The sequence below is a fragment of the Daphnia pulex genome, chromosome 3, assembly GCF_021134715.1.
Source record: "Daphnia pulex isolate KAP4 chromosome 3, ASM2113471v1".
In the NCBI taxonomy this organism is placed as follows: domain Eukaryota; kingdom Metazoa; phylum Arthropoda; class Branchiopoda; order Diplostraca; family Daphniidae; genus Daphnia; species Daphnia pulex.
Window position 1 is genome coordinate 2,663,195 of NC_060019.1, and position 70,748 is coordinate 2,733,942.

The 70,748-nt window shown below is 39.0% G+C and overlaps 6 protein-coding genes and 2 long non-coding RNA genes across 13 annotated transcripts; 5 read left to right on the forward strand and 3 right to left on the reverse strand.

Moving 5' to 3' along the window:
• Window positions 1–21,536: 21,536 nt before the first annotated feature.
• LOC124189793 lies at window positions 21,537–26,800 on the reverse strand. 3 transcript variants are annotated; one of them, XR_006872664.1, is made up of 6 exons: window positions 26,656–26,800; window positions 26,223–26,500; window positions 25,476–26,079; window positions 25,334–25,417; window positions 24,903–25,271; window positions 21,537–24,845 (listed from the first exon to the last, which is right to left on the reverse strand). It is a non-coding gene; the product is annotated as an uncharacterized LOC124189793 (long non-coding RNA). The 3 variants fall into 3 exon arrangements; XR_006872665.1 differs by having other exon boundaries at window positions 25,476–26,094; window positions 26,656–26,799; XR_006872666.1 differs by having other exon boundaries at window positions 26,223–26,515; window positions 26,656–26,798.
• A 420-nt stretch (window positions 26,801–27,220) lies between these two features.
• On the forward strand, window positions 27,221–28,666 carry LOC124189792 (thymidylate kinase-like). 2 transcript variants are annotated; one of them, XM_046582264.1, is made up of 8 exons: window positions 27,221–27,354; window positions 27,497–27,593; window positions 27,666–27,720; window positions 27,792–27,809; window positions 27,879–27,969; window positions 28,038–28,128; window positions 28,200–28,388; window positions 28,442–28,666. In XM_046582264.1, the coding sequence occupies exons 2-8, from the start codon at window positions 27,522–27,524 to the stop codon at window positions 28,553–28,555; spliced, it is 630 nt and encodes a 209-aa protein (XP_046438220.1). In that variant the 5' UTR covers window positions 27,221–27,354; window positions 27,497–27,521; the 3' UTR covers window positions 28,556–28,666. The 2 variants fall into 2 exon arrangements, with proteins under 2 accessions (XP_046438220.1, XP_046438219.1); XM_046582263.1 differs by lacking the exon at window positions 27,221–27,354 and having other exon boundaries at window positions 27,361–27,593.
• A 1,120-nt stretch (window positions 28,667–29,786) lies between these two features.
• Window positions 29,787–34,863, reverse strand: LOC124189791. Of its 2 annotated transcripts, XM_046582261.1 has the most exons (5): window positions 34,764–34,863; window positions 33,855–34,026; window positions 33,190–33,362; window positions 30,018–30,678; window positions 29,787–29,937 (listed from the first exon to the last, which is right to left on the reverse strand). In XM_046582261.1, the coding sequence occupies exons 3-5, from the start codon at window positions 33,339–33,341 to the stop codon at window positions 29,908–29,910; spliced, it is 843 nt and encodes a 280-aa protein (XP_046438217.1). In that variant the 5' UTR covers window positions 33,342–33,362; window positions 33,855–34,026; window positions 34,764–34,863; the 3' UTR covers window positions 29,787–29,907. The 2 variants fall into 2 exon arrangements, with proteins under 2 accessions (XP_046438217.1, XP_046438216.1); XM_046582260.1 differs by lacking the exons at window positions 33,855–34,026; window positions 34,764–34,863 and having other exon boundaries at window positions 33,190–33,847.
• LOC124189790 (putative ankyrin repeat protein RF_0381) lies at window positions 31,372–33,144 on the forward strand. The gene has a single exon (XM_046582259.1). The coding sequence runs from the start codon at window positions 31,549–31,551 to the stop codon at window positions 32,944–32,946; it is 1,398 nt and encodes a 465-aa protein (XP_046438215.1). The 5' UTR covers window positions 31,372–31,548; the 3' UTR covers window positions 32,947–33,144.
• A 1,016-nt stretch (window positions 34,864–35,879) lies between the features above and the next one.
• Window positions 35,880–37,361, forward strand: LOC124189920 (putative ankyrin repeat protein RF_0381). Its single transcript, XM_046582435.1, has one exon. The coding sequence runs from the start codon at window positions 35,880–35,882 to the stop codon at window positions 37,359–37,361; it is 1,482 nt and encodes a 493-aa protein (XP_046438391.1).
• A 3,308-nt stretch (window positions 37,362–40,669) lies between these two features.
• On the forward strand, window positions 40,670–42,627 carry LOC124190017 (putative ankyrin repeat protein RF_0381). Of its 2 annotated transcripts, none has more exons than XM_046582532.1 (2): window positions 40,670–40,756; window positions 41,008–42,626. In XM_046582532.1, the coding sequence occupies exon 2, from the start codon at window positions 41,026–41,028 to the stop codon at window positions 42,220–42,222; it is 1,197 nt and encodes a 398-aa protein (XP_046438488.1). In that variant the 5' UTR covers window positions 40,670–40,756; window positions 41,008–41,025; the 3' UTR covers window positions 42,223–42,626. The 2 variants fall into 2 exon arrangements, with proteins under 2 accessions (XP_046438488.1, XP_046438487.1); XM_046582531.1 differs by having other exon boundaries at window positions 40,689–40,756; window positions 40,813–42,627.
• A 2,391-nt stretch (window positions 42,628–45,018) lies between these two features.
• LOC124190016 (UDP-glycosyltransferase UGT5-like) lies at window positions 45,019–46,989 on the reverse strand. Its single transcript, XM_046582530.1, has 3 exons — window positions 45,997–46,989; window positions 45,447–45,907; window positions 45,019–45,363 (listed from the first exon to the last, which is right to left on the reverse strand). Exons 1-3 carry the CDS (start codon window positions 46,873–46,875, stop codon window positions 45,072–45,074), a joined length of 1,632 nt encoding a protein of 543 aa, XP_046438486.1. The 5' UTR covers window positions 46,876–46,989; the 3' UTR covers window positions 45,019–45,071.
• Window positions 46,990–63,114: 16,125 nt separating this feature from the next.
• LOC124190183 lies at window positions 63,115–64,049 on the forward strand. Its single transcript, XR_006872878.1, has 3 exons — window positions 63,115–63,226; window positions 63,335–63,433; window positions 63,505–64,049. It is a non-coding gene; the product is annotated as an uncharacterized LOC124190183 (long non-coding RNA).
• Window positions 64,050–70,748: the final 6,699 nt, after the last annotated feature.

Below are 70,748 nucleotides of genomic sequence, written 5' to 3' on the forward strand. Positions count from 1 at the left end.
AAAAAGCCTAGAGCACCTCACTATAAAACTAGCCATCCCAACCAAGAATTGGTAAAATGTAAAAGCAATCCAAAAGACAAATTTAAACGAACGACGTGATGATCACGACAATTAGTATCCAAACTTCTTACTAAAAACACCTGTCATGGGGATTCTTGCGTAACGCCCTACTTAAAAAACAACCATGGTTCCATTTTTCTTCACAATTGTTGTTTTCGGGCTTCGTCTTTCCGTAGAAAGCGAGTGATGAAAGCTGCTCAACGCCCTTTTGTCCTAGCTTTTTTGCGTCTTTATACCCTACGTCAATGGACGCTGCCCTCATCCTCGCAAAATTGCTTCCCTTACACCTCAAAGTTGAGGAAATCGTTGAAAATAAATCCTTTTCTGTCCATGCTTCTCTGCTGCCGCACTCCTCTTTTCTAGTTGCTGTCGATGTTCTTGCCATGATTTCGCCCTCATATATTCACCTTCCAATTTATCACTTCGGTATCACCGTGAGAAACTGCTGCACTTGGAATTGTTTGATCTCTGGAATTATGCTCGGTCCATCACCAACAGGAAATAATCGGCACCAAGGCCGTCGAAAAAACTTTCAAAATATACAGTTGAACATTTGAACGAAAAACAGAATTCGTGATCAGCAAAATGAAAGAAGCATTCAGAGTTTGCGACATGGTAAATTGCAATTGAAAGTAAGAAGAATTTTTAAACAGATGAATTGGCATGAAAGCGATAGACTGGATACTGCGGCTACGAAAAGTGCCATAATTGCAGCAAAAAACATTTGAAAGTTTCACTGAAAATGGCTCACGAGCTTAGTTGCAAGAACGTTGCTGAGTTTATTTCTGTTTTGGTGGGAATACGTTGTTCGTCGTCTGGACTGTCTCAGTGAATCCAAATTAAAATTTAACCGTGGAGTAAAGCCGAAAAACCATTGTTTCGATATTAAAGCTGAAGAATTTCTAAAAAATCCGCAAGTAATTGTTGATGATTTCAAAGAACTACGAGAGAAATGTGATGCAGCCAATACAGGATACCAAAGGTTTGGAAATTCCATCACTTCAGTTAATCATTATCAAAAGCATTTAAATTTCCCCAAAAATGATCAAAAAGTAGAAGTTTCGCAAACCACCTCTTTTAAAATGGCTATCGAAATTTACCAAGGTCCAATGGACGATCCGCAATCGACTCAAGACAGAAAGTCTTTAATGATATTTTATAAAAGAAAAATGACAGAAGCATTTGGAGTTTGCGACATGGTCAAATTGCAATTGAAAGGAAGAAGAATTTTTAAACAGATTAATTGGCATGAAATCAATAGACTGGATACTGTTTTCTACGAAAAGTGCCATAATTACAGCAAAAAACATTTGAAAGTTTCACTGAAGATGGCTCACGAGCTTAGTTGCAAGAACGTTGCTAAGTTTATTTATGTTTTGATGGGAATACGTTGTTCGTCGTCTGGACCGTCTCAGTGAATCCAAATTACAACTTAACCGTGGAGTAAAGCCGAAAAACCATTGTTTCGATATTAAAGCTGAAGAATTTCTAAAAAATCCGCAAGTAATTGTTGATGATTTCAAAAAAACTACGAGAGAAATGTGATGCAGCCAATACAGGATACCAAAGGTTTGGAAATTCCATCACTGCAGTAAATCATTATCAAAAGCATTTAAATTTCATCAAAAATGATCAAAAAAAGCAAACCACCTCTTTTAAAATGGCTATCGAAATTTGCTAAGGTAATGGACGATCCGCAATGGACTCAAGACAGAAAGTCTTTAATGATATCATATAAAAGAAATAATATGAATCGGCTACGCGTTGCCATTTCTTAAATCTCATTTGTGTCCAAAGCGTAAAGCGCGTAAAGCTCTTTAAAAACGCTGTACGGTAATTTGCCATTTGGGAAACAAATGAAATTCCAAGAAGTGGCAACGCAGGATGTCCAACAACTCTATTGTTTCACGAAAAACATCAATGTGGCCTCTCCGCCTACCCCTTCTACACATTTCTTGACCCCACCACAAAGTGAAATTGTCTGCTCAGACTTGATGAGCCTCGATGGTTTGCGTCGTTTGCTAAAATAGTATGAATCAATTGGAAATATTAAAAATCGAATCTTTACAAATAATGTTAATTTTATAAAAAATGCAACTCACATTTAAAAAATGCAAAAGAAAAAATTGACATATTCTGCTATTTTTTAATTTTAAATTTTCTTGATTTACTTTTGTCATGGGTATTAAGAAGAGATTCTCTCAATAAACTAGGCTAACTTCCGAAGTTGCTAGTTTTATTAAAGCGAAAAATTTTTTTGACACGAATTTGTAATTACTCTTGCATAGCGGCTTATATGGAGTTTCGCCATTGTCATTACTAGTTAAGAATTTTTCCCATTTAAGTCATCTCTATTTCCCGTTCATAATTGAATGCCTTCATTATCAGGTGAGATTTTCGTGTTTGTTTCCCCTCGATATTCATTGTAGTTTATTTATTGTTAATTTTTAAGAAAAAGGCAATTTGTTTACAAAAACCACATCCTGCCCCGAGGATATAGAGAACCCCGCGCACCCCGTCTCATCTTAGTTTCTTCTTCGTCTCTTCTTTCCATTCTCCCTTGGGGCAAGAAATTACACCTATCCCTCGGCAACTCCGCCAACCCACGGCATCCACCTGTCCCATTTGGCGCCATCTGCCGTGGCCTCTTCATGGCCCAACATACTGAAGAGCGTCGGTCACGATCTTTCAGATCTTCAGGACGCCGACGTTCCGGAAGAGAGCGTCGATGATACCGACAGTAAGAGAAGAGTGCCTCCGGCAGCCAGTAAGTTGATCCGACATTTATTTCAGACTAGACTAGACGACGTTAGAAAATGAAAAAGAGAGAAAGAGGATCTTTGAGGGGTACTAGACGATCCTATAACTAGAATTATTTTAATTGTGTTTCCTTATTTCTTTTGATACTTAACTTAAATCTCATCCGTTTTTCCATCCAGATTGGGTGAGAGCACAGGGACCTAAAGAGCCGTTGCTCCATGCCAAGCCATTTAAGTTGGCGCTCAAGAAATCCGGTGCTTTCGGATTGGCCAATAACTTACCGTCAACTCATCCCACGCCAACGGTCAATACTCCGACCCAGGACTCGTCTCCGAACACAATCATGCACCGCCTCCTCCGCCACCGGCCTGGTAAAAGCTTAGACAAATAAGTAATCAAAAAAAGCAGAAATCAATCATTCAATTAACTTAATTCTAAAATCAGACAGCATCAAACTCTGATCTTACGTCTGATTTTGAATTCTGACACCTATCTTGATTTCGCTGCTCATCAAGCTAAACCTAAAGTGGCAACATTGAATGTTTTATTTTCAACAATAAAATGGCCTCATTCCAGCAACTCGGATATCGTTCGGTTCGAGTGACAGCACAGTAGCCCTAACATTTCTGTTGCCTCAGAGTTTTACCGATGGTATCGGACTTCAATCGGGACAGGATGGCAAGGAATACAGATTTGTAGCCGAGTTACAACATCAATTGGTCACAGTTTAATAAACTGATGTCAAGTAGGTCCTTTCATTTCAATCATTTGTTTGTGTTTAAAGATATTTCTAAGTTATTTCGAGGGAATTCGAAAAAGCAAAAGTAAAAAACAGTGTTGATTCTGCTCAAGTTAACTCGGGAAAAAGTGGCCGCCTAAATCACCCTTAATCTTTATGAATCCATTGTCACTTCAAACAGATAGATTCAGACAGATACATATAATAGTTTCCATGTGGTGCAAATAACTATTTAACTGTTTGTTCTCTTTTTATTGCTTGTTGAGTATTCTGGTTGTGCTGAAATTTTACTAAGAAAAATGCACTCAAGTGTTCTTTTAAACTGATCCATGCAAAAAGAGGGAAAATCAGACAAAGTAACAAGAATGTTCCACCACAGTAAATATATCTTAAACAATATGTCAAACTGAATCCGATAAATTTTAATTTTTGATTTCATCAAGTACTTATGAAACCAAACTCTGATTCCAATACACAAATTCCAATCACACCACTTTGTTGACAGTTTTTCGCAACGAGTAGCTCGGTTGCTTTATAGAACTTCTTTCTGTTTCGCCGTAATTTTCTTGGCTTTCTTTGCGGGAGCAGGCGTGACAACTAACGTTTCTTCTACTTCCCATAGCCCAGCACTTGAAGAAGGCATCGATTTAGTATCAACTTCAGCCACCTTCCATGTTTAATCCTCTTTATTCAGGTTTAAATACTTACGGATCAACCATTCTTGTAAGATTTAAAAAGTTAATTGGTTGGGGATGAAATAAAACTTCCGTCATGCAACTCATAATTCCAGCCATATAGGAGCACAGCATTTTCTTCAGTTCATTCTCTTTCCTTCGTATGACTCGCTTCCCTCTAAAGTGTAGATTGAAGGATTATTATTTTGAAATTTTTCTCGGATATATTTCTAATCGATGTCGCCGACGTTTTGGTTTCTACATTTTTTTATCAGACCGAGTATTAAATGTTTATCCTCATCAGACCACCCAAGTTTTCAAATTTCAGGGTTCAGTTTTGTTTGTAGTTACGGAAGCAGTCAAAGGCCCTTATTATCCCTGTCCGACTTCAAATTAATCCCCTTTGTTCCCGTATTTACTTAGGAATTCCTGAAAGAAAAAAATTTTTTTTTTGTTGTAAACAAAAATCAAATTTAGATGACTACTATACTAAACATTTGCCTTAAATTCTTGATTTGAGAAAGGAGATTTCGGGGGGGGGGTCTTCACCTTAATTTTACCGTATTCCATTCCAGCTAAATGTAAGAGCCGCAGCAAAACATTGGCGACCAGGAAGTGTCAAAAATGTTCAACGGAAGTGTGGTAGAGGAGGTGAAATCAGGGCCATGTCAGCGCATTCATTCTCTTTTCGAAGGGCGATGTTTCCTGGAGAGCCATCTTTATTCTTAAAGGATAGCTTCCTAGTACAGTCCCCTCCATAAGTATGGGATCACCCCACGCCGTTCAATAAGGTGACGTGTATTTTTCAAGTTGGTTTTTTGGGTGGCAAAAAATGAAAAGATGTCATAATTTCACCAAACTTGAAATTTATGTTATTTTACGTTCTTTGTTTTGTCTGGATTTTTTTCAGATTTTTTCGTCTATTTTTTACACCTATAAAAGTTGCGCAGAAAATATCGGATCACTCCGACGCCAAAAGTGTTGTCTTATGGGTCAAACTTTTAAGAAGGAATTTTTTTCAAACCATATTTACATTTCCCTTACACACATTAACTGTAAGTTTTTCATGATGATCTGAACCATTTTTAAATTTTCCCAGATTTACTTATTTCCCGAGTTTCTAAATCAGAGACTACAGAAGAGTTCATATACGGTTTACAACTTCTCTCAGCTGGCGTAGGCCAAAAAAAAATTTTCAGTACACCTTTGGGAGTCACAATCTCCATTACAGCCACATTTTATTATTTGCAACAAATCTGTTGGTGCTGCTTCTATGTATGTTAGTCTTGGCAACAGCATTTCGTTCTTCATCACCCATCCCTAATCACAAGAATTCAGTGAATAACCCATCCATGATTGAACCTATTATTTAAAATTTGCATGTTATTAATGATTTCATATTGTTACGTAGCTGAATATGTTTTTATACCTGAAAATATACTCGCTGACTGTGGAACTGAAGCGCAGCTGAAGTTGGGGGAATTTCTTGTTGATTCACAAATGTAGTAGCAATAGATGTTTTGCGCTGAAATTATTTGTATCTCAGTTTGTCCATTCCTTCATGCGTAAGTCCACCATAGATTATGATCATTGCAACTTCCCCAGCTTTCTTAAATACACCCATCGTAGATTCTTTTTAATAGAATTAAGCTGCCATATTTTGGAAAGTATGGCTTCATCTGAAACATTCTCTTTGAAGACATTTTCTGATACATTTATCAGAAGACAATGAACGGTAGGAAATTATCTCAGCCAGCCATCCCTCACGCTCCTGCGATAGGCTTTGGAGATGGCATGTAGAAAAGAAAGCTGCATAGCAAAAAAAGGCACCGGAAGCAGGCAGGGGGTGGCTTGGAAATATCTTAGTCCTTGGTCTTGCATGTAGAGATAGAATAGCAGTTATATTAGCTGTAAATTATTGTAGCAGCGACAAATCACGCTGGGTGAAGGACGCAGAGTACAGCAAGCTACATCCATCATGCAGACCATTGACTGTGAAGAAGAAGTCTCTTTCCCAACTGACATATCATCAGAATCGTATTTTAGAGGGCATAGGAAGAAGGCAGGAAAAACCAGTTGTAGCTGAGAAGAGCCCATTTTATTCAGTGCAGTAGCAAAGTCCGGTGACCTCACCTACCCGCAGCTCCAAGGAGAAGATATTCGAGAGGATAAACAACCTACAGTGGAGATAGTTTTAAAAGCATTGATTATAGAGGAAGGGCCATAAAACATGTTTCTCTGTTGATTCAAATTTTCTGTAGTCCCAAAGATTTTGTTGCAATTTTCTCTCATCACCGGTTTTCCTAATAATGAAATGAATCCTAATCCTAATGAAATATTTATAGTCTGAATTTTTAAGAAAATATGTAATCATAATCTTCATATTCAATCACTAGCAAAACAATCCAAAAAAGACGAAGACGATTTCACTTTGACTTGCAACGCAGATTTTTACTGCGACCTCGACGAGCTTTTAGCCCTAGACAGAGGCTCAGTTTTAGCCAAATTCAAAATCCATTTTTTTTAACGCGAAAGAACAAGCTGTGGTGGCTTACAATGATTACCACCGCCTAACAGACGAACTCACTGCGATCCGTGCCAAACTCAACGCGGTCAAATTTGCTTTGGCCGATAAGAACGTCCAATTGTTCAAAACGTCACGCTCGAACCAATTGGTTATAGTATAAAAAACAGTCAAGGCACACGCTTTTATACCCAACACCACTCCGGCACAGACAGGCGGGCTCGCCGATCCACCCTATTCTAGCCCACCTAAGTAAGCAGCTATCCCAAGGGCCGAACCCGCAGAAACAGTTTACACCAAGTCAACGGCTGTCGATACTAAGCCAACGTTAATCAAGTGGCTAAATAAAGTCTCATTGGATAAGATTGACTCTTTCATGAACCTTGATCCCGATGGCCTGACAGTTAAAAATTCAAAAAAGATGAAGGTAGAGTCACTCTTACGTTCAAGGACGTAGCCGACACGGACAAAGAGAGAACCTGAATCAACCAGAATAGTCAGCAAATCCTTTTCAAATCGGTCTCCATCCTAAAAAAACTTATCCAGCTGTCGCACGCCTGAACGGTCTAGTGATCAAGGCAATAAATGGTGCAGGCAGCAAAATCGAAAAGCGTCTGCGGAGCGCCACGATTATAGAATCGTTAGACAAAGAAAATCCATCCCTTTTAGGCCATTTAGTGTACGCAGAATTTATCAAACCAGCCCGATAACCGATACCTTTCAAATGTGAAAGGATAAAAAAAGAATAAAAAGACAGCGATGCGTAAATTTTCCCTGGATGATCAGTCTCTCTAGTGGTAAGCATAGCAACTACTTGTTCAGAGAGGATAAATTTATGCGTCGCTGTTTTTTTAATGCCCTTTCACATTTAAAAAATAAATTTTTTTTTGCAATACCCCCCCATTCTAGGGAAAAAGGAAATGTAACCAAAGGGGTCGTGTATTTTTTTTCATGTTCCCAGTTTTTAACCTCCCCTCCAAAAATCTTTCCCCCCTTTTCCACCCTTTTTCTTGCTGCCTATACCCCCTCTTTTGCCCTTAGGGCCTAAAGGCGAAAGACGAAAAGGGTGAAAAGGGGGAAAAAGAGCAACTTTCTTCAAATTTCAAGGACCGCCCACCAAAAATGGCGTGGGGTCCGTTATAAAGTGGGGGGAGCTAATCTCAACTTTGAAGTGAGATTACGGGAGAGGGGAACAATTATTTAAAAAATAAAAAAAAAATACCATGAGAATCAGCGTGAGAAACTGATTCTAATGGTACTTATTTAAAAGGAATCCCTTATTCATGCAAGGACCCTATTCTGTCGCAACGCACTTCAAAGAACAGCTAAAGCTGGGTTGGAACAACGAGTGGAGAACGTCAACGTCAATTGCCCCGCTAACCAAACGTTTGGTAAAAAATGCGATGCAATTAATTACGCCAAATTAAGCGCATCGCGCGCAAGTTAATCTCATATACATCACTAGCGACATGCGCGTTTAGACAGCACTATATCTAGCGAAAAACATTTTATTTAATTATTTTTTGCGCAATGAGCCACCCAAAACAAGGAATTTGCGACCTTAGCGCTTAAATAGCGACGGGCCCACGCTAAGCAATAAAATACGGACGGGCGTGCGCTACTCATAAAAAAGATCGCTACAATCATTCCTTGTCGCAGTGATACGACCTGGCCACGCATATGACGTTTTGCCAGGCGAGTTCTGTCTTTAAACAGGCGCGGTATTTGCCGTTGTATTCCGACCCTACATTCTAATCCGTCTTTGCAATTGTTATCGTGAACCCAAGCCCAAGTGCGGTGGATGCAGTGCAAGGGCCGTTGCCACTTTCATCCTTCTCCCTTTCTTAATGTGTCGACGATAAGGGCCACTGATCAGCCGGGACAGATCAACTTTCGACTATATTCTGGGTGTCGAATTAAGGGGATATCCGGACAGCCCAGAATTAAACGGCGAAATAAAATAGCGCAATGTATTCCAGCCGATGCGAGGATTGCGTCCTTTTAATTAACTTTAGTGCTTGTGCACGTTTCGTAAATATTGCAACGAAATGAATGGTGCTAAATTTAGCGCATTGCGCGCAATCTAATAGCAAAAAAACATCGCTAGCGTCATACGTGCTTAGATGGCACTAGATCTAGCGCAAAACATTTCAATTCATTATTTTTCACGTAATGAGCCGCCGAAAAAAGCGAACGGGCGACAACGCTGAAATAGTGGACGAACCAGCGATAACCGCTTAAATAACGGACGGGCTCGCGTTACTCGTCCGACCAGTCACCGCAATTGTTTTTACTTGTCCTTTAAATTGAATTTAGAGTGGTGCGCATTAAGTAGGGTTATTTAAGCGGTTGCACGTTTTTCAATTAATGATTTTTAAAAATGCTTGATGATGGATGATACAAATTAAACGCGTCGCGCGCAAAAATCCACTTTGTAGTTCTGGATTCAAACTGGCTATAAATAAAGTGGAGATGTGGCATGAAGTTATTATTTTGACCCATAGGTGTCTGCCGTTTTTAACAACTTCCCAACTTTCTATTGAATTTTTTGTGGTTTTTTTATTAAACTGTTTTCGGTTTTCATATGAACTTTTTGCTTTTATATAAAATTTTTTGTGGTTTTTATAGTTCTATTAGTTTTATATTCTTTTCTGACCATAGTTTTGGGCTCCCATAACAGACTGCCAGAGTTACATACATGTAATTTTCGGGAGGTTGAATTTGGTAAAAACAAATAAATTTGAACACTAAAATTTTTATGTATAGTTGTAATTTTGACCGCTAGATAGCGGTGGCGCCTTTTTTAAATTTTCTTTTTTGCCGTGACGCTTATGATGACCCGCCTTACATACGGCATTTTGCAGAACGATCACTTTCGCCATTTTGTTTCTTTGTAAAAAAAAGCACCATACGCCATCTAGTGTCATAATCGCAAACAAGATTCCTTCGGTAATGTCCTTCGGGAATTTTTTTAAACGTTAAAGAGACAGAAAATCAAGTTTAAATAGTAGAAAGTAAATAGTATACATACTATTATGATTGTAAAATTCTGTTTCCCTTTATTCTCTTAAATGATTTGATTCTTATTAACTAATTGACTAATAATCTGTCAATATTATGAGTGGTGCGACTTAGGTGTGGCGGAGGCTTCGCCCCGCCACCCCACGTCGCACTTCATGTTTAGATTAAGTTAAAGTAAAACTTATTACAATAGTAACAATACAATTATATCATGCGGTCACATGTTGCATTACATGAGTCTTGGCTAATAGATAGCGAGCTACCATCATACCCATTTTTCCCCTTTAAATATCATAACAATAATGGTCTAATGGTCATCAACCCAGGCTGCCATTCGCATGGTTCGCGGTTCGAATCTCGATCAAGTCGGAAAGGAAAACTAAATTTGTAATTTTTGAAAAATTCTTCTTAATAAGCTTTCGTAGGTAGATGGAAGTGGAAGATCGGTGGTAACTCTTCATGACCGCAAGAAGATCGTGAAGACCAAGGAGAGGACAGAGGAAGAAGGGAGAGATGACCCAGAGCTTCAAAATGAATATAATCTAACATTTTTAAAATGTTCCTCAACTTCTTCGTTGATGACTAACTGTTAAAAAAGGAGGCATAGAAATTTTACTTGGACAACCAAATTTATTAAAATCAAGATAAAAAATAGTAAACAAAATGAGGTAATAATAAAACAAAAAGGGTTAAAAAAATAAAAGTGGGAAAATACAAAGTAAAAAGAAGAATAAAGACGAAATCGAAATCGAACATAAAAACCAAATCAAATAAAATAATTAATACTCTCCACTCCCATAGCAGAAAACTTGTCTTGCTAGGGAAGATCCAAACTTTTTTTTCTTTTTGTTTAAACTGCTGAGCATGCACTGACAGTTGGAAGGTTACGCAAAAAAAGGGAATTCACTAACTTGGATTCGGCAACCAGCTAGGTAACAAATACGCAAATTAAATTTCTAAAACAGTATAAAAAACAAATGAAAACCCCGTTAGGGCATGTATCAAATTTTGACAGAATTATGTACAAAATTTGGTGACGATTGGTCATTCAGGGAAGAAACGTATAAAGGATAACTAAATGGACATTAAACCATCTGAATTTCACTACTAGCTACTACTACCCTACCCCCTATACCCCACACCCTATATTGTTAAGGACCTTCGTATATAAATATACCTCAGGGACAAGATTCCTTCGGTAATGTCCTTCGGGAATTTTTTTAAACGTTAAAGAGACAGAAAATCAATGTTAAATAGTAGAAAGTAAATAGAATAAATTATTTTGTTTGGAAAATTCTGTTTCCCTTTATTCTCTTAAATTATTTGATTCTTATTAAGTAATTGACTAATAATCTGTCAAAATTATGAGTGGTGCGACTTAGGTGTGGCGGAGGCTTTGCCCCGCCACCCCACGTCGCACTTCATGTTTAGATTAAGTTAAAGTAACACTTATTACTATAGTAACAATACAATTATATCATGCGGTCACATGTTGCATTACATGAGTCTTGGCTAATAGATAGCAAGCTACCATCATACCCATTTTTTCCCTTCCAATAATATAACAATAATGGTCTAATGGTCATCAACCCAGGCTACCATTCGCATGGTTCGCGGTTCGAATCTCGATCAAGTCGGAAAGGAAAACTAAGTTTGTAATTTTTGAAAAATTCTTCTTAATAAGCTTTCGGAGATAAATGGAAGTGGAAGATCGGTGGTAACTCTTCACGACCGCAAGAAGATCTTGGTGAACGAGGAGAGGACAGAGGAAGAAGGGAGAGATGACCCAGAGCTTCAAAATGAATATAATCTAACATTTTTTAAATGTTCCTCAACTTCTTGGTTGATGACTAACTGTTAAAAAAGGAGGCATAGAAATTTTACTTGGACAACCAAATTTATTAAAATCAAGATAAAAAATAGTAAACAAAAAGAGGTAATAATAAAACAAAATGGTTAAAAAAAATAAAAGTGGGAAAATACAAAGTAAAAAGAAGAATAAAGACGAAATCGAAATCGAACATAAAAACCAAATCAAATAATTAATACTCTCCACTCCCATAGCAGAAAACTTGTCTTGCTAGGGAAGATACAAACTTTTTTTTCTTTTTGTTTACTTTGCTGAGCATGCACTGGCAGTTGGAAGGTTACGCAAAAAAAGCGAATTCACTAACTAGGATTCGGCAACCAGCTAGGTAACAAATACGCAAATTAAATTTCTAAAACAGTATAAAAAACAAATGAAAACCCCGTTAGGGCATGTATCAAATTTTGACAGAATTATGTACAAAATTTGGTGACGATTGGTCATTCAGGGAAGAAACGTATAAAGGATAACTAAATGGACATTAAACCCTCTGAATTTCACTACTAGCTACTACTACCCTACCCCCTATACCCCACACCCTATATTGTTAAGGACCTTCGTATATAAATATACCTCAGGGATAATTTTCAATTTTGTGAGGGGTTCGTTTGACTTTTCTTAGAAGAATGATTAAAAGATTTAATTATAAGAGATAATTAGAAGAAATAATTAGAGAGAAAAATTTAAAGGAAAATTGATAAAAAAATATGCAAAATCGTTAATTCCCCTTAACAACTTTCTACCTGACTAAACACTTTCCCTGACTGTACAAGATACCGTAAATGGCTTAAATACCGTATTTTTTCGGCTGAACTTGTTTGAATCACTGTTATTTAGGTCATCAAGTTTCGTTTCGTTAGTTTTAATTTTCGCTAGTTTCTTTTTACAGCCGTTCGTATTCCTTCCATAAAGGAAAAAAACAGATCCTCAAAAACTAGTTAACTCATTTTTACTTGATAGCCTTATTCAGGTTTAAAGTGGTTTCCATGGCTGGACAGAATCATTCTTTAAATTCTTCCCCGACAATAATACTGGAAACACAGTTTGGACCAAATTTGTCACTCATTGACTCTATAGTTTTAACGGATCCCAATTCTGGGACCCTTGAATCCATGGAAACTGACGGCGACTCTCGAACGATAAATTCAAATTCAAACGACTTGGTAAAATGGTAATAAGCCACCAAGAAACCAAGAACAAAACAATTAAAACCGAAATTGACAGCTAAGAACTCCCTTCCGTCAAAGACAGCTATAGCACCAGACCCCAAAAAATAAAAAATAAAATAAATAAATGACAGAACTTAAAGTTGTATTAATTGATACGGGGGGTTTGAAGTCGGTCGAGCAACGTCAACTTCTATTTAACTTTTGAAGGGACGGCTACTTTGATATTGTGGGACTTCAAGAGTTGGCTTTTCATGCTTGTCCCATTATTGAAAGTATTAGCTATCACTTATTTACAAATTTGGGTCCCAACAAAAATGGTAGTGCCAGTCTATTTCGACATGGCTTGAACCATTAACAACCTTTGCTAGATACTGATTGAAGGCTTATCTCTATCAACTTGGAATCGTTTACATTTATAAACATCTATATGCTCCGTCGGGTAGACAAGCACGTTTGCAGATAATTTTAAAGTATCCGCTTACAACCTGTGCTGTTTAGTGACCATCAGTCGATACAGTCCCAGTTTAAATGCAATCTGGATCTCCCTTGTAGAAAGAAATCCAGTACTAGTTTATGGAAATTAAACACCTTATTATTGTCTTGGAAGAAATTTTTCAGCATAAAATAACTCAATTTGTTTCATAATCCTCAAAGCATCCTCTTAGGGAAGGGAATGTAGCCAATTGGCGACACCAGTTTTGTACTTACCTTCAAATCTTTACTCCAACACCGATTAAGATTGACTCGTTGAGCGAGGCACCTTCAGTTTTGCACCAGACGCTGATTATTAAATTAATTATTTTATGTACACCCATTGTATTATTATTTCCATATTTAATGTAGTAATTTTCATTTTATAGGCAAGAATTTAAGTTATATATAAATTTGTGCAATAGCATTAACTTTTGCTTGAGAATATATATTAAAACTGCTTTTATCCATACCCATTACATCATTTTTCATTAACGATTAACCTCAATTTTCTTTTTTAGATATAAAAAAGTCAGGTTTCTTTACACCCAACTTCCTTCTAGTTCCTTTCCCAATCCCGAACACGTTTATTATTTGTTTCACACAAAATCTTCTCAATTTCTTTTAGTTCCTTCTTAACATATAAACGGTAAATGCATAGACAGAATGAAATTTAAAAAAAAACCTGGGTGAAACTTCCGTAACACGACACCACCCCCTAGGAACAGCCAGCACATATAAATTTGAAACAAAAATTATTTCACCAACATAGGCTGTAACATACCACACTGGACTGCAACTTCGGGAGCATAATCTATAACCAAAGTAAAATGAAATTATATCATCGATGGAAATGTTGTATGATAAAACAAATTATGCTACTTTATATTATTTCAAATAGAGTAAGCCGATATATTCTATGAAAACATTATCTGATACCTTTTATTGAAATGGATATTTGCAGGAAACTAGATGACTCATTTAAGATTTGTTGTTATTGGGTGATGTAAGATTGTGTATGAAAACTTCTCTAGTTTTGCCTGAACTTTAACTTTACTAACTTCTGGACGTGGTGGACAGCACGGCTTCCAAGATTCTTCTACAAATAAATAATAGCAATTAACAACTAAATATAACAATTATGCAAACGGAGTTTACTCCACGTGCAAAAAATTCATCACACTCACCATCACCAACCCTTCAAAAATAGAAACATCTGCCAATCCAGCTAACATCAAAAGTCCCAACAAAGGATACTGGGGTACCTTTCTTTCAAAAAACTTCAACTAACAGAGAAGAAGGCTATCCAGAGAACATAATTCAGAGAACACATAATTTGGAGAACAGTTAAACAACAAATAAATCAACATACACTCAAATGGATCGTCGAAGTAAGACCGAAAACAGATATAAAAATTGAACATAGTAATCATTAAAAGGTTCTTTCTCAATTTGAATTTGACATTCCAATGGGGTCGGGGGAACCCAACAAAGTAATGGCATCCTAATAACGAAGGTGAAAATCTTGCCAGAAGTGGCCTTCTTGCCAGTTGAGAAGGCATAATCAATCTTCAATTTCATTCCAACAGCTTCAGCAGGGTGAACTTGCGTTCAGAGCAGGATAGCCTTCATGGAGAAGGCGCCAGTCGTGCTGCACCAACAACTGCAAATACGTAGTTGCGTATTTGCATGAATCCCATGACGAGGAAACCGGGAAGACCACCATGCAAGTTTATTTCCGATGGCATGAAGTATTCGTTAATATACTTGGCAATGGAGGCTTTTTGGTGTAAGTCTCGCAGTTTTAAAATTCAACATGGGATTCCATGCCCAAGAGTTCGTTGGTTTTTTACGAACCACTTGTCCTGTTAGGAAATTAATTCATTTGTATTTCGTCAAATAATACAACATCTAGGCTTCAAAAATTAGCTTTGTGGGATTGCTCACCTAGGGTTACCAAGCTTTGAGTTCGCACTCGAAGCCTGAACTCGAAGTCACAACTCTTCAATGCTGCCATTGCCGCCAATTGCCGCTGGCGGCTTAGGGTGGAATTCCCCGAATACATAGAAGGAGGGGGGAGAGGGAGACTGTGCAACACACAACAGCTGGGACCAAGCTACGCCCGCGATCCAAGTGGCATTTTAAGGAACCTTCTAAGTCCCTTGATTAGTCTGCTGCCATGGCGTTAGTCTACCTCTCCTGTTAGACCGTGCCGACAGTAAGAGAGAAGTGCCTCCGGCAGCCAGTAAGTTGATCCGTTATTTATTTCAGACTAGACTAGACGACGTTGGAAAATGAAAAAGAGAGAAAGAGGATCTTTGAGGGGTACTAGACGATCCCGACTAGGATTATTTTAATTGGGTTTCCTTATTTCTTTTGATAATTAACTTAAATCTCATCCGTCTTTCCATCCAGATTGGGTGAGAGCACAGGGACCTAAAGGGCTGTGCTCCATGCCAAGCCATTCAAGTTAGCGCTCAAGAAATCCGGTGCTTCCGGATTGGCCAGTAACTCACCGTCAACTCATCCCACGCCGACGGTCAATACTTCGACTAAGCCTGGCAATGAGGCGGTCCCCCACCGCTCCTTCATTATTAGGATTCGCGCCGAACCGAATCCGTTCGATTTCGGATCTTACCCTACCCGTTATGAACTACAGAAAGGGAAATGCGTCTGCTTGAACTTTTTTCATGAGGTGTTCATACTTTTTGTTGTTCTTGTGCTACATTTGGTTTTAAAAAACCAATACGTGATTAAATATATTTATAACTGGTCCCAAAATTGGACTTTCTTTAAATTTGTTTTAAATGGAAAACGTTAGAGTTAAGCCCAGGAGAGGGGCTTCAATAGAGGCAGCCAAAAAAATTACACAAAAAAAGCCAGACTTTGTCCGACAGTGATCCCAAGTAAATATTTTATTATGCCTTTATTACTGTTATTCTTTATTTGCCATTCATGGTTCTCTATCATGTTCAAATTACAGCTCTGGTGAGATAGCTGTTTTAACAGATAAACAATCAGCATAAATTTCTGTAACTATTGAAGCAGTAATTGAAATGGAATTGCCAGTTCTGGAGGATGATACCATGCTAGAAAACTCCAGTGAAAATTTGCCTGAACCCCTACTTTATCATTCGTTGAATAAGAACGACTTGCAAGATGAAACTGAATTCTTTTCACTTGAGGTTTCTGAAATTCAGGGAGAACTACACAAATCAGACAATGATCAACTCCCTGTCCGTGATAATTACCACAACTTGGACGATGAGGAAGTTGAACGATTCAATAGGATCGTTATGGATGACGGTTCAAGCACTACCGATTCCAATGAAAATGTATTACATGAAGAATCAGATAGCGACACTAACACTATTGTTGGTAAATAATATTCTATATGTAGTTTTGCCCTTTCAGTTGCCCCCTCCCGCAAATTACTAAAAGAATTACTATTTTGCGTTTAGATAAGAATACTGAAGAAAACACTGCAAAAAATGCAAGTCGAAGTAAGGGAACATCTTGGGTCTGGAAGTATTTCCGTAAGGATAGAACTAATCGTGTTAACATTTGCTGTTTGTGAGAGTAAACAAATTTTTTTACATACTATATATAATGCTTTATAATGCCTTGCCTCACAGTAAATCATATAATACCAAGAATGCCCGATGCAGCACTTCAACTATGCAAAGACACTTGACGGGAAAAACCCACAGATTAGAGAAGGATTCGAATATTCCCATCTCATTGAAAAGAATAGTGGTGAGATGAGGTTTTTTTAAGTAGTTCGATCAAACTAAGTCTCTCAGTGGAAGAAATCCCTATGTATTTTGAAGATTTACCTGCTGCAGCTTCGACGTCATTGGGGCTTTTTGCAGGAGTAGTAGACTCCATTTTAGGTAAGTCAATTTGAGTTTTTTTCTATGAGTTTATTTTTTCCCACTTTTTTATATTTTTTTATTTTCCCCTTTTATTTACACATGTTAAGTGGAACAACGAAAAAGAAAGAAGGACGAGGAGGAGTCAACCATCAACAAAAGGTTATGCAACGAGGGGGCAGCTCAGTGAACGTACATACGGGTGAAACATACAAAGGTATAATTTTTTTTATTTATTTTTTTTTTAATTTAAACATAGCAATATAGGCGTTAATCTTTATTAATTTGTATTTAAACATATCAACTATAGAGAGGGTAGAAGAACGAATTGACGGTGAAGAAAAGGGAAAAGACGAAGAAGGTGAAGATGAAGAAGAGGAAGGCGGGTGGGATCATGCAATTGACGGGATCGACGGATCCCAAATCTGGTTTGAAGAGGAGGAGGAGGAGGTTTACCATGAGGAGCGTACCGGAGAGGGTGATGATGAAGAGACGGTGGTATTAGATGAGAATGAGGAAGGAAGGGGATGTAAATGAAAAATACATAAACATGTTTCAAAACCAATCTATGTGAAGTTTGTTGAAAAAAATGTTGACACAGCACTTGATTCAACAATTCAACATGAACAACGGACGACCCACATCATTTTCAGGAAAACTTCATGTAAGTTTTATTTCTGTTTCATTCTTTATTATAGGTATAATTTTTGTGTAATCTCCATATGATTTAATTTATTTATTTTCAAATTATTTAATTGCAGCTTACCTTACCTAACCAAACGTCCACTCCCATGTCCACCCGCATGTCGGACACATCAACTCATATCAAATCATCAACATCAACATCATCATACTCATTAACATCCTGGCCATCAACTACCAACACGGAGGGGTGGACCACCACCTCTAATTCTACCACCTCACCTCTAATTCTCCTCACTACATATAATACTATCCAAAGCGGGAACACAATTGATTTGTGAAGCCCGTCGACAATTGATTTGTGCAACCAATCGACAATCAGCAGCACTGTTGAAGTCAGTTCGGTATATGAAGAAGACGCCAAAAACCCTTACGACAAGTCAACAACAAAAAATTAATTTGTGTCTGAATATTAATTTCTGTCTGTAATTTGTATTTGAAATTCAGATTTAGAGTAAAAGATGCGTAACCTCAAATTTAGGCAATATTTAACATACGGGAAGACGGGGCGAATTGCAAAGTGAAATTCAAGAACGGGCTCGAGGGAAAGGAACACATGAAGATCCACCGAGTCGAAAAACATCAGAGGTAAATCCAAATGGTCTATTAACGTACTTTTGCGTACTTGCCATCGCTAAAGAATTTTTTTTTTATCGTAAAGGTTTAAGTGTGAGAGCGAGGATATTACGTGTTATCGCCATTATAATATACAATGTCAAAAAACATTTAAATAAAAACATGAGGAAGATCAAAGGAGGAAGAAGAACACGAGGCCGCCTCTGGTCGACGTGCCTCGATAAAGGGTGACAGGATATACTTTGTCGGACGAAACCGATGCTTTAAAGAGTGAAATTATAGGTAATTTCTTAAGCCTTTTCTTTGTTTACGTGTTGTTAAAGATTTCTCTTCCTATTTGTAGGAGTTTATTACATTGTCATGAATCACCATCACTTACTGATGTATTTTTTTTTTACTTTTATAGATTTCAATCAACGAATTATTAGTGTTTTATAGCATGTTCTAACAATTTTAACGCAAATAGGCATGCTAAAAAATTTCATCCAGAGAAGTTCACTGAGACTGAGGGTCCTGCTTTAAGCAAAGCAAGGTTTTACTGTTAATAACTTTGGCATTCAATTAAATTTTAGGTACGTTGTAACCTAGAAACGTCGGAGGGGGAGAAATGCGACATAACATACGCGAAGGGGATTGAAGGGGAAAATGGCAATGGAGCACAGACTAGCAGTGCATACAACGTAAAAGATCCGATATCCTTTATCACCATTTCAACACATTTTTTTCACAGATTACAATGTCCATCATTTAATGATTGGTGTTATGTTACATGTGGTTACAAACGTAATATTCCAAAACACATGAAAGATTTTCATCCTGAAGAATATGTGAGTAAAACGAAGAGGGATCCACTTGTCGATGAGGCTCTTAAAAAGGTGGCCGTCAAAATCCCCACAAAAATCCAATTGGTGACGTGGGTATAATTGGGGTTTATGGGTAAAATTCATTGTTCTTGTCCTGTACGTCCTTTTTATTTTTATTTCCCCCTTCATAAATCAGGGAATTAAGGGGAGGGAGAGCGAAAGACAGCGATCTGTCGATGTGAGAGCTGGACGTGGTCTGCCGTTTCTACTTTCTAGAACAAAGAAAAGGTGATTTTTAAAAATTGGGGGGTTGAGAAAGGGTTTCAAAAAAATGAGGGGGGGTGCAACATTGCAACATAAATGTTTGTAAGAAAATTTGGCAGGCAGGCACGTAGACGTGTACGGCCATCATAGCTATAGACTCCTGGTCTCTTCTCGGCTGTGTTGGCTTCCCTATCCCGGTTTTAGGGTAAAAGTAGTCCGATTTTCAGAGATTTTAGGGCGGAGCCTATCAGAATTGTGAAGTGGAAACGTTAAAAAGAGCCATCTAGGCTGTACGAAGCGGTACGAAGTAGCTGGACGTAGTAGCTGACACACTCACTTAAAGGCGCTTTTTAAAGTTTCCATATCGGACTACTTTTACCCTAAAACCAGAGTTATAGATGTATGGTAGAACCACTGCCTGTTAAATTTAAATTTTCCTCTCGGAAATTTTTCCCAAAGTTGCAGCCAATATCGCGAATCGAAAGTGGAAAAATGAGCTTAAGTATCGATTTATACCTTATTGTCAGCGCCAACAGCGACCATCTACTGAAACTTTGTTGATTTTGGTACTGGAAAAAAAATGTGTTTCCCAACACACCTGCTGTGGCTCTGCAACTAAGGTATGGCCAGAACACTTCCAGGGGGAAAAGCCGAAAAGGCAATGGAAGGCCTTTCCATATAAGTGGTTCTACCATCATCTATGGCTCTGCTAAAACCGGGATAGGGAAGCCAACACAACACAGCCGAGAAGAGAACAGGGGTACGGAAAATTGACGAAAAAAATAAATTAAAACTAAATAGCCCTGTTTACACGCGATAATTCTGCCCTTTTGGTAGCCAAACGGCTGGAACTAGGGCTGTGGCCCGGGCGATGAAAACCCGGGCCACCGCCCGGGCTGAACGAAAAAAAACCCAACCCGACTCGACCCACCGAGGCATTTTTTTAACGGGGCGGGCGACGGGTTAAACCCCCGGGTCCGCGGGCCAACCCGAGCGGTGGCGCCATCTAGTAGTCACATAGAAAAGCTCGTTATTCTCTATGCCTGTCAAAATATTGCCGCCAAATGCTCTACGATAATTTCGTAGCATGAAAAGTTGGATAAGTGGTAGAAAAGGGCGTTCAGGGGTGTTCAGAAGACAGAATTGATGTGTCACTGTTGGAAGAAGAAGATAATTAAGAAATTTAGGGAATTTTTTAAAGTTTGTAAAAAAAAAGTGTGTTTGACCCGATTTTTTACCCGGACCGTTACCCGGCCGGTAAAATTTTTTTGACCCATGGGTCGGCCCTAGCCGAGTCCAATTTGCTCTGTTGGTCCAACCCGCTCCAACCCGCGGAAGAAGAAAAACCCATCTAAAAAACATATTTAAAAAAAAAACCCGCTAAAAAACGTCCGGGCCACAGCCCTAGCCATGCCCTAGCTGGAACCCGATAAAAAATGTCATGCCGATCCCTTGCTGCGCGCGCGAGTTTCCCGATAGGAGTGGTCCAACAATTAGAAAATAGTTTTCCTCAAGTCTATATTTTGATTTTCCGATTTTCCCTTTATCCTTTATGGTAAAATTTATTGCACTCCGGAGCACTCTAGTGTCAAAAGAGGCTGTTGGTTTATATTACAGATGAATCTGTTCAAGTACAACCATTTGAGGAAAATGGTTAATTGGTTAGAATAGATTTCAATCCTACAGTTCCTCATTGTTCACTTGCCAGCCTTATTGGCCTCTGCCTGAGAGGCAAGATTCAGAAAAATGTGGTGGAAAGGATCAAATTGGACATAGTTATTGCAGAGGGTAAACACAGCACAGAAGAAGAGAGTAAGTCCTAATACCATATTTAAATGTTCAAAAAAGCGTTCATAAAATATTCTTCTACTTTATTCCCATCCAGTCAATAAACAAATCAACGATAAGGAAAGAGTCACCGCCACCTAAGAGAATCTTAACTTAAAAGAATGTTCGATAGTTGCATAAGAGATAAGAATTTTGCTGAGAAGAAAAAAAATAAAAGACAATAAATTTCCTCAGAGTATTGTAACATACAAGGATAAGGAGTGTATTGCTAATACTACATTCTAGTACAGTCACTGTTAGACAGCCAAGGACAGCCAGGGAACAGCCCCGATCAGTCCGATGCTCTACGCTTATATACCCGGCTAGGCCGGCACAGTCATACAGTACGTCCGGTTGGACTACATACCAGACGTATCACATAGCGTGGTCATTGACCACGCGACATCCCCCTCTTTAACTCGCAGTCGTCCCCGACTGCGGCAACACAACGACAAAATTCATTCAAAAACATAAAAAACATATCAAATAACTCACATCAGCAAAAAAAAAATTACTCGTCAGGAAATATCTCACACGTGCACGTGCCGAGTAGTCAGGACAAAACAAAGCAATCGTCAAAAATATCCACAACAAAATAAATCTATACGAACAAAATTCACGCATCGACAGCAAAAACAATAATTCATTCACACTTAATTTCCTATCCCACAAAATCCATACAATAATAACTAATAAATGCATCTCTAAGGCAAAGAAAACCAAACCGGAACAGAACTACGACTTAAAAAAAAAAACGCACAAAATACTGCAACCATTTGAAAAATCAATCACGTACAAAATGTCACAAGCAATGAACTCAGTTCGACTTCCAGATCGTCACCCGTCAGTCTCTCCGATCGATAGCAATACTAATATGTAATTTAAAAAAATAACGTGACAACAGGAAAAAACAATTTTTCGGCGCATTCCGCCCTTCGTCTAACACTCAACCGTTCTCATCGTCACTTTTCTCTCCGTTCAATCACACTCCGTTCTCTCCTCCGTCGCTGTCTCCTCTTTCCTCTGTCGCTCTCTCCTCTGTCGCTCTCTCCTCTGTCGCTCGTCGCTCGTCGCTCTCTCCTCTGTCGCTCGTCGCTCGTCGCTCTCTCCTCTGTCACTCATCGCTCTCTCCGCCGTCACTGTTTCCTCTGTCGCTCTCGTTCCTTCTTCTTTCTCTAGCTTCATTGTTTCTATCCCGCTCTGTCGTCTCCGTCGCTCTCTCTCACCGTTGTCTCTTCCGTAGCTCGCTCCTCTCGCCGCCGCTCGTCGCTCTCGCCGCCGCTCGTCGCTCTCTCCGCCGCTCGTCGCTCTCTCCGCCGCTCGTCGCCCTCTCCGCCGTCGCTCGTCGCTCTCTCCACCGTCACTCTCTCCGCCTCTCTCTCTGTCGTTCTCTCTCTCCGCCTCTCTCGTCGTCGCTCTCTCTCTCCGCCTCTCTCGTCGTCGCTCTCTCTCTCCGCCGCTCGTCGCTCTCTCCGCCGTCGATCGCCGCTCGCCTTGCTGTCGGGCTCCCGACCTTCTGCCGGTCTCGCAGCTTCTCTTCTCCCGTAGGTCTCTTTCAATCGCTCTCTCTCCGTTGGTCTGTCTTCTCCGCTCCTTCACCGGTCTCTCTTCGATCCTCTCGCCATCGCCAATTCTCTTGTCGATCTCCCGTTCCATAGGGGCTGATCAAGTCTCTCTTTCCACCGGTCCAACTGCCTTCCTCCTTCGGCCATCACTGTTTTCGTCTCCGTACACCATACACAGCACACTTTTCCACAACACAACAAACACACACAAAAAAAAGAACACGAACAAAACACTAAACGACCCCGGCATGTTGCAACCTTCGAGAAATGAAACACTTCCCGTTGCTCACCGTGCGTTTTCAGTGACCCCAGATCTTGCCCGCGTCCGAAAGCTTTGACACTTTCCGCTGCTCACTGTGCACTGTGAACGACCCCGTTTCTTGCGGAAACCGAAAAGATTTACACCTTTTGCCGCTCAACGTGCGCTCTCAAGCGACCCCAGGTCTTGCCCGCGACCAGAAGCTTGACGCTTCCCGCTGCTCACTGTGCGCTTACAAACCAAACGACCCCGTTTCTTGCGGACAAAAGGCTCACGCTTTTTCCCTCAACGTGCGTTTTTTTCCAAGCAACCCCAGGTCTTGCACGCGGCCAAAAAGCTCGCTGCTCACCGTGCGCTTCCTACAACGACCCCGTTTCGCGGACAAAAGGCTCACGCTTTTTCCCTCAACGTGCGTTTTTTCCAAGCGACCCCAGGTCTTGCACGCGGCCAAAAAAGCTCGCTGCTCACCGTGCGCTTATAACCCAAACGACCCCGTTTCTTGCGGACAAAAGGCTCACGCTTTTTCCGCTCAACGTGCGTTTTCAAGCGACCCCGGATCTTGCCCGCGGTCTGAAACCCGCTGCTCACCGTGCGCTAACAACAACAAAACAACAAATCAACAATCAACAACAAACAACAAATGCTACTCCCAAATTTCTACTTATCCCCCGCTCCGTTCTCCTCACCCTTGTTACCAGGGATCGCACTCAAGGCGCCGTTTCCTCCGTCACATCGTAGCTTGGCCGGAACAAATCCGCACCACCGCAATTTCACGGCACACACTGCGAATAAATTACAACACGATGGAGAAAAACGGACTTACCCTATGAGGCCTGCATCTCCACCATGTAACATACAAGGATAAGGAGTGTATTGCTAATACTACATTCTAGTACAGTCACTGTTAGACAGCCAAGGACAGCCAGGGAACAGCCCCGATCAGTCCGATGCTCTACGCTTATATACCCGGCTAGGCCGGCACAGTCATACAGTACGTCCGGTTGGACTACATACCAGACGTATCACATAGCGTGGTCATTGACCACGCGACAGTATTTTGTATTCCATTCCATGAGATCAACTCACAAGTATGAAAGGCACTGCAAAGGCACTGCAGAGACAATTTCATCGCACATATACACCCTGGATTGATTTTAGTATAAGACTAGAACAATTACCAAAAAGATCCCTGGTATGTATATAAATTTTGAAAGTGTTATCTCTGGTAAGAAAAAAAGCATAACCAAAAGCGACAAGCAAGTTTGTTTCGTGAGAGACTTGTAAACTTAAAAAAAGATCAAAATTTCTCAAAAACGAGACAAGTTAAGTGAAAAACAAAAGGGAAGTGGGGCGGGAGGCAGTAAGTAATTTCAGGCGAGTCGAGAAGAGAGGGACTTTTTAAACTTCGGACAGGACCGCAGGAGTGCTGGGAATAACATCCATAATCACTTTGACAGGGTCGTTGTTGTTTTCCTCGGGCTCGATCTTGAACGCAGACTGCTGCTTCTCCAAGTCGGTGGCGGTGCAATGGGAACTAGTGCGGGGTGCTCGACGGCCGCTACCGCGTCGGACGGGTTTGTCTGGCTGCGCAAGGTGTTGATTCAGCAGCTTGATGATTTCCTCCACGTCGGCTTCATTCTTGCCTTTGATGTTCTCTTTGATGACCTCGACCACACCGTCATCTTTCTTGTCCTGCAAAAGAATTTTCAATTATCCGGTTATGAATTGAAAATAAGAAAACAAACTCACCTTGAATGTTTCCGTAAGGCCTGCATAGGTGATGCCCGACTCGACGAGCATATGGCGGAGGAATCCAGCTCGCCGGCCAGGCTTGATACCTTGACGAAAGGAAACATGTCAGCGAATACAGGTCTCCATTGAGCCTCCTTAGTCAATTCTTCTTTGATCTTCTTGACTTGTTCGAGCAAATGATCCTAACTGATGAGGTTCTCCTTAAGTACCCCAGTGTTGATGCGGCCGCCATGCACCTTGCGAAGGATCTTGTGAAGTGCTTGATTGAGCACGTTGAACAGCGCTCTCCAAAGGTGTGTCGACTCCAAGGTGGTGATCAGCCAAAGCTTTAAGGACCATGCGATGTTCATCCTTCAAATCATGCACCTGTTTTCGATTGAAACGTTAGAAAATCTAACCAATTAACGTGTTACTATTTCATTTGTTACCTGTTGACGGAGCAGATCCCAGCCATTAACACATCCAAGCAAAATCTTGTTGACATAATCAAGAAGACGGTAACGTTCCAAAGCCTAAAACAAACTGAAAGTTAGAAACGAGTCTAAAAATAGAAACTAAATGGCGATATACCTGGAAGAGCTGAAGGATCTTGGAGTGGCGTGGTTCAAAGAAGACTATAAGACAATTTTCTTGTCGGTGAAATTATCTTTTTGGAGCTTGATGAGCCACGAGGCGAAATCGTTGCAGGCGGCCACCTCGCTCTTGGACTTGAGCATTCTGTTGTTGCGGATCTCCTTGAGCATGCGGTAACGACACACACGCCGTCAAAAAAAGAAAAAAAGACGGCGCCCGTGTCAACGATGCGAAGATTGTAGTTGCGAATTACATTCAGCGGTAGCTTGCCATACGGCATGGCGTACTCGTTGAAATCGTGCCCTTCTGCTTTCTCTTACTGTGCCACGTAGAATGATCCCAGGTTACCATCTCGTCGATGAGGCGTCGACCAGTAACGGTGGCTTCCCACATGACCACAGCAATGCTGTCATCGTGTTCAGGCATTGGCTGTGCTGGCTGAGTGGTGATCACAGCGGGGGGGGGGGAGCATCAGATTCAACCTTGGCCTCTGGAGTTGGTGGCTGAATTACCACCTCTATGATGGTCTCCTCTATGATGGTCTCCCGGAAGATGAGGTCTGTTGTTCTTCACTGTTGTTAGTCATTTCTGTAATTTTATTCTGCAACACAAAATACTATCGATAAATCAAACAGCATTCAATAACAGTGTAGATGGTTAAATATAATGTGGGAATACGAAGCCAGGCTTCAAGAACAGTTCCCCTTTTCTTTAACTGTGGTATTGAATTAGTTAATTAATTACCTGAGGATCTACCATTGATGGCCACTGGTTGATGGAACAAGTAACGTTGGCTTCCCACATGCCCACAGAAATGCTGTCATTGTGTTCAGGCATTGGCTGTGCTGGCTGAGTGGTGATCACAGCGGGGGGAGCACCAAATTCAACCTTGGCCTCTGGAGTTGGTGGCTGAATTACCACCTCTATGATGGTCTCCTCTCTGATGGTCTCCTCTATGATGGTCTCCCGGAAGATGATGTCTGTTGTTCTTCACTGTTGTTGGTCATTTCTGTAATTTTATTCTGCAACACAAAACACTATCGATAAATCAAACAGCATTCAACAACAGTGTAGATGGTTCAAAAAAAAATGCGAGCAAAGAGAATACGAAGGCAGGCTTCAAGAACAGTTCCCCTTTTCTTTAACCAATGTGGTATTGAATTAGTTAATTAATTACCTGAGGATCTACCATTGTGTCTACCATTGTGGCCGCTGGTTGATGGAAGAGAATATTCATTTACTTTCGAATGAATGAATTGAAGATTGAAATGGAAAACAAAACAGTAGAGTAGACCGAGTTGACTAGATAATAGGCTGTTTATATAGCACGGCCTTATAGCAATGCGTCAGAACTCAGAACCATCTAACGGCAGTTTAATAAAACACGAAAACACAATTATGATTTCGTCGCAATATAAAAATCTAAATGCGACGGCTCCATGTAAAACCTTGTCTTGCACAAGATGATCATAATTTCCTAATTGTTTAACTCTAAGAAAAAAAACGTATAAGACATTAATGAAATAAACAACTTTCCTATCTCACTGAGAGGAACAACGCCATCTGTTGGTCTGGGTTGGGTTGGGTTGGGTTGGGTTGGGTTGGGTCAGGAAACAGGTCTTTGGCGATAGAATCCCTATCGGGAAATTTTTTTGACCCATGGGTCGGCCCGGGCCGAGTCCAATTTGCTCTGTTGGCCCAACCCGCTCCAACCCGCGGAAGAAGAAAAACCCATCTAAAAAACCTATTTAAAAAAAAAACGCTAAAAAACGTTCGGGCCACAGCCCTAGCTGGAACCCGATAAAAAATGTCATTGCTAATTGGTATTCATCGGCAGAGATCTGGCAACACGGTTCTGTCATGTTCGTCTCGTCTGGTAAGTTTTCGAAAGTGACAAGTTCTTGTTCTTGTTATTCTTTCCTGGGAAGTGTCAAATCAGCAGATTTTACTGCTTAACTTAACTGTTACGCAGTTTAATTATTCCAGCCATCGACAATTTATTTTCATGCTTATTTTAGAGGTATACACTAATATTACAATAAAATGATAAAAAGAGGCGCACTCATCGTACTAGAAGGATGTGATCGGTCAGGAAAAACTACTCAATGTCAAAAGGTAAAACATTTGTATTAATAAACATCTTAAAATCAAATAAACAAAGTGCATTTGTTGAATAAATACCACAAGGCAATCAGGTGGTTACAAGAAAGCAACAAAGAAGCTCATCTAATGAGATTTCCAGGTAGCGAAATGTTTAATATTTTAATGTTGATATACTTCTTTAAATGATCTCAAAATCCTCTCAAATTTCAGATCGATCAACTATCATTGGTAAATCTCTACCACAATTTCAACCTAATTAACATATAGATTGAAAGTATTCTTTTTACATCCTTACAGGGAGTCTTATCAATAAATACTTGGAATGCAGCACAGAATTAGATGATCATGCAATCCATTTGCTCTTTTCAGCCAATCGATGGGAACTGTTGTACGTCTTTTTTAGTTTTCCTTTTTAAATTTTTCTATGCATTTAAGGTAAAATATTTCTACACACAGGCTAGACATTAAAAATTTATTGCAGAAAGGCACAAATGTTATCGTGGATCGTTACTCATATTCAGGAATTGCCTTCTCTGCCGCAAAACCTGTATATATAACAAGGATTTTCAGCTAAAATTATTCTTGTAAAACTCTAACTTGCCTAATACTTTGTTATAGAACATGGACTTAAGGTGGTGCCAACAATCAGACAGTGGTTTGTTGAAACCTGATCTGGTAATATTTCTTGATATTGATCCCGTTGAGGCACAAACTAGGGGACAGTATGGATCTGAACGCTACGAAAATCTCGAGATGCAGAAAGTTGTCCGATCAAACTATCTGAAGCTTCAAGATGAATCATGGAGGGTAATGCCATAATAAAATATTCTAGAATACTCCTTATAATGTTTTATTTTCAGGTTGTAGATGCCAGCAGATCTATGGAAGAAGTCGGGCGTGATGTCTGTCGATTGGTTCAGGAAGCATTAGTCAATATAACACCCGATTCCGCATTGAAGCAACTGTGGATTTAATTTGTGTCAAATAATTTTGAAGTTTATTCACTTGTGTAACGAAGAAAGCCCTTAGTGTATTTCGGATCCATTAATTTTATAATTAAAATAAATTGTTAGTCATATTTTGAAGGAGCTGTATCCTGTATTTTAGTGCGATCGACGCTTTCATGAAATAGTAGAGAATATTGTAGTTTACGTTCCTTGCAGAAAAGGTTGAAAAATCGTTTTTTTTTTTCTGCTCTGACCGTAGAGTAGAGTGAGTAGTTACGTATTTCTACCCAACAGTAATTTCTTGCACATTTTCCCCTCTCCAGCCAGTTTCATTCATTTCTCATGTACTGACTAAATCTGAAATTCAAGTTCTCCTGTATAAATCCGGAACAAGCTTGAAAACCAAACGTTACAGGGAGGGAATGATGAATCAAATGGGTGTGTTTGGTTATGAGGGTGGAAGCGCGGAGCCCGTTATTATATCCTTAGAGTGCCAAACACACAGCGACCAAAGTTGTCGGACAAAGTAGAGAGGCGTTGCTGGGCTCACGGGAGACGAGATTGGACGTTTGCGTGCCGATGAATGGCCTCCGTGTTGAGTAAGGGTTATGGGCTATACATAGACGGACGCAGACGACAATATCGAGAAATGCGCCCAGTATATGCACTGTATATACCTTAAAATCCGGCTAAAATCAGCCAGACCCCAATCAGCATGACCGCTGGTGTCCATCGTCTGTCATTCGAAGGGCCTAGATCTGCTGTCCAGAATTCCGTCCTATACAACAACGACAAGAGAGAAACATCACAACAACTTTGGTCGGCTACATCATTTTCTCCGAGTTAATTCCCCCCCCCCTAAAAAAAACTCGATTTTCTTCCTCTAAAACAAAAATTTCAATTAAATTTTTCACGCCCAATATATATATAGAGCGATAATAATCAGACCTATTAAATTCTGTTTCTTTTTAGTGTTTGACATAGAATGCGATTAGAAAGACGAGATAAGATTATACATAACAATATTAAATATTATTTTATCAAAATGAGCGCCTCAGCTTCTTTTTCTGTTCATTTTTCAAAAGCTGCTGCATATTATTTCTAGGCCGTTACGTGCCGTTTCATGTGTACGGCAAGACAAGGGGCAAGATGGTCGAATCTGGAGAATGCCCGTTCGCAGAGGCGGCACTGGAAGGGCCGGTCGCCGGTGTGGTTGCGGTAGTGGCGGGTGAGCTCGTCGGAGCGGGCGAATTTCCATCCGCATCCCTTCCAGGAGCACTGGTACGGCTTCTCGCCCGTGTGCGTCCGCAGGTGGGCCTTCAGGTGCGACGACTTCGTGTACGTCTTGGCGCATCCGTCAAACGAGCACAAATGAGTCGTCACTTTCTTCCGGCCTCATCGCTTCTGCCCTGCGCGAATGTTTCGCGTACAATGTTCAAAATTAAACAGAAAAAAAAACGCGGGAGAAATTTGAAATTCAAATATTTACCGCGTTTGGCTTTGACGGAAAACCGGCCTGTTGGCCGGCATCAGAGGTTGCTGTTGCTGTTGCGGAGTGGGTTATAGATGGATGAGATGCGGATGATGATGATGCTGATTCAATTGGAGTTGATTGTGATGATGAGTGGCGGAGTTGAGCGTCTCCAGAGGAGCAACGACCCGGGGCGAAGAGGGTGGCGTCGAGACGGACACCCTCCCGCCTGGTCCCTGGTGGCGGTGGTGATGAGCAAACGGCGAGTGATGGACGGAGAACCTGCCGGCCGCCAGATGATGAGCCGGCCCGCCTTGATGCTGATGATGCAAACTGTTGGCGTGACGGGCCAGCGGGACGGCCACCGATCGGTGGTAGTGGTGATAAGCCGACGGATGGTGAGGAAGGTGGCCGAATCCGGCGTAACTCCCGTTGTTGTTGCTGTTGCCGTTCGGCGACGGTGACGGACTGCTGATCGACGCGCTGCCACCCGTCTTGTTGCCGTGAATCAAATGGTGATGATTTGAATTTCCCGTCGGCTGCCCATAAATCCCGGCCGACCTCTGATAGCCTCCGCCGCCATCGGTCGCCGACAGGTTCTGCTGGTGATGGAACGACGGAGAGGCCGCCGGATAGTATAGCCCGGATGATGATGATGATGATGCTGGACTGACGGATGCTGGACGTGATGATATTGCAGATCATTATTGCCGAAATAGGACGACGACGATATAAATATTCTGCAGCATTTCTTAAACTTATTCGACCGGATTCAAACATGGGAATCAAGCGTGGCCGTTGTGGCCTGTAGCAGTAAGCTACTATAATCACACGATTGACCAAGAAACATTCAAGAACAATTTCAGCTACATACCCATTTAAGGCTATGATCGACTTCCAGAGATGGTACAAACCGGATTTACGGAAACGGAACGAAAGAAGGCCCATCACTTCTAGCTGTCTTATTACTGATGAGATCCACTCCCTCTTCTTATTCTAATGGTCTCATCAAGGGCACTGACGCAACTGTACTAGCTAGTGCAAAGAATTCATCAGATAGTGATCACGTCAACGCGATCTCCATTTCAAGACAGAAATTTTCAGAAATGGTCCCAGTTGGGAACGCTACTTACACTTAAACGAAATTAAGGAGAAAAAAAATTAACGTTAACACGTCACTCTATACAGTCAATAATAAAAATCGTAATGATGACGCTCCGTAAATGCCCATTTTGTTAAACAACTTTTTTCCCTGAATCTCCTTAGTCTCTCCTTGAATCGCATTAGTGTTGGCTCAGGCCAAAACGTTGGTTACTGCCTTTCTTGTTTACTCTTTTCATCTAGAACTTTCAGAATTGCTCCAGTTCTTTCTAGTAAGGTTGCGTCTATTCTGTTCTTGTTGTGTTCATATTCTCTTTCTGTTATTGCACCGATTTACTGAAAGTGTTATAGTAGCGATTACTCTTAGTGTCGGACTTACTCTTCGAGTTTTTGTGCAGTCATAAAACCGTCGCGACAATTTGATAAAAAGGTGAAACTGTCCAACTTAATGGCGGAGCTACATTCAAGCATGGATGAAATCAACGACATGTTACGCCAAGGTGTCAATATCAATTGCGTAAATAAAGAAGGGTTGACGCCACTTCTCCAACTGACAAAGAGAGGCCATTCCAGGAAAGATTTGATGGATGCGATCCGACTCTTGTTGAATCAAGAAGGAATAGACGTGAATTGCAAGGATCAAGAAGGATGGAATGCCCTGTTTTATTTGTGTCGGCTCTGTCACCAGAACAACCTCGTTGATATCGTCAGATTGTTAATACAACACGGAATCGACGTTACCTGGAAGAATGAATTTGGCCAAAATGCTTTGTTAGTTTTGTGCATGCATTATCCAAATGAGAACTTGATAGATATTGCTAGCCTTTTGATTGACAACGCCATCGATGTTAACTGTAGAAATCAAGTCGGATGGAATGCTCTCCATGGCTTGTGTAAAAATTACAAGAATAATAACTTAATTGATATTGTTCGACTCCTGATTGAGGCCGGAATCGATATCAATTGTAAAAACGAGGAAGGGTGGAATGCTTTACATTGCTTGTGTAAAAATTACAAGAATGTTAACTTAATTGATATTGTTCGACTTCTGATTGCGGCTGGCATTGATATCAACTGCTCCAACAACGGCGGATGGAACGCCCTCCATATTTTGTGTGGGAATTATGAGGAAGAAAATCTGATTGGCGTGGTTCAGCTATTCATCGACAATGGGATCGACGTCAACTGTAGAACCGAAGACGGGTGGAATGCCCTACATAGCTTGTGTAAAACATGTAAGAATCTTAACTTTATTAACGTTGTTCGAATTTTGATTGAGGCTGGCATTGATATCAACTGCTCCAACAACGGCGGATGGAACGCCCTCCAAATTCTATGTGGAAATTACGCAGAAGAAAATCTGATTAACGCCGTTCAGCTTTTCATCGACAATGGGATCGACGTCAAATGCAGAACCAAAGACGGATGGAATGCTCTCCATGGCTTGTGTAAAAATTACAAGAATATTAACATCATTGACTTAATTCGGCTTCTGATTGAGGCTGGAATTGATATCAACTGCAGAAACCAACGCGGATGGAACGCCCTCCATATTTTGTGCGCAAATTACGCGGAAGAAAATCTGACTGACGTAGTTCTGTTTTTTATCGACAACGGAATCAAAATCAACGGAAAAATCTACGGACATAGCGGCTGGAATGCTCTTCATATTCTGTGTAGGTACAATTCAAGCATCAAACTGATCGACACACTGCGACTGTTGATTCGAGCTGGGATTGACGTGAATTGCCAGTCAAAAGCATCTAGTCCTCAATTACTTATTCGACAAAATTACAAACAAGAAAACATGGAAGAAATTATTGCGCTTCTTAACAGTAGAAGTTAACCTATGTAAAATCATATTGTTTGAGCGCGTTTGTTAAATCTGCAGTCTAAAGAACATTTGCGATTCCAACCGGAAAAGCAATTCATTCTTTTGTCAAGAGAAATCCCTTTGTTAGTTCTTGCATAATGTAATCCCGCTATTAATGCAGAAAACTTTTAAGAATTGCTTTGAGAATTAAACAGAATACAGAATATTAAACCAACCAAATAAATGCGAAACGTTAAAATCAATTCATTAACATACTCATATAATTTGTTGATGTGATGTGTCGTCTCCGTGACAGCAGTCCCATTATAATAACTTCGGTAATAGTCGTGGAAGAGGATGTTTCCACTGGAATAGCTGGCTGCCGTCGCTTCGATCGGTCCTTGAAGTTCAGACAGCAGAGAAAACATCCGTGCCCTGGAACTCTTGCACTATATTCAAATCTTGCATGTCAATCTGTCATTTTCATTGTTGATTACCAGGACAACGAAGGAGCAGGGAATGGTGCTATATAGCCTACCGGGATGTAACGATACAGGGACATCCGCATACGGAGGTTATCAGTAAAGCACGTTCCGGTGAGAAATAATTTTTTTCTGACTAATTTGTAAACCTTATGGGACTGAAACAGAGTTTTGGATCTGTAGTTTTGCCTGCCAGCTTTTTAGGGCTTTAACGACACACAAGATAACGACTTTAACTCAAATTAAATTAGACAAACAACGTGTCGACCGATAGACGCACACGGCTTGGAGTTGCCAACTACAGTGACAGATGCATACGCGTGGGTTGAAACTAAATAGGTTGTTTTTTTGTTAGTTTTTAACATTGCAAAAGGAATGCAAATAAGTGCAAAACTATCAATCAAAATCGAGATATTCTAATACTCGAACTTTCCTTGTATATAAGAACGGATAACCCACGACGGATTCAACAGCCGTAGGAGAAAGCTAGGTGATCCTTTTCTTGGCAGCTACGATGGTCAATGAAGGGGATACTCGGATTATTGGGACTTCGGCTGGATCATATGCAGAACGGAGATGTCTTTGATGTGATGATTCATCGCTCCATCGATGATTACATGGTAATCAAATCCTGAATATTTGGAGAGAAAAATATATTGAAATTAATGAATAACAAAGGGCCGAATGCGGATGGTATCAACCTTCCTCTCTTCAGTAGCTGAAGAATTGTTATTGAAGTCCACAATTTATTTTTTTGTTAAAGACTTATACTGTTACTACACTTTATGTCTAGTAAAAAAAAATTTGAGAACACTTTGCTCATTTCTAAAAACTTCTCCTTTTCACAATTAAAGTTTATTCAGTGGAATGGTTCCATTCACTTTTCAGGCCACACATGAGCTAAAAATAATTATTGAACCAATGTTAGTTCAAGTTTGATATAAGTTGGCACTGGTAAAAAAATTGATATTTCTGTTTCCTTTTTATTACAGCATTATTATCATACTTTTACTTTTAAACTTATATGAAATAAAAAGTTAAATTTATGGCATATAATCACTATAATAAACAACATTTTGCAAAACACCTGCAATGCAGAATTTCTAAATTTGTGTGACACCATAATGGGAACTTTCCAATAACTAGTGTTTTCTTTTATTGTCAATCAATCTGAACAGGAAGATTTTTTGCAGTAAGTGCAGAAGGTTCAAGGTTGACTATGAAAGTTCAGATTGTAACTTCTCTCTACAAAATATGAAAATGGGTTTACATGCACCAAATTGCTTACAAAATACAGGTAATTTGCCAGTAAATACAAAAACAAATAATGAGAAACCATGGGTTTTACATTTTATACTTTAAACTTACTTGTGAATTATTTCCGATAATTTCATCAACTTTGTTTTTGTTTATGAAGACAAGAACCACAAGAAAAAAGGCAGTCGACGGATGACAACGGTGACATCTATTTTTGAATGAACCAACTATCGTCTACGATTTCAAATTCAAAATTTTCAAATTTTATGAACGTAGGCTACGTACGTACACTCAGAAATTTAAAAAAGGCTAGATTCCCGAACACCTTTTCACGCTTTACGATAGCTCCATCGCATACTTCCGGTATATTTTTTAAATTGTGAAAAAATTTCCAAAGTATTGTTGAGATTACATTAAATGAGTCATGAGACTAACTTCACTTGAGTGTGAAAAATGAATCATACTTCGACGAAAATGGAAAATACAGTGAACACATATGGTTAACACACTTTTATGGTTATTCACATATGGTTATTCACATATGGTTAACAATCCACTTGTTATTTTTCAACAAATATTGCGTAGTGAGAAGTTGTAAATGCAGCAACTAGCCCATAAAAAGATAACGTGCAAAACGGATAGTAACCAGTAGGCCTAACCGTCAACAGTACAGGAACAAGTACAGGAAGCGATTTCCGTTTAAAAACAAGAAAGAAATTTTCATAGAAGGTCCCAGTTGGGAAAACCACTTCCAATTAAACCAAAATTGAGAAGACAACTGCGATATACACACCCGACGCGCATCAGTCACAAAACTTTACCATAATAAAAAAGTAAAAAATAAACAATCGTAATGGTAACGTTCAAATAAGTGAATTCCACTTAATTGTTCAAGGCTGTTCTCTGAATCACTTAGTCTTTCCTTGAATAACCTTGGCTTAAGCCGCACAAATGATGGTTACTGCCTTTCTTGTTTACTCTTTTCAGCCAAAACTTTCAAAATTGATCCATAGTTCTTTTTGTAAGGTTGCATCTATTTTGCTCTTGTCGTTTTTAATTCTCCGTAATTCTCTTTCTCTCATTGCGTCACATACTGTAAGTGTTGTATAGTGGCGATTGCGCTTAGTGTCGCACTCTTCGCCGAGTTTTTGTGCAATCATACAAAGGTCGTGACAATTTGATAAAAAGGTGAAACTGTCCAACTTAATGGTGGAGCTACATTCAAGCATGGAGAAAATCAACAACATGTTACGCCAAGGTGTCGATATCAACTGCGTAAATAAAGAAGGGTTGACGCCACTTCTCCAACTGATAAAGAATGGCCATTCCAGGAAAGATTTGATGGAAGTTATTCGAATCTTGTTGTATCAAGAAAGAATAGACGTGAATTGTAAGGATCAAGAAGGATGGAATGCCCTGTTTTATGTGTGTCGGCTCTATCACCAGAAGAACCTGGTCGACATCGTCAGATTGTTGATACATCACGGAATCGACGTTACCTGGAAAAATCAATTACGCCAAAATGCCTTATTGATACTGTGCCTGCATTACCCACAAGAAAACTTGATAGATATTGTCCGTCTTTTAATTGACAACGGCATTGATATTCACTGGCAGGACAAGGACGAATGGAATGCCCTAATGTTTTTATGCACCAATTATTCCGGTGATAATTTGATTGATTTAGTTCGACTCCTTATTGGAAAAGGAATCGATGTTAACTGCAGAACACAAGTAGGATGGAATGCCCTACATTGCTTGTGTAAAAATTACCAGAATAATAACTTAATTGGTATTGTTCGACTCCTGATTGAGGCCGGAATCGATATCAACAGCAGAAACAATGACGGCTGGAATGCTCAACATTGCTTATGTAAAAACTACAAGAATGTTAACTTAATTGAAATTGCTCGAATTTTGATTAGAAACGAAATCGATGTTAACTGCAGAACCCAAGACGGATGGAACGCCCTCCATATTTTATGTGGAAGTTACACAGGAAAAAATCTGATTAACGTAGTTCAACTTTTTATCGACAATAGGATCGACGTCAATTGCAGAACAAAAGACGGGTGGAATGCTTTACATAGCTTGTGTAAAAGATATAAGAATATTAACTTAATCGATGTTGTCAGACTTTTGATTAAGGCCAGAATTGATATCAACTGCGTCAATCACGACGGATGGAACGCCCTCCAAATTCTATGTGGAAATTACGAAGAAGAAAATCTGATTAACGTAGTTCAGCTTTTCATCGACAATGGGATCGACGTCAAATGCAGAACCAAAGACGGATGGAATGCTCTTCATGGCTTGTGTAAAAATTACAAGAATATTAACATCATTGATTTAATTCGGCTTCTGATTAAGGCTGGAATTGATATCAACTGCAGAAACCAACGCGGATGGAACGCCCTCCATATTTTGTGTGCAAATTACGCGAAAGAAAATCTGACTGACGTAGTTCAGTTTTTTATCGACAACGGAAAAATCTACGGACATAGCGGCTGGAATGCTCTTCTTATTCTGTGTAGGTACAATTCAAGCATCAAACTTATCGACACACTGCGACTGTTGATTCGAGCTGGGATTGACGTGAATTGCCAGTCAAAAGCACCCAGTCCTCAATTTCTTATTCGACAAAATTACAAACAAGAAAACATGGAAGAAATTATTGCGCTTCTTAACAAAAGGAGTTTACCGATGTAAAATCATATTGTTTGAGCGCGTTTGTTAAATCTGCAGTCTAAAGTACATTTGCGGTTCCAACCGGAAAACAATTAATTCTTTTGTCAAGAGAAAAATCCCTTTGTTATTTCTTGCATAATGTAATCCCGCTATTAATGCAGAGAACTTTTAAGCATCGCTTTGAGAATCAGATAGAATATTAAGAAGAATATTAAACCAACCAAACAAATGCGAAACGTTTAAATCAATTCATTAACAATCCCACTATTTTATGGATGATCCGTATGCGATGTCAGCGTGACGGTATAATAAGTCCCTTTATGTTCTCTTAACTTCGGTCTGTCATAAGTCGTGGGAGCGGACCCGGTTTCTGGAACATCTAGCTTCCGTCACTTCTATGTTTGTACTTGAATTCCCTCAGGGACAGCAGAGGAAAACATCCTTAGCCTGGAACTCTTGCACTAAACTTGAATCCTATCAATCTGTCGTTTTCATTATAGAGTATTGCCGTATTGGGGTAAAGAAAGTGCAGGGAGGAGTGCGGAGTATACCAGAACGTAACGAAACAGGGGACATCCGCATGCTCATCTTTTGCGCATGTTAATTTAGAACAGGGGACAGAGGAAAGGGAATACTACAAGTAATAACAGTTTAGCCAAGTGCTGTTGGCGGTGCTGTACGCTCAAACGCTGAATCAAGGCTAAGCAATGCACTACAATTCAGAAATATAGAAAATCCCCGAATTATTGCACCTACCATTTTGAGGTAAATGTATTCGCGGCTAATCAGCAACAACCCATTTGCCCCATGCGACACATTGGGCTAACACTAGGTAACACTTAATTTGTAGTTGGAAAACGAGCAGATATACTTTAGTAGTTTTATTCTTTTATTTGCGACTTAAAAAGATCAATAAATTTTGTACAAATGTTTGCATTTGAAACGCCAAGAAGGGAATGCTTTGCCCACTGAAAAATGTGCTTATTAACAGTACCCCTTATGGTAAAAAAAAATAATTAAATTTATATTTCCACAGCGCAAATTATTAAAACAATAAAACCATAAAAAAAATTTTAATTAAACAAATGTTTCGCATGAGGAAGGATTTGAAGAAAAAAAAATTTAATTTGGGAATTAGATGAGACTCGATGGACAAGCTAACGCATTCCATTATTTACACAAGAGAAAAGAAAATACTAGGAAAGGATTTACAAGATGAAATCAATTCGATTTATTTCCTTGTTGTGAGACAAAAGGAAAAAAAAAAAAAAACTCGAGGCTAGATTCACTAAGACTCGTGTCGATTTTAGAATTACTACGCCTCATCCTGGAAAAACCAGTTCAGGAACAATTAACCTCGCAATTAACTCAACTCAGGCAGACGCTTTAATCCCTGGTTCCTTTAATCCAATACCGGACCATTGACCCCTTCATGCGGAAGATTAAATTCTTACGTAAAAGCAAAACAGATGAAAGGCAGGAGGTTCAATGTGTTCTGGCGACGACCATCGGCAAATTTTAAAAGGCTAACGGCTAGACATGTAGTAATTTAAAATAGAAGAAAAAAGAAAAAGACAGAAAACCGCACCAGGTGCTAAGAAATGAAGAAATCAAACTAATTGACTGAACGAACTGACATAACGGAACGAAAGAAGGTGATCCCACCCCGCAACATCATCTTAAATGTCTTTCCTAATGACATCCACTCCCTCTTTAATGCAGTGCAAATAAAAACATTCCAATGGTCTCAATACTGTATATAACTAACTTAAAAGCATATATGAATGCTGGCTTACCCTAATCTTCAACATTCTTTTGGCATTTTATGAGCGCATCGTTTGCTGTTTATCTGCAGAATCGAGTTCGCGGTTGCTGGCTATCCAGGAAAAGAAGCCAGTGTTCTTCTGGGAAGCATCTCCCGAGGCCACAATCTAAATTAAAAACAGAAGGAGTTAAGAATACGACTTTAGTAGTAAATGACAAACTGTCCACATGTTTGTCAAACACAAATTTAGCCCCGCCCACATAAAACTCGATTAACTGTCGTCGCCAACACATTCATAATCTTATTCCGAAAGAATTAAAATAATTTGTCTAACTTATAGCGCGAAAACCATCCAGTAATGGACTGATGGGACATAAAGTCCCATGGACCACTGGTGCGGGCCAATGAGCCCTGAAAATCATGTCGACATTATCAAGATATTAAGATATAAAATAATTTACATGGTGTGTGAAAGCCATACCGGTAATGTACATGACTGAACATGAATGGAGCAGAATGAAGCAGATCATTCAGAGGACCAGTGGAACACACTATACACACATGTTCGGCTTAATGAGGTGCACAATTCAGTGGAACCTGGAAATTGTAACTGAAAAGTGTAGTAACAATACTGGTAGAGGAATAACTCACTTGGTAGGTAGGAGATGAGGAAAGACGAGAAGTGATGGAATGAGGAGTGGGTTGAAGAGTAGAGGTGCACTTTCCAGAGTTAGGTCAACAGCAGTAATTAACATACCCCAATAGCATATGGTACAAATCTTCACCTATAAAGCAAAAAAAGGGTAAACAAATACAATCATCCACTATTTTACGGCTATTTTTTTTTAAGAAATTCAACCTAAGAGCAAATATGCAAGACCTTTTCGATGCACTCCAGTAGAACGTGTTATTTAAAAACAATCTGAATGCACGTGTAAAATCTAATCAAGCATCACTTTATAGTTCTTACTTACATTGGGCAAATGTCCTACTTATTGTAGTTACTACTCACATTTTGCAACCATCTTGGTGTACCTATTAGCCTCCCCACTTTGCCATTTTCCAGCCCCACTTTTGACAGCGTCCGAGTAAGGACAGAGGCAGAGTGATAGACTTACTTCCGAAATATTGTGAGAAACCATGCGTTATTACATTGAAAACCTGTTGAAAAAAACAACAATAACAAGATTACAACTTTTACAAGAAAAAACAGTGCAGTCGACGGAAGAAATGAAGTAATAAGGCTATTAGATTCGCGAACATATTTTCACGTTTTACGTCAGGTTCATCGCATACTTCCGGTATTTTTTGTTAAGTTTGCGCAAATCTACAAAGTTTTATTGTTGAGATGACATGAGTCATGAGAAGAACTTCACTTGAGTGTGAAAAATGATTCATATTTCGACGAAAAGGAAAATACAGTGAACACATATGGTAATCACTTGTTAATTTTCAACAAATATTGCGTAGTGAGAAGTTGTAAATGCAGCAACTAGCCCATAAAAAGATAACGTGCAAACCGGATAGTGACCACGTCAACAGTACAGGATGCGATACCCGTTTAAAGACAGAAATTTTCATGTAAAAGGTCCCAGTTGGGAAAAAAACTTCCATTGAAACGAATATCGAGGAGACAACTGTCACACATCAGGTAAAAATTCAAATTAAGCATAATACAAAAAAAGCATTATTTAACATTTGTAATAGCTAGTGACGCAAAACACGCAACATAAGGGAATTCTACGTTTTGTTCAACTTTGTTAAGAATTGATCCAGAGTTATTTTTAGTTAGGTTGTATCTAGCTAATCTGCTCTTGTCGTGTTTAATCTCTTTCTCTCATTGCGTCATATGTGTAAGAGTTGTAATGGCGATTACGCTTAATGTCCGACGATTTGATTAAGGTTCAACTGTTCAAGTTAATGGCGGAGCCACTTTCAAGTATGGATGAAATCAACGACGTGTTACGCCAAGGTGTCGATATCAATTGCGTAAATGAAGAAGGGTTGACGCCACTTCTCCAACTGACAAAGAGAGGCCATTCAAGGAAAGATTTGATGGATGCGATCCGACTCTTGTTGAATCAAGAAGGAATAGACGTGAATTGCAAGGATCAAGAAGGGTGGAATGCCCTGTTTTATTTGTGTCGGCTCTATCACCAGAAGAACCTCGTCGACATAGTCAGGTTATTAATACAACACGGAATCGACGTTACCTGGAAAAATCAATTACGCCAAAATGCCTTATTGATACTGTGCCTGCATTACCCACAAGAGAACTTGATAGATATCGTCCGTCTTTTAATTGACAACGGCATTGATATTCACTGGCAGGACAAGGACGAATGGAATGCCCTAATCTTTTTATGCACCAATTATTCCGGTGAAAATTTGATTGATTTAGTTCAACTCCTTATTGGAAACGGAATCGATGTTAACTGCAGAACACAAGTCGGATGGAATGCCCTACATTGCTTGTGTAAAAATTACAGGAATAATAACTTAATTGGTATTGTTCGACTTTTGATTGAGGCCGGAATCGATATCAACTGCGTCAACCACGGCGGATGGAACGCCCTCCAAATTCTATGTGGAAATTACGCAGAAGAAAATCTGATTAACGCCGTTCAACTTTTTATCGATAATGGGATCGACGTCAATTGCAGAACCAAAGACGGATGGAATGCTCTCCATGGCTTGTGTAAAAATTACAAGAATTTCAACATCATTGATTTAATTCGGCTTCTAATTGGGGCTGGAATTGATATCAACTGCAGAAACCAACGCGGATGGAACGCCCTCCATATTTTGTGCGCAAATTACGCGGAAGAAAATCTGACTGAAGTAGTTCAGTTTTTTATCGACAACGGAATCAAAATCAACGGAAAAATCTACGGACATAGCGGCTGGAATGCTCTTCATATTCTGTGTAGGCACAATTCAGGCATCAAACTGATCGACACACTGCGACTGTTGATTCGAGCTGGGATTGACGTGAATTGCCAGTCAAAAGCACCCAGTCCTCAATTACTTATTCGACAAAATTACAAACAAGAAAACATGGAAGAAATTATTGCGCTTCTTAACAAAAAAGTTAACCGATGTAAAATCTCATTTTAACAATTCTTTTAACCTGCAGTCTACACAATTTTGCCAACAGGAAAAAGAAAAAATCTCTTTTGTGTGCAAGAGAAAAAATCTTTCTTATTCCTTGCCTGTCATATCCCGCTATTAATGCATAGAATTGCTTTGAGTATGAAAATAGAATACAGAGTATAATCCAACAAAACAACTGTGAAAGGTTAAAATCAATTCATTAACATACCCATGTAATTTTATTGATGTCCGTATGCGATGTCACCGTGTGACGGTAAATCTCATTATGTTCACGTATTATTTCGGTAATAGTCTTGATTCCGGAAGCGGACCTGGCCTCTGGAACAGCTAGCTTCGGTCGCTTCCGTTGGTCCTTGAATTCCCTCAGGAACAGCAGAGAATCCTTGGCCTGGAAATTAAAATTTAATATATCAATTTTTCGTTTTCAAGTTGTTGTGTATTGGGACAAGGAAAGTTCAGGGAGTATACCGAGACGTAGCGGGTCAGGGAAATTTGCATGCACATCTTTTGCGCATGTTAATTTAGAACATTGGACAGAGGAAAGGGAATAAGTACTACAAGTAATTAACCGTTAAACCGCAAGTGCTGTCAGCGGTGCCTTACGCTCAACTCGCCAACGGCTCGCCAATAATATCTGGCATGATACGATTGAGCAAATACGAAACGAGAAATTCCCGGAAATTTCCCGAATTGTTTCACCATCTTCTGCCATTTCGAGTCAAATGAAGAATCGCGGCTAATCAGCGAAAACCAACTTGCCCCATATGACACACGACGACACATTGGATTGACACTATTTGCAAATATTTGAAGGGAATGTCTCAATTTCCTGAGTTATCAATGAACAGTTATAACGGGGCTTGTTTTAGAACAATTTAGGCGGTTTGATTAAGTAAATAGCCCGTAAATAGCAGAAATAATCGAAAAAAGACCAACGGGGACAGAATGCTAATGAGGTCGAAAGCAATGCTCAGCTATGCTACCAACTATGAACCCCCAAAATTAAAGTACACACAACAAGCACACTCCACCGATGTAAGAGTCGTTTTCTAATTTTCTCATTCTTTCATTCTACATTTGAAAACGCTATCTTAATAATAAACTTGATATGGCCATTATTTTACTACTTTCTAGATGGCAAATGAGCAGATATGGAGAGTTAAAAAATCAACCTATCAATAGCCGCTTGGTTTTAATACTCATAAAATAACAAGGCCTGACGTCTACATTTCCTTCATGCGGAAGACTAAGCAAAACACAGATGAAAGGCAGGAGGTTCAACGTGTTAATCTCGTGACGACCATCGACAAATTTTAAAATGCTAACGACTAGACAATAGACATGTAGTCGGTTTCTTCAAAGGAACGATAGAAAACAGCAACAGGTGATGTTAAAAAATAAAGAAGTCAAAATAACAGACCGAATTTTCGAATTTCTTTTGGGCAACACCTTAGCCATAATCTAAAATTTAAAAAAGAGGGCTTAAGAATATTACTTTAATAACATTACGACAATTTCCATCATGCTTGTAAACACAAATTAAGACCACATTACTCGATTAACTGGCATCGCCAACTATTTAAATTTAAATCAACATCAATCGAAAGAATAAATATTTATTCCCATAGCGTGAAATCCATCCGATGATGGACTGATGGGACATAACGATACACGTTCCGCTGGTGCGGGCCAATGAGCCCTCATAATCATGTCGACATTATCAAAATTTTAGGGGAAATTTTGGTTCAAAAGTTTTTAGGCGTAAAATTGCGATTTACCATATCCAGAGTCTTCCATCAATTCTTCAAACAGACTGCGTCTAGCCACCGGTTGATCTTCGATCACGAGTATTTCAGGAACAAAGTCCAACCACCAGACAACACCGATGAAGCGTCAGCACTGGCGTAAGTGTTGGCTGCCAATCTTGTGTCTACTCCTATTACGTCTTTTCAATAAAATAAAATTAGAAGAGAAAGAAATTTGCTCACACATTCGCCTGTTCAAACGTGAGCAACATCTTCACGCGATGGGTGAATAGGCCTAAGCCATAACGTATTTATCTACATGACTTAACATGAATGAAGCAGAATGACGAAGCACATCATTATTGAGAGAACCAGTGGGACATGTTATACAAACATTATTGGCTTATGAGCTGCATAATTTAGTGGCACCAGGAAATTGTTACTGAAAAGTGCAGTAACAATATTATAAGAGGAACTCACTTAGTAGGTAGGCCTATGGAGATGAGGAAAGACGAGAAGTGATGGAATGAGGAGTGGGTTGAAGAGTAGAGGTGCACTTCCCAGAGTTAGGACAACAGCAGTTTACGTAATACACCCCAATAGCATATGATACAAATCTTCACCTGTAAAGGCAGAAAAACGAACAAATACAATCATCCACTATTTTCATTTTCACCTAATAAGAGCAAATATGCAAGACCTTTTCGATGCATTCCAGTAGAACGTAGTACTAAAAATCAATCTGAATGCACATGTTAAGTCTATTCAAGCATCACTTTAGAGTTCTTACTTATTTTATACTTATTGTAGTTACAACTCACATTTTGCAACTATCTTCGTGTACCTAGCCTCCTTGTACTTGTGTACTTTGCCATTTTCCAGCCACACTTTTGACAGCAGCCGAATGTGGAGCATAGTGTGGACAGCGGCCATTGTTTTCATTCGTGTATTGTTTCCAATTTGCTGATTGAGTGGAAAATTTTTTAAATTACATTTTCATTTATTTTTATTTCTTCATATGTTTACAATTCAATCAACCTTTTTACATTGGGTGTTAGTTGTTAATACTTTATTTGTCATCAAAGTGATCAAACCAAATATCCAATTTCAATCATCTTTTTTGTGCAATCCAATCATCATATCTTTCCAACGGTATAATGCGGAGCAAAAAAGACAAAGACGGTAGATCACGTAGATCATGGAAAAAGTGAAAATAAAGAAAATGCACATCACATCTAGCAAGGCTCGTTGGGGTAGCATAAGATCCCTGGATGCATTCCGTAAATGTGGCGCGCCCTGGTGACGGATGACGTATTCTATCCAGTAAATGGCTCGGTCCATTGGTTTATCAATCTGGTCTTGCATCAGTGCAGACACATGCTGCATTCTCTTGGCATACCTTTACACACGGAAAACAGATTCGTAATATTTTTTAAATTCATTTGTGCCAAACGAAATAGCTCTGCTTAAATCGATACAAACCTCGGATTAGTCAGAATAGCTTGGATGGCATTGTAAAGTATTTCCTCGGTTAATTCGTCCCAGCACAGACGAATGGCGTACCCATCGTCTTCGGCTTTTTGGGCGTTGATCGGCTGGTCAGCCCAGACAGGCAAAAAGATGGCAGGAACACCGTTAAAGATGGTCTCCTGTTTACTGAGGAGTCCGCCATGCGAGATGAAAAGTCGAGCATTTCGATGGCTCAACAATTCCTTCTGCGGCAACCAAGAAATGGTTTTGACGTTGGACGGGATCAATTCTTCACTTTCTCCTAATTTGCTTTGGTCCTCCCATTTCCACACGACTCGTTGGGGCAGTCGGGCAAAAACGGACAAAAATAAACGACGGAAATCTTTCGGGAGACCGTCGCCTCTCAACATTGAGCCAAAACTGACTATGATGAATCCAGCGTCACCGGAACCGTCGAGAAACGAGACCAAGTCCTGTAAATGTACAAACAAGGAATATGTACGTTAGAGAAAGTAGTCAAGTGTAAACACAAAAAAAAGGAAAGGTGTGTTTGGCACATAACCTTAGGTAGTCTTTTGAGCTTGCCACCCAAGTGCAATCCACCGACTTCTACGACGGCCGATGAAGTTGGAAGCTGGAAATTAATGCTGAAATGTGTGTTGGTCATTAAAAGACTCAAGCGACGACTTTGAATGTCCAAGATGGGCGTTAAGTTGTGTTTGCCTAACACTCGTGACGCGACACGATCTATCGTGGGCAGGATGTGCCAATTGTAAATGAAGAGTCCACCCAAGCCGGTCACTACGTTGAACGTTCGCTGCCATAAATCCATCTTGTCTCTTGTTCCGGAAGGATTTGGGAAGTGATCCATGGCCAGTGGTGAGCCGATGGCGTACAGAAGCCACGGAGTGGGAGGAAAACAGTTCAGGTAAATAAATGGCACATCAAAGACTTCGGCCAACAGTAAAGTGCAATCGTTGGAAAACCCGTCGAGGATTATGAGATCGTATCGCTCCTTCGAGTTCATTAGCCAATGAAAAACGGGATCCTCATAGATGGCCTTGCAATATTTCTCAAGTGTGCCCGGCATTCTGAATAGGAGACGAAATGGGCTGTCACGATCGTTGAAGTCGATTTCATGTTGGCTGTTGAGCCTCACCAAATTCGGAGAAGTTAAAAGTCGCAAATTGGAGCTATTGGCTACAGTCGTCTGATTGCTTTTCATCACCCAACTCGATTTGTCGGATTTGTCTGATGGCAATAATCCGTTCCAGTAAGTCACAAAGTGGCCACGATCGGCCAGTTGAGCCACCAGCGGTTCAAATACATTGCTGTGGCTGGGCGTAGTGATGGGCGTTAGGACGAGAATATTGTGGGCCGCACCGGAGCAGATAATTGTTAACACAAGTAAAATACATTCGGCAATACCTGGGACGAACATTTTGTGTGTGTGTGTGTGTTTGTGTGTGTTCAGAAAAACTTTGATTGCGCTTATAGTTTCACCGTGGAGATCCTGCAAGCATCCACCACCACCGCCTGCTCAACAATGGCGATATCCAGGAATAAGACACTTTTATAGTAATGGCGATTCCCTTCTCGAAGGGAAACGCCATGACATCCCATTACAGGCATTCACTGAGCGACGTATAGAGGTATGCAAATGCATCCGAAATGCATATGAGTGAAAGTATAAGATAAGTGGACGAAAACTGGTCGTGGGCCCTCGAAACTATCGCTTTCACAGTGCAAAGTATAAGTAAAAAGTAAAAGCATATTACAGGTGTTGGTGCAGCTCGGCAGACAAGCCTACTTTTGGAATTAGTGTAACCCATAATATAATTAATATATATTACGTTTCGTCAAAGGCTCTATTTTGGAAAGGATTAGGCTAGCTACTATCAATATCAGGAGCACGTGTACACGAATAAAAAGGGTTAAGGTCGTATAGGAACTAAGCGAAAAGAATTTAGTATACGTCAAGAGGTCAAGTCCTAGACAGATTTCCAGACAACCAAAAATCACCTTGGGTATGTATTTGCATGGCCTTATTCAGAGACATATCCAATACCGCCTATAGGAAAAAGATAGGCCTACATATACTGATCAGTCCGTTGTTCTTTATATTCCGATAGCGATATATTCCCTGTACATCAGCTTTCTCGCTTATCTAATTAGTTGTGGTCGCCTATAAACGATTCGAGCTGAATTGGACTATAGTCCTACCCGGTCCTACCTCATTAAAAAATGAATGAGTTAGGGCTGAAGGTCTAAAAATATCGACTATAAAGTTTGAATGATAGCAAAGCTAATTAATCGGAAAGAGATTGGCTTATCCTTCGATACTGGTCGTTACAACTTATAAATATAAGAAGTGAAAGCTGCTAAAGTTTATAATGTTGATGGGGAGCTACTAAAATGTGTACTACCTATAGCGAACTTCTCGTTTTTCGAAAGTGAATTTACCAGCACATGTTATTCGTGCTAAAACTTGCCAATAACGCTTTCCAACTATAACATTTTGCGCGAGATAAACTGGCCCTGCAAAATTCTTTCACGTACCGGTTTCGACGCTCCTGTTGATTTTCAAATAGACCCAAATTGATAATTGCTGGTCCCCCGCTGGTCCCAAATGTTTTTAATGCTCTGGCTCTGGGCCAATTCCAAAATGAAGCGAAATACTATGTATATTATACCTGTTTTAGTTGGATTTCACCCTGTGCTGAATTTAGAAACTAATTCAAGTTACAAACTGGCTTTTTCTTTTTTTTTAAGATACCAGTAACTAAACAACAACAACAGTTTCCATGTTGTTCTACCGATATAGCTGCGCAAGCGATATTGATTTAACACACGTACCAATCTGCTTTATTACCTTTTCCGAAACCCTTTTTCGTCGATGAAACTTGTTATTCAAATGCACTAACACGACTGCAATTGTGTGCTGGGTTGCCCTAGTTAAAAATATATTCGTTTAGGAAACGAAACATAGTAGAGGGTATAACTTGTTTTGAACACCAGCACCCAAGAAAGATGTTGCGACAAATGAAATCAATTTCTCCGCAATTTCCCACTCGCCGCAGGTGACCAGTGACCTGCTGTGGTTATATATCCTTCATGCCATCCGACGTAATTCGAGATATTATTATTGCGAGCCCGAAGGGCGAAGCTAATAACCGCATACGCAGAAAAAAAAAACCCATGTCACTTTGTCTGTCTGTATGTCCCGCTCCATAGCTTGGATGTTTAACAACAGATTTCGGACTTTTTGGTCTTAAAAATTATACAAAAATTATGCGGTGCGACCAGAACAAAAATAATTTCATTTACTAAATTAGTTCTCCTGTAATTAATGAAAAACTGCTAAAATAATAGCTTAATGACTAGTGACATCTGGCGGTGGCGACTACAACTTTTTTACTTTAGGTCAAAATAAATCACCACCAGATATCCATAGCATAGCCGTGATGACGCAATCTTTGATGTCCCAACCATGACGCAACAACTAGATTTGCATTTATGTTTTACAGTTATTTGACTAAAAGATGGTTATTTTTAAATTCAATTATTGAACTTTATTTGGAAAAAAAGGAACATTTGAGTTGAGCAAACTAAACGAAAATAACTTGCAAGGATATTGAACTGTGACAGAAAAAATCCCAATTTTTAGACCAAAAAGTCTGCGAAGAAAAGTGTAAATTGTGAATAAGTCCGTCTTAACAATAGGCCCTGAATTTTTCATTTAAGACAGTTTTCAACTGGCTTACGACTATCCCTTCGCGGCGAGCTGATAAGCTTGCTTTTCTATCTTACTATTATTAAAACAGCAATATTGATTCTCTTATACATGAATTTTAGTATTTAGAAAAATTATTTGGGAATTTTCGACGACAGGAAATATGGCGTCTTGGACTCGAACGGCTCGAAGTCTTATTTGCTAGAAACCCCCGGTAAAACCTCCCCGTTCAAAAAAGGAGATGTTATTAGTCATGCACGCATTTTGATGCCAAAAGAAATCGAATTTATTAACTGCGAATAACTGCAGGGATAATAATGTTTTAACGACTTTCTAACTTGTTAGGTAACTTTTTTTTTTAATTCATTAGAGTCCTGATCCAATAAACTCTTATATTATTAGTTACTGGAACGAGAAATTCGAAGCGGGAAAATTTTTTTGAATAATAACGGAGTAAAGACGGCAAGCGTAAGAGAGTAACCAAGGACCCAAAAAAAAACCAAATAAATTTTTCAGCTAGCGATTGCAACAGCGATACAAGCCGCTGCACAAGGCGCATTGCTGGGCGTTCAGAAACCTCTCCAATTAAAAAAAAATGTTTGAGAGCTCGAAAGAGACACTCCAAGCATTTCTTAATGAGAACAATGTCATCAGCAGCGGCAAAGAATAAGCTAATAAAGAAGGATCGGTTATTTTACCTTCGGCTGATTTGTTGCTAGCCGCTGATAAAACAATAGAAGCCAAATCAACGATATCTGTCTCTCAAGCTGCCCTAGCGACCCCTTCCGTTGATCGGACTCTGTAATTTTGCGAAGAGACTTTCTTTGAAACCATTTGATTAAATAGGTATGAATTATTTCGTTCCAATAAGAGAATTTCATACATTTTTATTACTTTTGAAGTCTTTTATATTACAGGACGTCCTTTCCCGTGGAATAGAAGAAAAACAATGAGTAGCATAACTATCGAATATAAGGAATAATCAATGATTTAATTCAATCTAAATGGCGAAATTTCCTTTTGAGAAAAATGTATTTTTTTTAAAGGGAGAGGACTCAGAGGAGTAAAGATATGGTATCTAACAAGTTAATAAAAATTCCAGGGGAAGTTTAAAAGTAAAGAGTAATTTCTATTCACAAGTCATTTCCAGTTTATAGCCTTAATTTCTCTCAATTTTTTCGGTCATTTTCTTCCAGTCGCTTTTTTTCCGTGTTATTCTTCCTGTCACATCCTTCCGCATTATTCTTCCAGTTCACTTCTTCCATGTTCTTTTTCCCGTTCCTTTCTTCCGGTCAACATTTCACTCGAAATACTAAAACTGGTTAGCGCTGCATGTACTTCTAAACGAAATTCCCTTTCTCCCTCCCCTCCCTGGCGCTTACTTTTTTCTTTTTTAAAACATTATTTAAATGGCGTTTTTTAAACCATTAAAGTAGCCTTCATCCCCACTTTGCCTTTTTTTTTAAAACTCCGGTGCAGTTTTAAAAATTTTTTTTTCACCTCCTCAACCTTTGTCTTGATATTCTTTCCTAATATCCAGCTTTCTCTTTTTATTTTGCCTAGACGCCGTCGGTGTTTTCCAGTTCCGATGTCTCTTTTTCGCTAGTTTGTTTGCGCATGGTCTCATTGCTGACATTAACTGATTCTGTAACAAATAATTTAACTATATGCTATTCGGCTAGCTATTCCAGTGTTTCTCTGCAGGAGGGAGGATACAGGGAAGATTCCTTTTTCTTTATGCAACTTGTTGTTGTTGTTGTTGTTATTGTTGTTGCTGCCACTAATGTAATTGACAAAGCACCTTTGATCGATTTATTTCGTTGGCCCTTTTTTCTAGGTGGAAGCTATATGCCGCTATATGCCCCAACCCGACTGAACTTCTCACTGCGTCAGTTGAAACTTTTGCCGTGAAGCCGAAACCTTGCAAAGCTAGGGGAAAAAAAACAACACTAGTATGATTTTTGTAAGCATTTGCCTACCGACTGTAAATAGCTTTTCGTTTGGTTTTGCATCTCATTATAATTTCAAATGTCCCTCTATTTTATTTCCGTGTCATCACCATAGGTAGTGCAATTTATGGATGTTAGATGGCGTAGTGTTTCGAATTATGCGCGGGATTTGAATTAAATTGGTTTAAAAAAAATTGATTTGGGAGTTTGTTGTTTCATTTACATATTTTATGTTTTCCCAATATTTCGTCTTCAACTAATACAGTTATTTGTATCATCCTGGGAACTAGGTTTTCTTCGTCTAAAACTGATCATCGAGCAACCGTTGCGCTTGTTTTTTTATTTTCAACTCGGATGACTATACAGTTCACTCCACATATCTTGCCATGACGTCCCCCGAGTAAGTTCATGTGACTGTGAATGTATTCACGAAGGTGTCACTTATCCCTTTCCCACCTTCACATGTGAGTGCAAGATCAGTTGTCCAGTCAACATCCACTGTTTCGAAAGTTAAGGTAAAGCCCAAGCTAATTGTCTTTTTTTTTTTCGAGTTGTCATTTAAAAAATATATATAATTCCTCAGTCATCATTCACATAGTAAGAATTTGTTTGGCGTTCTCCTTTTGGTGCCAAGAGAAGCGAAATTCTTACACTCCGTTAGACTCTTTAAGATCGACAAAACGAGAATCGATCACTTTCCAACTTGTTATTTTTATTGTTAAAGTTCAAAGCGTTTTCTTTATGACAAAGCCTATGCACTTCGCTAGCTGGTTTTTTGCAAACTAGGCCATTCTGTAACATTTTGGGATTTTTTTAGAAGTCTGGACTGTTGTTAATTTCTTTAAAGCATTATTTTTGAGTCATCTACTCGCTTTCCTGTACACCCTTTATTGATTGATAAGTTGGAACTAGCATTTCGAGTTGAACTTAAGCAACTGTGATAAAGTACACGTCAGAATAAACTGAATGACCTTTGAAACATGAAATGGCGAATACTAACGAACCCTTTTTATCGCGGGCTGCTACTTCCTCAATCCAGTTGATTTTTTATTCCCACTCTCTTTTACGATGGAAATTTGTGTCAATCAGTGACCCCACGTCCGTGTATTTTTGTCAATTCCTATAAATGTTCAAGTTGTAGCTCAAGGCCATGAGAAAAACGATTGCAAAATTTTACCCGTGACGAAATAAGCGTTTGACCCCGTGTTTGACATGTTGAGTCGCATAAAACGAATTAAATAGGAAAGTTGCTAATTGTTAAGTAATAAGCATTACACTTTATGAACTTGGGCATCGTCGTGTATACTTTTCTTGCCATTATATGACATCTGATAAACTATAAATCTGCCAACATTAAAACGCGGCACCGCTCAGTTTCAGGGAGAACAATCGCTTTAATAGGCCTACTAGCTTAGCTAGGATTTTTAGTATCTTCCAGTATCGTACGACGTAACGTCAAATTATGACGTAATAATTGGTGATATCATCGTTGACGTTAATATTCTTAGATAAGAATGTTTTGAAAATAAATAAATGTCATTAAATGTAATTGCCACATCATTATCTATTTTAATTATCTATTTTAATTATCCAGTTAATTTATGATTTCTACTTCCGGCGTTAGTCAGTCCTTAAGTTTCTAAGTACTCGTGCAACCAATTTAACTCTTAAGAGTCTGTTTTCCAGATATTATACGGTAACATAGGAAGGCTGTGTAACAGTAAATAATAAATTGCAAATATTTTAAATTTATCTGATTATCTCTCTTCCTATAGCGCTTGTTGATGAATCGTTATTAAGTCTGCTTCCTCTGGGTACCCAGTGCAAAAATGGCTATGGCATTATCTTTTCTTACCGCACACTGTAAAGGGGTCTAATGTTCGTTTGACAAATCAAGTGTTATTTGGCGTGTTTTCTTACCTTTAAAGCTACATTGATTTACCGCGAGCCTACTTTGACATTCACCACCATTCGCATTCAAATCGGCAAATTTAAAAAAAAAAGCTAACTGTAACTCATTAAAATTCCCTTTTTGAAAACTAGAAACAAGTTATTGTAACTTTTCGTAACTTTTGATACATGAACTTCTTTCATTACAACGCTTACCTTAATTTAACGCAATTACCATAGTCAATTTTTTTGTGGTTATCACAACCATTCAAGATTTTCGTCGAATTAATTTTGCTAGCCTAATTACTGAGGGTAGGTTTTTAAATACTTGGTACTTTCCTGTCAGCATTGAGTCATTAACGTAATATTAGTGATACCCAGTGATGTTCTTCAAAAACTACAGCTACTGCTGAGCTGGTCGGACGTTACAGCAAATCTGTTCGCAGGGAGCGGTTATTTATCTTGGATTACCGGGTCACAAATCACAATTAGTTTATAAAAATTTCAACTTTTAATGGATGCCCATTTTAAAGTGAACTGGCATAAGTGTCTCAGTAAACATAAATGTAATAAGTAGGTTCTTGTGTCCTGATAGGCTATAATCCTAAAGCCAGCCGCTTTATGCGCCGACTGAAAATGTTCATTGATAGAAACTGAAATTGGTGCTGAAACTTTCGTCATTGCCTGATAACTGATAAAATTGCGAGAAAAGAATAGGAAAACGAAGACAGACGTGCTGCAAACAGTCAACTCTTTCGTTTTACGCCAATCAGTTTATTAGTTTTGCGAGGCAATCAGTAAATCATCTAATCGTGTGGAATATTTGCCGAAGTTTTGAATATAGAACTCTTAAGATAGAAAAGCAAGCTTATCAGCTCGCCGCGAAGGGATAGCTGTAAGCCAGTTGAAAACTGTCTTAATTGACAAATTCAGGGCCTATTGTTTAGTCGGACTTATTCACAATTCACACTTTTCTTCACAGACTTTTTTGTCTTAAAACAGGATTTTTCTGTCACAGTTCAATATTCTTGCAAGTTATTAACGTTTAGTTTGCTCAACTCATATGTTCCTATTTTTACACATAAAGTTCAATAATTGAATTTAAAAAATAACCATCGTTTAGTCAAATAACTGTAAAACATAAATGCAAATCTGGTTGTTGCGTCATGGTTGGGACACCAATGATAACGTCATCACGGTGATGCTATGGACATCTGGTGGTTTTTAATCATGCTTAACCATCCATAACGAATATATTTAAATAAAAAATATTCGACAAGAAAGAATTAATTTTAAACTTAACATGTTATTTTAAACTTAACACGTTAAGTAAATGACAAGCACGTTAAGAATGGAAAGTGGAATTTAAACCTAAGGTGAAAAAGTTGTAGTCGCCACCGCAAGATGTCACCGGTCATTAAGTGAAAAAGTTGTAGTCGCCACCGCAAGATGTCACCAGTCGTTAAACAATTATTTTAACAGTTTTTCGTTAATTACGGGAAAACTAATTAAGTAAATGCAATTATTTTTGTTCTGGTCGCACCGCATATTTTTTTTGTAATTATTAAGACCAAAAAGTCCGAAATCTGTCGTTAAACATCCGAGCTATGGAGCGGGACATATAGACAGACAAAGTGACATGGTATTTTTTTTTCTGCGTATGCGATTATTAGCTTCGCCCTTCGGGCTCGCAATAAGTTTCATACGCGAGGGTGTCATCACGTCGATTTCTAACTATTTCGGAATCAATGACGGAGTGCTACGAGGTGTTATTTTTAAATGGTTTTCACCGTCGAGTGCTGGATTGACCAAAGATCACATGTGAGTGCAAGATCAGTTGTCCAGTCAACATCCACTGTTTCGAAAGTTAAGGTAAAGCCCAAGCTAATTGTCTTTTTTTTTTTCGAGTTGTCATTTAAAAAATATATATAATTCCTCAGTCATCATTCACATAGTAAGAATTTGTTTGGCGTTCTCCTTTTGGTGCCAAGAGAAGCGAAATTCTTACACTCCGTTAGACTCTTTAAGATCGACAAAACGAGAATCGATCACTTTCCAACTTGTTATTTTTATTGTTAAAGTTCAAAGCGTTTTCTTTATGACAAAGCCTATGCACTTCGCTAGCTGGTTTTTTGCAAACTAGGCCATTCTGTAACATTTTGGGATTTTTTTAGAAGTCTGGACTGTTGTTAATTTCTTTAAAGCATTATTTTTGAGTCATCTACTCGCTTTCCTGTACACCCTTTATTGATTGATAAGTTGGAACTAGCATTTCGAGTTGAACTTAAGCAACTGTGATAAAGTACACGTCAGAATAAACTGAATGACCTTTGAAACATGAAATGGCGAATACTAACGAACCCTTTTTATCGCGGGCTGCTACTTCCTCAATCCAGTTGATTTTTTATTCCCACTCTCTTTTACGATGGAAATTTGTGTCAATCAGTGACCCCACGTCCGTGTATTTTTGTCAATTCCTATAAATGTTCAAGTTGTAGCTCAAGGCCATGAGAAAAACGATTGCAAAATTTTACCCGTGACGAAATAAGCGTTTGACCCCGTGTTTGACATGTTGAGTCGCATAAAACGAATTAAATAGGAAAGTTGCTAATTGTTAAGTAATAAGCATTACACTTTATGAACTTGGGCATCGTCGTGTATACTTTTCTTGCCATTATATGACATCTGATAAACTATAAATCTGCCAACATTAAAACGCGGCACCGCTCAGTTTCAGGGAGAACAATCGCTTTAATAGGCCTACTAGCTTAGCTAGGATTTTTAGTATCTTCCAGTATCGTACGACGTAACGTCAAATTATGACGTAATAATTGGTGATATCATCGTTGACGTTAATATTCTTAGATAAGAATGTTTTGAAAATAAATAAATGTCATTAAATGTAATTGCCACATCATTATCTATTTTAATTATCTATTTTAATTATCCAGTTAATTTATGATTTCTACTTCCGGCGTTAGTCAGTCCTTAAGTTTCTAAGTACTCGTGCAACCAATTTAACTCTTAAGAGTCTGTTTTCCAGATATTATACGGTAACATAGGAAGGCTGTGTAACAGTAAATAATAAATTGCAAATATTTTAAATTTATCTGATTATCTCTCTTCCTATAGCGCTTGTTGATGAATCGTTATTAAGTCTGCTTCCTCTGGGTACCCAGTGCAAAAATGGCTATGGCATTATCTTTTCTTACCGCACACTGTAAAGGGGTCTAATGTTCGTTTGACAAATCAAGTGTTATTTGGCGTGTTTTCTTACCTTTAAAGCTACATTGATTTACCGCGAGCCTACTTTGACATTCACCACCATTCGCATTCAAATCGGCAAATTTAAAAAAAAAAGCTAACTGTAACTCATTAAAATTCCCTTTTTGAAAACTAGAAACAAGTTATTGTAACTTTTCGTAACTTTTGATACATGAACTTCTTTCATTACAACGCTTACCTTAATTTAACGCAATTACCATAGTCAATTTTTTTGTGGTTATCACAACCATTCAAGATTTTCGTCGAATTAATTTTGCTAGCCTAATTACTGAGGGTAGGTTTTTTAAATACTTGGTACTTTCCTGTCAGCATTGAGTCATTAACGTAATATTAGTGATACCCAGTGATGTTCTTCAAAAACTACAGCTACTGCTGAGCTGGTCGGACGTTACAGCAAATCTGTTCGCAGGGAGCGGTTATTTATCTTGGATTACCGGGTCACAAATCACAATTAGTTTATAAAAATTTCAACTTTTAATGGATGCCCATTTTAAAGTGAACTGGCATAAGTGTCTCAGTAAACATAAATGTAATAAGTAGGTTCTTGTGTCCTGATAGGCTATAATCCTAAAGCCAGCCGCTTTATGCGCCGACTGAAAATGTTCATTGATAGAAACTGAAATTGGTGCTGAAACTTTCGTCATTGCCTGATAACTGATAAAATTGCGAGAAAAGAATAGGAAAACGAAGACAGACGTGCTGCAAACAGTCAACTCTTTCGTTTTACGCCAATCAGTTTATTAGTTTTGCGAGGCAATCAGTAAATCATCTAATCGTGTGGAATATTTGCCGAAGTTTTGAATATAGAACTCTTAAGATAGAAAAGCAAGCTTATCAGCTCGCCGCGAAGGGATAGCTGTAAGCCAGTTGAAAACTGTCTTAATTGACAAATTCAGGGCCTATTGTTTAGTCGGACTTATTCACAATTCACACTTTTCTTCACAGACTTTTTTGTCTTAAAACAGGATTTTTCTGTCACAGTTCAATATTCTTGCAAGTTATTAACGTTTAGTTTGCTCAACTCATATGTTCCTATTTTTACACATAAAGTTCAATAATTGAATTTAAAAAATAACCATCGTTTAGTCAAATAACTGTAAAACATAAATGCAAATCTGGTTGTTGCGTCATGGTTGGGACACCAATGATAACGTCATCACGGTGATGCTATGGACATCTGGTGGTTTTTAATCATGCTTAACCATCCATAACGAATATATTTAAATAAAAAATATTCGACAAGAAAGAATTAATTTTAAACTTAACATGTTATTTTAAACTTAACACGTTAAGTAAATGACAAGCACGTTAAGAATGGAAAGTGGAATTTAAACCTAAGGTGAAAAAGTTGTAGTCGCCACCGCAAGATGTCACCAGTCATTAAGTGAAAAAGTTGTAGTCGCCACCGCAAGATGTCACCAGTCGTTAAACAATTATTTTAACAGTTTTTCGTTAATTACGGGAAAACTAATTAAGTAAATGCAATTATTTTTGTTCTGGTCGCACCGCATATTTTTTTTGTAATTATTAAGACCAAAAAGTCCGAAATCTGTCGTTAAACATCCGAGCTATGGAGCGGGACATATAGACAGACAAAGTGACATGGTATTTTTTTTTCTGCGTATGCGATTATTAGCTTCGCCCTTCGGGCTCGCAATAAGTTTCATACGCGAGGGTGTCATCACGTCGATTTCTAACTATTTCGGAATCAATGACGGAGTGCTACGAGGTGTTATTTTTAAATGGTTTTCACCGTCGAGTGCTGGATTGACCAAAGATTTATACATTCAGGTCGTGACGTATAGTAACATTTATTTTGGCTAATAGCGCTCATTGCTCAGCGCATTCAAATTCATTTGAGTCTAATCAGCCATTGTCTGCTTTTCTCTCAATAAAATTTTATCTGAAAAATACAATTAAATGCTGCCGGAAGCGTTTTACATATAAGATTGCGAATTTAAAGTCAAAGTCATATGTTAGTTATTTTATAGTAGTACATATCTGTGAAGAAAGCCGCGTAGGAACTAAGATATAATGCTTGGCATGGACACATATGAGAAGATATTGTATTTACCTGATAACTCAGTTTATACCAGGCCTGAAGAAATGACCGAAATGACTAATGCTGTTCATGATCGGAAACGGTAGTAGAGATTACGATTACGCGACCGTTTTTATAATGAAAACTGTTATGGAATAATCATATGACATCAGCTTTCTAGTTCTTACGGCTGTTTGTGTGCACATGTACAACGCCTTGTTAGCATACCTGCATACCCGTGCATACTTACAGTGTCGGAAAAAAAGTTATCGTTTTTATCCGGTGTTTATCGTTGTGGGAGAAAGGTTATTTTATTCAGGCCAAAGAAATTTTATTAGTCAGAGTGCGACTTTGATGAGGGGGGTGGGGGATGACAGCCAGTGCATAAAGCAAAGATTTAAATTTTGAGTACGTATTGTCTTCAATTTGCTGAGAGGAAATTCGGAGAGGAAAGAAAATTTGAGAGGAAAGTATTCATTTTCTTGAGATTGATAATTTGAAATGTCGGTATACTTTTAGAAAAAAAATTGCCCTAATAAGATTTTATCGCATTTCAATTATATACGATAGTAACAGGAAAATATTGTTTTTTCAATGTTTTTAAACGAGAGATGGCAAAACCCTGAATTGAGAACGTTAATAATGGGATTGCAAATTATATTATAATCTTATAATATCGTTCCGCGGTGAACCCTTGACTCATGATAAGATAAATTCATTAAAAATCTTAAACAACTTTATTGCCAGACACGGACTGATGGAGTTGGGGGCAGTGAGTGAGTGGGTTGACTGGGTTCCGTCTTCCGTGATAATTTTTAAAGAAAGGGACGTGTAATCGGAAAATCGGGATATTATTAGCAATATGTTAACACGTTTTAACACAAAACTGTTTCTATGGAAATCTCATTTATTTTGGGGAATAATTAAAAAAATTGGACGAGTAAAAATGTTGAAATTGGTGAAACAGCTTTGCTTGTTCGAATAATGAGCTTCATGGTTCACGATGAGTTTCGTCGTGTTTCAGCCACTATAAAGTTACATTTATTCATTTGGCCGCACATTGTGACGCGTTGCGTTTTATCCTAAATAGCAACAAAAAATTTTTTCACCATTTTTTCTCGCACTTTTCACTTCTAAACATTATTTACTTATTTGTTATTTCTTTGCACTCGTAGGTTGAAATTTCGACATTTAACATTCTGAAGTGAAGCACAAGAGACGCATTGGGCCAGCGCCAGCTTACCATGTGTTGACGTAGGTAGGTCTAAAGGTAGAATAGAGAGCATTAACATTAACATATGTTTTTAAACATGTGTGGTGCCCGTGTTTAAATAGCTTAACTTTTTTTCCGTCGAATTCGAAGCTTTATTATTTTTACCCGTCAAGTTATCGGACTGTGGCACTACGCCATGAATTTCGATTTTTGGGTACAATCCGGTTTTTACTGACGTGCAACCAGCTTTTTTAAAGTATAATTGTTGCCTTGTTGGAGAGATTATTAATTCCTTTTCCATAAAGGTGCAAAAATTTAGAGAGCGTAAAAACCCTGTACGATGATGATTGGCCATTTTGGACACAAATGAGATTTCCAGACCTGGCAACGCAGGATTTGTAACTGCTCCATAGGGGGCTAAAATGCGGAATCCGCTGTGGATGCCACCAGGGGACACCACTAGATTTCAAATCGTCATAGGCTACAGTTGTGCAAGTTTATCTAGATTTGATGCATGTGTTATTTTAAAAATAGGCAATAAAAAATTAAATATAAATTTTATAATGCGAAAAAAAAATTAAGAAAATGTTCCTGTATTCTCTTAAACATTCACGCATAGAAAATATCAAACTAATGTTCAAAATAAAAATAGACGTTAATTAAAAAAAAAATAATCGGCGGAATGTCGTAGATAACTAGACATCCTAAAACGAGTTATAAAACAACGCTTCAACCAGAACCTCCAAGAATCTAATTATAATTAGGATTTCGCAAATAAAATAGGGCATGTGTATAGGCCTACGTTTAAATAATGAGGATACACAAGACACGGAAGCACATAAAACGGTCAAGTCCATCACAAAATGTGATATTAAATATTATTATATGTGGTTATATAATATTGCATATAATTATGTATATTTTAACATATAATGTAACAATATAATGTTATATATAAATATAAATTCGTATATAAATTCAAGGTATTCTCCTATCAAATAGGGGATGGCGCAAAAAATAAAAAAAATAATAAAATGTTCATACTAAAAAGAGGCGGTCTATTTATCTAGTGATTCTTGGTGCATTATCGCCGGTCAGTTTTTAACCAATGAGAATAGATCACGTGATCGGGGAACAAATAGAAGAGGGGAACATCTGTCATTTCGTCTGTGTCGCGCAAGGTGTCGCGTCTAGCTTGCAGCAGTCTAGTTTTTTACCGCCATGCGGTAAACGAATGAAAAATCGTTTTCAAGGATACGCATTCTATTGGCTGTTGCCGGTCACGTGATCTGCTCCCATTGGTTATTGACTGACCAGCGCGAATGCACCAACAATCACGTGACTTTAGGCCCCTCCTGCGTTTTAGAGGCGGGCCACGGAGTGAAAACTTTAAACGTAAATAACTCGTAAAGTAAATTTTTCCCAGATATAGTATGATTGGGAGATTTTTTTTCGCCACAAAACCTCTCTTTTTGAAAATTTATTCGCCACGGCGTCAACGATTTTTTCCTACCAATAATCATCGTGTTCGAATAAGGAATGTAGTAGAATACAAAAATAAATAAAAACTGTTGTCCTTCGGTGCGTATTTGTGGTAGGCTCGTTCGATCTAGAGGGAGCGATCGCGCCCACTTTCCCACTCGACTTAGGATCTGGCACCCACTTTCGCCGTTGACGGCACGGTTCAGAGTGTCCGACCGACGGCGTTTTGCCGTTCGATGTCGTCCACAATCCCCCTCCCCCCCAACCGCTTTGCCTGGAACGGTGACTCCATGTCCCCACTACTCCATGTCCACTTTGGTTGCCTATTTTTACATTTTGGGGTCGTGAACGGAGCGGTGGGAATAGTTGGAACTATTGGAAGTGTATAAGAAGTGTTGAAAGTGTTGTAAGTGTTGAAAGTGTTGGGAAGGGTAGGAGGGGAGGGGTAATTTTGCGCGACCTGGCGTAGGGTGTTTCATATTTGACTAATATTTTTTTTACGAACTGTTGTTTTGGGGTGTTATACATTTTACATTTTTACATTTTTGGGGTGGTATACATTTTTTAAAAAATGTATACCAAGTTTGAGGTTTAAAAATGATAAAAACCCGAAAAAGTGCCTAACATGGGCCAAATTATTGTTTTTATCATAATCCAGCCATAATTCCGTAGCGAACAGAAGATATATGATTAAACATCATTTCTTCTATGTGGTCACCAAGTTTCATCTGTCTACCATTATTTTTAAACCCCCTTAACTTAAGTAGTAATCCCCTCCACTTCTGGATTTTGATTTTTGATTCTGACGCCATCTTTGGTCGTCGGCGGCACGGTTCAGAGCATCTGACCGATGGCGTTTGGCCACTCCATGTTGTGTGGTTCAATTTTTTGGGAATCACAGAAACGTCTAACTACACGTTTAGATTCAGACAGTAGTGGAAGACTCGGTGTCGTCATTGCAACTTCACTATTGCCCCGTTTTCCCAAATCGTAGCTGAGCTCGACATCATCACCTCGGGCTATTTGTCCGACTGTGGGAGAAGGAGGGAACTGATTATTTTGACGACACCTATGGGAGGGAGTTTGAACGTTAAGATTCATAATTTAGGTTTAAACTGTGGAAGCGGGAACAGGGATCTATGAAAGAAGCGGGAAATATGTATCTTGCAACCTTGTGGAGGAAAAACGTCCTTCTATCGAAACAAACATTGTTTTCCAATCACAAAACATTGTAAAGGTCTAAAAGCGATATTGACCGAGTGGTGTCGTTGTTAGCAATCTGTTTCCTACCCTACTACTCTCTTTACTTTCCTTTCTTCCTAGCGTTTCGTCCATCTTTAACGTTTGGTTTTCGCTGCCCAATGGGAGAATCAATAAAATGATTTACTCCCCCCCCCAAAAAAAAGAAATGTAAGTAGTGTCAAACGCACCACTTAAAGGAATCGTGTCCGAGTAGTACATAATAGTGATACCTGGTGATGGCTTATCAACAGCTTTCTTTTTTCGTGGTTCACTGTTTTCTGTTTCCGTAGGTTCACTATTAACACCGTTTTTCCTTTTTCGCTTTCGGTTTTCAATTTTCGGAGATGCACTAATACGAGAGGTGTTTACCGAGCAACCTACTTCTGAAGATTACAAAGGATAAATAACACGCGTGGTGGACTCGGGGTTATTTCGTACTTTTTTCGCAAGGAGACGAAGGTGTACTTCCTGTATGAACAACAGTGCCTATGAACAGAGGGTGGGTCTAAGTGAATTCATTAGTCAGTCAGGAGTGTTCAATTTGATTTGGACTTAACAACGCAGCACGTGGTAAGGGATTCCAAGATGAAAGGAGGAGCTTGCAATTCATACACATTCTTTCCTCTCGGGTCTCCTCCATTTCCTGCATCTCAAGAATGAGTGTAGTTTTGTCTTGTGGGTGCTGTCCCGTACAGTGTCTGCCTACACGTTGGTTCGTTTGTCTATAAAGAATATGATATGTATTTCAGTCCAATTGGTGTGTATTCGTGTCATGTTGTTGGTACCCACGACAGGATGTTCTTCTGAATATGGCTTTGAAGTTTGACGCCCCTTTTCTGGCCATCTTGAGCGTCTTTAGAACGAACAACACAGTACACAGCGCACGCAAACCTGCATTATAAAAAGGAAGTAGGTTCACTTTTTGATGGTAGATGCATTGTTGTCCACCTTCGTCGGGTAAGTGTGAACTGTGTCGAAATTGACGTCTACCATCGACTCAGCTGTGGTTGATTGCGTCTTTACAATTTTTCTCTTTGTCACTTCATATTTTTTTATCTTTGGCAGTTCAACGTTGAATGGGAAACGTCTGACACGTAGCAGTCTACGAGCGTTGCCCCGCCACTCACAGCCGTGTGGTCAGATCCAGCAACGAGAGCACGTCGGGTGAGAGTCCAAAAATCGTAACCGCCTTTTGCCACCAAATAATTTACACCCATTTGATTTTCTTAAAACAGTCTTCCAGACACAGGGAATTGTTGCTTTGTCAACGCTACACTTATAGCCCTGTTTTCTCTCGCGAATTTTTGCCGTGATTTTGTGCGATCGGTAAAAACGTCTTCAACTCCGAAATCCAGGTGGTGTACCGAATTTTTGTTCAGCTGGTGGAAGTCCACAACAGGGGTTTGGCCGCGCTTATTAACGAAATTCATTGGTAAGCAATTTTTTCCCCGTCGAGCACACGCTACGTTTAGTTAGTAGATTTGCTATTTCGGACTAAAATATATCTCATGTACAGACTCACACGAATGCATATGGTAGCTAAACTTTTAATGATTGTTTTTATTGTGAGTTCATGGCTCACTTGAGTGAAGTGGATAGAAGGCTTTTGATGGGACAGCAACAGGACGTCTACGAATTCCTTATGGGCTATTTTCACGGTTGGAGGTTGAACTATGCCTAACAACTTTCCGGCTTTTATTGACAGACACTTCGCTTCTATTCTTGTAAGAACGAACATCCGCAACCAGTAAGCAACAGAGTTTCCCTATTTAGTGACACGTTTCCCCTAGTAAACTATAACTGCGGCCAGGCCTGGATATTATCGCAGGATCTGCACCCCGTCAAACGTTTACGAGGTTTTGACGACCTAGTTTTTCCATATCCGGCAACCGACAATTACGTGGGCCGACTGACAGCGTTTCTTTCAGATGTTCAGTGCACTAGAACCTGTTTGTTATGCGCATTCGGGAGCTGTACACAACGCATTTCACTTTTGGAAATGCCACCAAAAGCGACGTGCCAGACTCGGTTTTTCTGCCGGTGGTTACTACTGTTTCGTTTCTTCTCTTGCCCACATTAACGGCCTTTAGGGTGCATGTGGTGTGCCTGGGACGATTCCGTGGCTTTAAAAAAAACACCAGATAGTCTCCGTTCCGGCAGTATGGCAAATTCCTCACGCTGTTTCGGAGGAAGTCAGGTCGCCCAGTCACGAATACATCCTACAAGCACACATCACACACGTCGGCGAAGCTATTGAAAACGGTACCGTTGATTGCGTTTTCATTTGTCGTTATTTGTCGTTGCATTTGCAATGTTTTTCTCCCGCACGCCAGGACACTACGTCTGTCTAGCGAAGGATTTTGATGGAGGGATTCGTTGCTTCGACGACGAGCGTGTCACTATTTTGGACGACTGGAATGATTATACTCATTCCGGATACCTTTATTTCTTCTTGAAGCGTTAGGTGGTTAGAAGCTGCAACTTATGTGTCGCACTACAATCATTGTTTGGCGGCGTCTGTTTGCAAAGTACTTAACATTAAAGCGCAGCTGTGTGACACGCCGTTTGGTCTTTGGGTCTTATTTTTGTTATTACATGTTTTAGAGGAACTAACGTCAAGGAAGGCTAAGGCGAAGTTGGTACGCAGTACCACTTTTAACACACGCCGGTTTTAACATGGCGTCTTATGGCGCTACGAGTCGTAGCGCCCTTTGGTTTTTTTACCCTTTGGTTTTTTAACGATAACTCTTTATTTTTTTATCATTTCTTTTTCATATTTTGAGTTGTTACTCAATACATAATTGGTAATGCCCCAATATTTTTTGTTTAAATAGTTGTTAATTTCCCTAGCCGGTATTAATGGCGCCATGCGTAACCGCTTCGTCGAATGAATATAGAGGGAGTTAGCCATTGAATCTTATGGCCGTTCCAAATAATGGGTCCTTTTTTATAAAATTAATTAAAAATTGGCCATAATCTCTGTAGTTTTCTAGTTTGCGCTATTACATAAAGAATACGCCAATCTATCCGTGTATATTTTTAGTATATGGTAAAAACAAATTTTTTTGTTAGAACAAAAATATTTTCTCTGTCAGCATTTTCTTTGGGAGAGAAAAATTAGTTCAGTTTCCTACCACGAGAGGTGCTGTTGGTAAGTACTATATTTCGTTATTTATAGATGACAGATACCTCTTTATTTGTTTTGGTTTTCAATCATGCTTTGAATTTGGATTTGTTGTCTTTTATTATTATTGCCAACACAGGTATTCATATTCAAAATTTATGTAATCATCCATCTTCATTACTTGTTATATGTATTTTATAAGCTTTAAACCTCGGCAGAAATAGGAATTTCTCAGTTCTGCCAGAAATGTTACTTGTGAGCTTGTAGGGCAAGCAAAAAGCAAATTTTCAAATGGACACAACATTCACTTAAGTTTTCTTTTAAATTTATAACAAAAACCTATTCTTACTTGTCTATCTATTTACAGGATTAAATATAACATAAGTTAGTCTGATACTTTGTCACCAAAACACTGTATTTGATACATGAACAAAACAGCAATCAAAGTTTACGATGACAATGTTGGTTAGCTTTACAGGTATTTGGTGTTTTGAAATAACCATTATTCCAAAGTTTACTTAAAACATAAATAATATATGGTATGTCCACCCTTAGCAGCGATGACAGCCATGCACCTGCTTGACATTGAATTAACGTAAACTTCCAGTACATCTTGCCCAATTTTAGACCAAATGTCTTGTAAAGTAGAAAAAGTTTTATCTACATTGGTAGCTGGCTTTAATCGTAGTTGCCTGTCAAGGTGATCCCATAACTGTTCAATAGGATTAAGATCTGGAGATTGTGGTGGCCATTCCATAACTATTAATGTTCCTGTTATTAAACATTTCTTAATACAGTAATTTATAACGAAAACACAGTTTTATAATTATCTTACCATAATTTGTTTTGTTTGAAAGATACTGCATGTTTTAATGGTCTTGTGTTTCGGGTCGTTATCCTGTTGGAAAATAAATCCATTTCCTATTAGTTATTTCCCAGCGGGCACAGCGCATCTTGACAAAATGGAATGGTACATTGGTCCGTCCATTTTCCCGACAATTCGATGTAATTTTGCAGTGCCCTTTGAACACATTGCACCCCGAATCATCACAGAACCGCTGCTGTGTTTTACCGTAGGAATCACGCAATTTTTCTTAAATCTTTCGTGAGGCATTCTTCGGACAAAAGTGCGGCGTTTCGTGCCAAATAGCTCAAACTTGGATTCTCACTCACGTCAACTATTTAAGTGCCAAGCGTCATTGGACCAGTTATTTTTGGAAGATGAGAAAGAAGAAAAAAGTCCAATTCCGCCGACAATTGGCGTTCTTGTTTCAACTAACTAACTGTTGGATTGGAATGCATTCACTCTCAATGGCTGTTTCATGGTGAGGTCAAACCCGAAAACGTCTTCATCTGGGTCAATTCAGAAGTCGGAAATTGATGAAATGGGCAGGTGTTGGGCTAGATAAACTAATTAAAGGAATCAGAGGTTGATGCACAATTAGGAACCAATGCTTGTCGCGCACCCGAAATGCTTGGAAACGCTAAACATGCGAAGTGGAATAGTAAGAAGGAAATAGAACAACGACAAATCCAAGAAGTAGGGGGAGAGTAGTAAGGGTTGGCACCATTTTTTTTTTAATTTTCTCTCTCATTTCCCTCCATCAATACCTTTTGGTGGTTAAACACCACATTAAGATCTACATTTCCTTATTTTTTCACAATTTTTTATTCATCCTATCCCTCTTTTAATACCCTGTTTAACATGGTACAGGCGTCTGTCCAATATTTTCCCGGCCTGGTAAAAAAAAACACGAAAAAATTCAAATCTCAATAACTTTTATACTTTTAAAGGGTAATAATAATTGAAAAAAAATCAGAGGTGTGCGGAAACTATTTCCGCGTGTGTTTGCAATGGCCATAACGATTAATAACTAATGAGTTCTAATTCCTTTTTTTGTAGTCGGGAAAACTGTGAACATTACGGTGAATCTATTGCAAGTGCAAACTTCGGATGGGTTTGATGTTTTATGTGATTCGGTATTCTCATCTTGCATGGATAACGGCATTGCGTCATTTGTTTTTAATGTCTTGGATAAACCAGGACAGCAAGATGATGAACTGGCAACTGACGTCGAAGACTCTAACACATCCAAAGATGCTGAAGATCCCAACACTTCATCTGAAATAACACCAGCGGTAATTCAGGTCTCACAGAACCCCTTTTCTGATTTACGTGCTATCATACGGACGTCTGGAAGGAAGGCTACCGAAGTGGATAGACTCATTACCAGCCTGGAAACTAGCAGTGTCTTGGCAGACCAGGATAAGCGTCTCCTTAATAAAATTTGTTCCACTTATCTGTTCGCCAACTATGGCAAGAAAGTGTAAATATTGAATAAACTTAATCGCAGTTTCTAAAACTATTAAATACTTGCAGGACCCATAATCCGAAGCCACAAATCATACACCAATTGGCAGTTTCAATAGTAAATCAATTTCCAATAACACCAAGTCCGTGTGGCCGAGGACATGTATGTGTGATTTAATAAGTTATAAAACGATACATAGTTGTTTTTCTTACTGCATCTTAATTTCTTTCACAATTCAGGAAGTTTGGTATGACATTAATACTAAGTGTGGCCGTCTTTATAAATTTGTTGCGCGCAAGAGTGCAACAAAACTACCGCATTTTAATAAGCTGGACTAATTAATTTCAATAAAATTTTGTGTTTTTAATCTAATGTTTTGATTTGTGGGACAGTGGAGCACTCTGATGTTTCTGCTGAAAAATTTATGAAAGCGGCGATGCTCACTGATTCCAACAAAATAGAAATGGCTGAAGCGCATAAAAAAACCTTCCACATCAGGAAAGCCTGGATCGACAACAAGAACCAAAAACTGATGGGACAGGAAATTGTAGAGCTTTTTCCTGAATTTATGGATATGCTAGAAGCAGTAAGACAGTTCCTTGCTCTGTCGATAACATATTTGTTATTAGTATTTTTTATTTAAAGATAGGGTACGACTTTGAAGAACAAACTGGTGGTACTATTAACAAATTCATTACTTCGCCGATGGAGGCGAAAATACTTAAATTACTCCCGGCTGAGATGACATAAATATGTCAGCTAATTCGTTTTCTGTTTCAATTTTTATTTTGCTTCTAATTTACTGCTGCAAACAGGAAATCCAGCTATGCAAAGCCATTTGATTTTCTCCGGTCTACCAATCCTGTTGCCATCTTCGGTCGGAAAACTTAAGGGCCGCCGACTACTTCCAAAAACCGTGTCGGAGCAGCCAATTCTTTTGTTTCCAGTATGTGTGGAGCTTAATTAAATTTATCATGAGTGACATATTTTAAGCAATTTTTTTTTCTTTTAGGAAAACTTAAACATTAGTACTGCATTGGAACAAGCACAGGACGCGGGAATGAAGCAACCGGGAGTAATCGTCCTAGGAGAAAACACACGTTTTTCATCAAAGCGGAAACTGTAGCCATACAGATTAAAGTTAGCTGTTGTGCCGAAGCAATGGCATACTTATTTGCTTTGTATCATGTTTTTTAATATTCCTATCCTGATGCCCTCCACATAGTTTTCGGCCTTTTTGAAAGGTTGTTGGAAATTCCCAAACCCTCTGTTAAAGCCAATGCCACTATTTCAAACTTTGTGGCTCGCGTAAATGCTGTGGATGTTAACGTAAATGTACCATGATGAAGTGTTCTAAAAAATAAGCAATTCCTCTACAGAAAAATTTGGAAAGGTGTGATATATGTATAAACTGATTATAATCAAGTAATATTTCTAAATTCTATAAGATCTTATTGGATCAGTAAAAATAAATATTTAACGAAAGAAAATTTCCATATTTGTCGATGACCTTGATGGAGGCAGCTAAAAGTCAAGGCCTTAACACCCCTACAACTAATTTGTCAAAAGATCTTGGTTTTCTTTCCGGTGGTTTTGATACAACGTTTTTTAGTTACCTTGGTAGTAGCTATGGATGTCTAGTTTCAAAATGTGACATGTATGTCCATTCATTTCCTATCTTCTTCCCCACTAAACAATGGACAATAAAGTTCACTTATCGAAGACAAATAGTCAACTAATTCTCAGGACAAATATGTCCGTAAAAACGCGGACATATTTGTCCTGAACGGGATTTCTGGACATTATTGTCCGTAAAAAAGTGGGCATATTTCTGTGGGAGCAAAGTCAAGAAGGTGGCCAACGGAATGTTCCCCACTAGCGTCCTCTTTTGAGGGCCGACGTACTCCATCACTGGAAAAAGGAAAGGAGTCAAAATCTTATCTGATCCACACTCAAATCGCGCATAATAATTATAAAAGATGGGGAGCGTTATCTATATAGCCAACTTGATCTGGAGTCAAGACTACAGTCGAGATTTCGCAATTTGAATTTCCAGTCATACGCCTACCGTGTATAAAACCCACTATTCTATTAGTTAAAAAGTTACTTGAAGAATATTTTCACAAAGTTTTTTTTCGAATGGCAAGACAAAAGTCGGATGCTGGTCGGCAGTCCATCATCCTTTTTAACGAGTAACGACTTGTTGGCGGTAGTGAATTACTTATGCACATCATCCTGTCGAGAGAAAGAATTTCAACATTTTAGGAAATTGGAGTCGTAATGAGCTTACGCCATCAATATCGGTCACGCCGACTTACATGAAATACAGATCGTAGGCCATTCCTATGAGGAAGCGGCAGACGACGAAATCGACGAATCCTCGGCAAGATTCTTTGGCCACGCCCGCTCCGCAGGACAGCACGTTTCTCAGCACCAGGACGGGCAGTCGGCCGTACCAGTCAGCCAATAGACCAAAGAGGAGAACGCCAACGATGGCGCCGGAAAAGAACATGGCCTGGGCGAAATTGGCTCGCTAATCGTCTTCGCAAACCAAATTACTCTGCCGTAAAAAGAAACAGAAACAGATTGATTGGTATCCTCCTTTCCCATCCATCGGATGGCTAAATAAATCAATGGGAGAATGTTATACTACACATTCTGAGCTGTGTTCAGTTTTAAATTTTTAAAAAGGAGAAAAAAACGGACACAAAGAAACGAGGAGGAAAAGACTGGGACTGAATGAAAGGGGGATTTTTTATTAATAGAGCGGACGACAGACATTTCCAGTAATACCAGACTTATTGAAAACATTTGCTTTTGGGTTTTTATAAATTTTTCTTTAAAAACAAATGAAATTGGTGAGTGCACCTCGGAGACGATGGTGTTGTACATTCCATCACTCAAGTCGTAATCCCATCCATCGACGGCCGAGCACGGCTTGGTTGGCCAGGACAAATTGCGTCCTTGCGTCACGTCCACCGTCGCTCCCTCCTATACAAAATCGCAAAGAATAAATATTATAACAGCTGTCACAGCATCAAAT

Coding starts and splice junctions, on each gene's coding strand:
- LOC124189920 (XM_046582435.1), top strand. CDS start 35,880: ATGGAGAAAATCAACAACATGTTACGCCAAGGTGTCGATATCAACTGC.
- LOC124189790 (XM_046582259.1), top strand. CDS start 31,549: ATGGCGGAGCTACATTCAAGCATGGATGAAATCAACGACATGTTACGC.
- LOC124190017 (XM_046582531.1), top strand. CDS start 40,987: ATGTCCGACGATTTGATTAAGGTTCAACTGTTCAAGTTAATGGCGGAG.
- LOC124189791 (XM_046582261.1), bottom strand. CDS start 33,341: ATGTTTTCTCTGCTGTCTGAACTTCAAGGACCGATCGAAGCGACGGCA. Junction 30,679..33,189: donor CACATCAACAAATTATATGA/GTATGTTAATGA, acceptor CATCACGTCCAG/CATCCGTCAGTCCAGCATCA. Junction 29,938..30,017: donor TTCCGTCAAAGCCAAACGCG/GTAAATATTTGA, acceptor ACATTCGCGCAG/GGCAGAAGCGATGAGGCCGG.
- LOC124189792 (XM_046582264.1), top strand. CDS start 27,522: ATGATAAAAAGAGGCGCACTCATCGTACTAGAAGGATGTGATCGGTCA. Junction 27,594..27,665: donor AAACTACTCAATGTCAAAAG/GTAAAACATTTG, acceptor AAATACCACAAG/GCAATCAGGTGGTTACAAGA. Junction 28,389..28,441: donor TTCAAGATGAATCATGGAGG/GTAATGCCATAA, acceptor TTTTATTTTCAG/GTTGTAGATGCCAGCAGATC.
- LOC124190016 (XM_046582530.1), bottom strand. CDS start 46,875: ATGTTCGTCCCAGGTATTGCCGAATGTATTTTACTTGTGTTAACAATT. Junction 45,908..45,996: donor AGCTCAAAAGACTACCTAAG/GTTATGTGCCAA, acceptor GTACATTTACAG/GACTTGGTCTCGTTTCTCGA. Junction 45,364..45,446: donor GCTATTCTGACTAATCCGAG/GTTTGTATCGAT, acceptor CCGTGTGTAAAG/GTATGCCAAGAGAATGCAGC.